Raw genomic sequence first — 72,089 nt, forward strand, 5'->3', positions numbered from 1 at the left:
AAAATAATAAATAAAAGTGAATCGTGGGAGTACTAGTCAAAGGTCATTTAAAGCATGATAATGATATGTGGAAAGCTAAGTTGGTGTAGGTTTCGCGGAAGAGGGGAAAAATTAAGCAGGAGAGACTTCCAATTCCAAAAGTGGGGAGACAACCAACTTAATTGAAGTCCTGTTCAGTAGATACCTACCTACCATCCACTCCTTCCAAATAAATCATGAGGATTATAAATTTTAACTTCCTTTTTACTCATCTTAATGTTTAAGCACTCGTTTGATCCTGTGATATGAAATTATGATATGCAATTAATGTCATAGTGATTAGTGTAGTCCAATCAATATAATGATGATATTTATTATTATTATTATTATTATTATTGTTATAAAACATTGATTTGAATGAAGTAGTAGTAAATTTGATAAAAAATAATAATGAATTTGATAAATATAAATGGAAATTAAGAAATGATTTGAAGTAAAAATAATTTTATATTGGAGAAAAATAATCATTATATGAGATATAATTGTTTAAAAAGTAATTATATGAATTATAAATTTTATTTACATGTGAAACAAATGGCTAGTAGATATATATAAATTAAATGTGGTTATTTTTGCAAAATATAAACTTGTGGGTCAATTTTTGTATTTGAAAAATTCTATATCATGATTTGAAATTTTCAAATCATGATTTTAGATTTTGGGATTTCATCTCATGATATGAAATCATGAGATTAAATCAGCGTGAAATCGAATGTCTAAACGTTAATTTCATCTCATGATTTCATATCATGAGATGAAATCACATGGCCAAATGTGTACTTAGAAAAATCTCATATCATGATTTGAAATTCTCAAATCATGATTTTTGGAAAATTTAGAATTTCATCTCATGATATGAAATCGTGAGATGAAATCTGCATAAAATCACATATCCAAAATGTTCATTTCATCTCATGATTTCATATCATGATATAAAATCTCATGACCAAACACCTGCTAGTCACTCAAAAATCACAATGATAAATTTCTTATTATTAGAAATGTTAGTAAATTAAAAATAAAATTGTCATATTACGTAGATGAAAGATATAAATATCTTAACATTATTTATATAAAGTAAATGATTTAAAATGGTCGGCTTCGCGCAAATAGATCTTTGTCGGGGAGATTGGTGCCCCTTGAGGTATGCCCTTCCGGTGGATTGTTCTTGGCGTAAGAATTAGGATATCATTAGCCATTAGATAACATTTATTCTCATTAAGATTAAGATATATGAATTGAACATAAATCTGAATGATTAAGATATTGTCTCTAGATTAAAAAATTGAATTATTAAGATGGTTTTATTTTTCAAATAGTGAATGTGCATAATTTACTTAGTTGTAAACATAAAAAGTATACAATTCAAATAAAAAATAACTACATATTAATTTTAAAAAATATAAATATTTACTAAAATAAAATTATTATTTGATATAAAAATAGGACATTTATATACGCAAAATGGAGTAACTGATGAGATGATAATGAAGTTGGTTAATGCTTGTAGTTGACGGTTTTGAAGGTATAGTAGCTGAAGAATTAATATGTGGTATTTGCTGATGTGTTGGTGGTAATCTGTGTTGGTGCTAGTGGTGGAGGTGGAGGCAGTGGCGGATCCAGGATTTAGAGTTCGTGGGTGTCAAATAGACTTATTGATTAAATTAATTTTATATTTGATTAAATTATTCGTCTTTTCGATATATATCATAAATCAATCAATAAAATATAAATAATAAGATATTACACTTTTATTGAGTAAATAAAAGAAAAGTCAAAAGAGTAATAATGTAATTAATTTAATTTAAGTCAATAACAATTATAAAAAAAGAAAAAGAAAAATGTGCCAGCTGTTTGCAGCAAATTTCTCAAAAAAATAGGTACAAATGGGATTCGAACCCGCAACATCAGTCTTCTAAAGTTGCCCTCATACTGTGGTACCACAAGCCAGTTTTATTCTCTGGGTGGTACGCTTTATATTTATATAAATATTATATATATATACCTATGTATATATAGAGTTTCCGTTGAAGTTCGGGGGTGGCGTGACACCCCCACACCCCTTCATAGATCCACCCCTGGGTGGAGGTGGAGGGTAATAGGGATTGATAGCGGTGGTGAAGGTGTTAACGATAATAAATTATAATAATGAAGATGATAGGTGTAATAGCGACCGACAATAACTGAACTGTGATGGTTGTGATGGAAAGGTACCCTTGTTTCTTGGAACTTGCCTCAACTCTTTTTTATTTAATTTGATTTTCTAGATGCATCACTTTGAATGACTATAGCATCTAGAAGATTGCACTCCCAGCAACTGCAGCCACTCATAAAACCTAATCTTTTTTTTTTTTTTTTTTTTTTTTCTCCGTGGTTTCCGGGCGTCGCTTTGCGAACCCGACTAGCTGTACCCACCGGGTCCCGCTGTTTCAAGGCGGGTCCACCACGGTTAGTTCCACGGGGCCCTGGAGACGCGGCCGGTTTGTAATGCCTCCAGTGGCCCTGCTGGGGCTCGAACCGACGACCTGAAGGACTTTGTCCCAGGCCTTTACCAGCTGAGCTACCCCTCAGGGTTCATAAAACCTAATCCGTATTGAATTATATTGAATTTTTGTGATCCTCCAAATTATCTTCTATCTTTTTCTCTTATTAACAATAATAATTACTATACAGTATCCATTTGAGTTTACTTTTATATTTGTTGAAAAATTATTATTCTTTCGATAAAAAAATATTTTAATTAAAATGAAAGGAAATATTACTTTTTGAATGTCATTGTTCTAGACTTAATGGAGTTTTCCTTTTCAAAATGTTATTATCTTGGTCCGTTGTGACTAGACATGAATTCCTAATGAATAATTTAATTAGCTTTCAAAAATAATTTTGACTTTTACCGCTTAAATTAATTTCTTGTTGATTGAACCACTAATTTCAATACCTCAACTCAAGCCAAAACTATATTTCCAACCAAATCTAAACAAAGGTCTCTGTCCAATAATACATGTCCACTATTAATTTTATACACTTAACAATAAGTAGAAGAGTAATTTTATTTTATCATTCTTTGAATATAATAAATACAATGTATTGAAAAATGTAATAGGGAAATAACTATAATTAATAATAAAGGTAAATTAGGAACTAAATATAAAATCATCCATTAATTTCATAAAGTAGACACGTATTGCTGGATATCCTAAAATAGTATAGTGGACTTCTATTTTTGGGCGGAGGGAGTAATTAATAACTAAATAACATGATCTTTCATTGATCTTTAATTTGTCAAATTTGACGAGAGGGAGTTGCTCGGATGATAAACACCCCTCACTTCCAATCCGAAGGTTGCAAGTTCGAGTCACCAAAGGAGCAAAAGGGGTGGGAGCTCCTAGGGAGGGAAAAGAAAAAACTAAAAAAAAAAATTTGTCAAATTTTGATTTGATGAAACTATTAAAAAAATAATGATTGATATAATGAGTTTACCATTTTACCCTATTAATTAATAGAGTCTTAAACATATTACTCACTACATTTTTCAAAGACATTAACGCAATGTTAATAAATTAAAGATATAGTAGAAGAAATAAATTGTTCATTCTTGATTTGTTAGAAATGACAAGTAAAAAGGAAAATTAAATTAAAAATTATTTGACAAGTAAATTGAAACGGAAAGATTTTAAAGAACGTGTTACAAAGTTTAACATTAAATTAATAGAAAAATATTATTATTTGTTAAATAAATTTGTTTTTTTTCGTTGAATTGTCAATGTATATCTAGTTCACATGATGAGAAAATTAAAAAGCATAAAGAGGATTATTCAACAAACATATAACATATTTTCTCTTCCAGCAGACCCACGTGATACTCACGTGTCAATAAGGACCCCGGCTAAGGGGGCGGCAGTTGGGTCATGATCGGTAGCAAGAGGAGCCAAAATTTCAATTTTATAATTTTTCAAATTTTTAAATGAACATTTCAAATCTTACTTCCTTTGTCAGGGATCCGGCTCTCCTTCATTACTTTTTTTTTCTATTTCGTCAAGTACACGTCTAGATTAGAAACATGTGTCATATTTAAAGTTTAAATGTTAAGATTATATCATATGAATAAATATCATAACCATAGTTAAGTCAATAAATTTTAGAAAACTATTCTCCAAATTTGGTAAGAATTACAATATATTCCATACAAAATTTGATATTTATTTATATCTTTAATTTCATATTATATTTTTAATTTACAATTTAATATTTAAATACAAAAATATAATATGAAATTAATGATTATAACTTAGAAGTCACTCAACTATTGATATTTCACTTAAGAAGTCACCCAATCAATTTAAATGTTTTTTTTTTGTTGAAATCTAATTTTATTTTAAACTATTTTTATTATAAGAAATAAGAAGGTATCTATTTTATTCATCTTACTAATCCACTCCAATTATTTAATTATATATATTTTTTAAAACGTACTGTAGCAATAGACAAAAAAAATCATTTTCCGTTCTAGCAATTGTTTAGTAGAATTAAATAAGCTGAAAAATGATCCCAAAAAAAGGGAGAACGTTGGAATTGATCAGAAGTAATTAAGAAGTAATCAAAAGAATGCACAAGAGCAATCTTTTATCATTTAAAAATAATTGGCTTAAAACTAAAAATTTACAATTTAATATTTAAATACAAAAATATAATATGAAATTAATGATATTAATAAATATCAAATTTTGTATAGAATATATTGTAATCCTTACCAAATTTGGAAAGTAGTTTTCTAAAATTAATTGACTTAACTATGGTTATGATATTTGTTAATATATATAATCTTGACCTTTAAACTTTAAATATGACATATGTCTCTAATCTAGATGTGCACTTGACGAAATGGAGGGAAGGGGTAATGGAGGGGAGCCGGATCCAAAGGGTGACTTATTTTTGTTTTTTAGTCTGTTTTCGAAAAGAATGATTTTCTTTATAATACTTTAATTTCAATTTTTCACACGACATATTTATGACGATAAGATTATAGGGCATTTCAATATATTAATTATAACTTTAATTTATTATCACAAGATTGAAAAATCATTTTTATTTTCTTAAATTTTGTATCAAATCAAACTAGATAATTCTTTTTTAAACGAAGCGAGTAATAGCCAAGTTTTAAATTGAATATAATTTTTAACACAAATATATTATTAGAATACAAGTTAGTGAGATCAATTGAACATATATCCAAACTTCTAGCTCCGCCTTTGATCATGATGATACTACCACTAACTACTATAGTTATTTTTATGTATATGTATTAGTCATGTACTTTGACCAACCAAAACTATGTACCTACTATTATAAATTCAAAGGATCATCCTATGTTTGTATTTCTTCTTCTTTACACAAGGTTTTCAAAAAACAAAAAAGCTCTCATTTCTTTTCTACTTTTTTATTATTTTTATAGGCATGAGTGAAACCATGCCAAATAACCCCACAAATTGGATGCAATTCTATCAACCTCAAAGATCTCCACAAACCACTATGTTCTCCGATGCCACAATTGTCACCACCACGGCCTCTTCTGTAGTCAGTGCTCCAGATCACCACCAACACCAACACCAACACCAACACGGCACCGGGCCATCTGACGGGCGTGTTTCCAAGCCCATCAGACGGCGATCAAGGGCTTCTAGGCGAACACCAACCACCGTGTTGAACACGGATACTACAAATTTCCGTGCCATGGTGCAACAGTTCACTGGTGGATCTGTTGCACCATCGCAGGGGGCCTACTTGGGTTTTGGGCCTAATAATCAGCAAATTATGAACCCCAATACTTATAATATCCAATTTCAAGCGCAGCCAGTGCCGCAAAACCAATTGCCTTACATGTTCAGTACATTGGGCAGTTCAACTACTCGACCATCTCCTGCTGCTCAAGGTCGTGCTGGTAATTTTCTCCATACTTCTTCTCCTTCTAATGAGAACAAGTCGGAAAATAACTTCACGTTCTGATTACTTAAAAAAAGAGAAATTGACATAAATAGTCGTTCAATTTTACCCATTCCGTCGTTTTCACTACATTAATATCGGTGCTCAGTACCTGTACATAGCCCCTCAACAATATCCTTCCTCGTTGGTTCATTTTATATTTTATATTAGTCTAGTTTAAATTTAAATTTTGTCGTATTAATCATATGTAATTTTCTTGATATCTTTATTTCTTTCCTTTTAACAAAATACTGTTATTTGGAGTAATAGAGGTATTTTTTTTTTATATATTAGATAATTCAAAGGGATTTTTTTCTTTTTTTCCTGTGCGTATGTATTATTAAATTCAGCAAGCTATTATATCTGCCCAATTATAATCAATTAAGCCTACTGAGACGTCACTTTATTTCAATTTTTGTGATAATCTGAAATAGCACATTTTAAAATTTAAAATAATTAGCATTATATTTTTTATTTTATTCTTACTGAAAAACTTAATCACCACACAAATATTATGTCATATTTAATATCACAAATTTCAAAATATTTTCAGAATCACACAAAATAATATGGCATATTTTAGATTTATTTTGATTCAAACTATGTCACGGATATTAAAATAAATGATATATATATAATATTTGTTCGTCTTTCTCTATTCTTCTGAAAATGTAAAAGAATTGAGAAAAGACGAACAAATATCAAGTATACATAGATAGAGACCACCCTAGGATGCATCGTCATTCCTAGCAATCGGTTCATTTTCAATTCAAAATATCCTATAAAAGCACTTACGTACTGTACAAAATAAAGTACCTAAGTTAGATGGAAAGGACGAAGTTAAATCAAATTTCTTTGAATCCCTACACGCTTTAATATTTTGTTTTTATTTTTAAAGAAACCCAACAAAGAGAAATGTTTTTTGCATGACAGATAAATTAAGGTAAGCATGACAAATAAATTAAGGTAAGGAATACACTTATACACACACACAAAGAAGAAATTAAAAAAGGGCATGAATGTCGACACTCATGATATAAATTTTCCCCCCTTTTCCTTGTTCTAAAATAAAAAAATAAGAAAGAGAGAATAAAGAAACGTTCATCCACTAAAGGATGTGTTGGAGTGTACATGAGAATGTTCCTTTCTTAATCATGGATCTCGAATTTGAGACATGAAGATGAAAGATTATTATCAGGGGGAGCGCTATTCTTTGAATAAGTCCTATCTCATGCAAATTCAAATTAGTCAAATTTTAATACGAATATCAATTACCAAACGACAAAATCAATAAAAGAAAAGAAAAGGAATGTTCAATAAAGTGAAGCGCACACTTTGTCTAATTTGTCAAATATTCAACTTAGAAAAGGATTGACATGCGTGGGAAAGAGGCTAGAGGGGTTGTATGGGAGCTTAGTAGGTCCCCACTCAACGTGTAAAGTAGAAAAAATGAGATACAACTATTTTGACAAAGTCAATCTTCCACACTCACTAATTATCTTTGTTTTATTCATGTAATAATCCCACTAATTGACATTGCTCCTATTTATTTACTACGGCTAATCTATTTCATTAGATTCCTTTTGACACCAACAAGAGTCCACGAGGATTTTTACTTGGTCTTTGGTAAAATTGGTTACATATAAGGCCGGGTGTGTTTGTTACGAAGGAAAATGTTTTTCGTGGAAAATGATTTCTTGAAAAACAAGTGCATTTGTAACTTATTTTCTCATGTTTGGTTGGTGAGTATTTTTTTTTTTTTTAATGTTTGGTTGGTGAATGAAAATATTTTTCCTGAAAATATCTTTTATTTTTGGATAACAAGAAAGTACTCTTTAGGAAAACAATTTCTGATCTGAAAATCAACCCTGATATTTGATCTAGGACCCAACCCTGTCACCTGAACTAGGAAAAAAAAACGATGGCCGTTCCAAAATTCGACCCTAAAATCTGATCTAGGACTTGACCCAGAACTTGACCCAAAAACTATTCTTCAAAACAAATATTTTTTTAATTTTTTTTTGATGGGTGGCGGGGGGGGGGGGTGGTGGTGGATGGGGGCATAAAAATGAAAACTTTTTAAATTTGAAATATTTCTCAAAAACGATGGGGGTGGGGTATTTTCCAAAAGAGTTTTTAATTTTTTTTATGGGGGTGGCATAAAAATGATTTTGTTTAAAAAAATTTGAAATATTTTTCACAATTTTTTTATGGGGTGGCTTGGGTTGGGTGTGGGGGGAGGGCGTAAAAAGCGAAAAAAAAAGTCTAATTTGAAATATTTTTTTAAAAATTGACCGGGGGGAGTGAGGGGGGGGGGGGTGTCAAGGTATTGGGTGGAGTAAAAAATGAAATTTTTAAAAAATGAAATGTTTTTCCAAAACAATATATTTTGTGTGTGGGGGGGGGGGTAGGGGTTGGGTGAGGTAAGACAAATTTTAAAATTTGATATATTTAAAAAAACATATTTTAAATTTTTTACTTTTTTTGTTGGGGGTGGTGTATGGGGTAGGAGTAAAAATATATTTTAAATTTAAAAAATAAGAAAATTAAAAAAAATTAATTTTTTTTGGATGGGTAGGGTCGGGTTCGAGGTACGTGGTAAAGTTTTGAAAAATGTTTTTCTTAATTTTTTATCAAGGGAAGTCATTTTCATTAAATTTGAGGAAAATGAGTTGATGTAGAAACCATTTTCCAAAACATTTAAGCCAACCAAACATGGGATAATTGGAAAATATTTTCCAAAAATAATTTTCTTCACACCAAACACATCCGTAGTTGTTGGGAAAATATCACACAATGAAAGTGAAATTCTTTGTGAATTTTATTGCTTATATGAATCATAGATAATAAGAGTTGATATCTCTACTCAATATTATGAATTTATCTAGCTAAATTACTGATTTTGTTTTTTTGAATAATCAATAAAATCATTCAACTAAAATTTATCATAAAAAAAAATCTAACATGGAAAAATAATTTAGTTTATATTAATAAAATCATTTAAATAATATATCGTGCAATAGAACTGTGTCATAAGGAACTTATTCAAACTCGTGTTTCTTAAATCCATTCGACTACTCCTCATACTCAAGGTGCTTGAAATAGCAAAGCCCAGATCCTTATGAGTTACTTTAGGATAAAGTCTTCAGAAAGTCAAGAGACTACAGAGAAGCTTGTGAGAAGCCCGTTAGTGTGCTTAAGTATATTGATTTGAAAGAATGCATCCTTATTCATATGAATCGTGTGTTTGAGCCAAGGCGAGATGTACTCTCAACTCTCTTCTCGAAAGCTTGTTTCAGGTGATACCTTTTAAGAGGGAAGTGTGTTTAGAATGCTTGGACATGTATCTTCACCTGACAGATAGTGTGAGTTGTGATATTATGAGCTAGTAATAGTAGAAGTGCCTAGAGTTAGAAGTATGCATTTAGAAGTGTAGGAACCTAAGAATGATGTTAGTTATTGAGTAAAGTATGTAGTTATAGTCATGTACCTAGTAAATAATTAATGAGGAGTATTCCCCTTATTTGTAGGCTAAAGAGTGATAATTTTGTGTGAATTTAATGATAGAATGTAGATGAATAGTTATTAATTATGTTGAGTTAGAGTGTACTTTAATCAGAAATAAGTTTATGTCGATGTGTCATTGTGTTAATGAAGATCAAGTATAGGTGTTGAATATACGAGCAGAGTATTCATGAGGTGATAGATCTAATTTGAGATTATGATTTTAGAAGGGAAAGTCTCATGGTATTCAGAGGGTCATAGAGCTAATTCCGGCAATAAAGTGTAGTGAATTGATAAATAATACTTGGGTTGTGAAAGGAAATGTGACGGTAATTTGTAAATAGGCAGACTGACGATAAATATTGACTACTTGGCATGTGGTCTTAGTGGGGGTGAGTGTTTCTTAATTTTATCTAGTAGTCGTAAGCTAGTAGAGTATGTGATTATATTGATATTTTTGTTTAGTACTAGACACTAAGCTTGAAGTTGAGATGAGTGTCGTGATAAAAAGGATGACAAAATGAAGGTGATGATGTTAGTTTTGAGATCTAATCTAGTAGGTTTGACATAAATTAGGTGAGGAATTAAGGTGCTACTTTTCGATAAATGTGAGTGATACAAGTGTGGTATTATGACTCTTAGATGAGGGCAATGAAGTGTGGCTAAGTCATTAGATTAGCAAGAGCATTAAGAGGTGTACCCGAGATTGTATGTAGTCAAACGAGGTTCTAATTAAGTTTATGATCTTTCATATGTGCCTAGATAGCATATTTGAGCTGTCAAAGTGGAATATATAGGTTGTTGTAAGCATTATTTATTACTCTTAAGAGTGTGGTCGAAGAGATTATAAATATATATATATATATATAAACCTATAAAGCCGCTTAATCTACTCTTAATAGCTTGACTCTCCTTCTTAGCTCACTAATACTGTCCTTCTAAGTTCATGTCTACCTAACTGGATGAAACTTGAATTATATTTGAAAGGTTCATCATTGGATAAATTTACTACAAGAAGAACACACTTGAACATTTTTTATTGATGGAAACCTAACACAATACGTGAAAATTGCAAGTTTAAAAACAAGTATCAAGTACAAACAACAAAAACAGAAATCAAGGAGGAGTAACTTTTTAAAATGGGATAATACATAAGTATTCCCTAGACTATGATCGAAATTTCAGAGACACACATAAACTTAACTAGAGTCCTATTACCCCCCGTAAACTAATTTAAAATGGAATAAATACACCGCAAACGCTGACATGGCATAGAGAGTGTGCACACTCTCTTGAAGGCAAGTGATGAGTGCACAAATCCGACACATGTCATTTTTTGATTGGTAACTTTATAATTAGTTAGTACACATATTTATTGACAATAAAATTTATATATATTTAATTATTTTTATTTATTCTTTGTAAAATATTTATTTTAATTTCTTTTCACTTTAAACTTTTTTTCTAATTAATTTGTTATCTTTTTACTTTTAATTATTTTAAAAAATATGTGTATTTTTTTTTTTTAAAAAAAAAACTTAAAAGTTTCCTTTAATTTTAACGTTTTAATTTTTTTTATGTTTTATTTGATCTTCTTCACTTATTTTGATATCTGTTCAAAATTAACTTATTTTAAATATAAGACATTTGAAATCAAATCAAAACGAAAGACAAATAAAATAAAATTAATAGAAAAATAAAAGAGAAAAAACAATGAATGTAGGTAAAAAACAAAGTTTCGATACAAGGTAAAAAAAATGTATTAATTAATTTAAATACAAGATTCAAAAAATAAGATTATTTTTTTTAAAAAAAATGATTTTTTTTTTTTTTTAAATATTATTTTTTTTAACACGTGGCGGGCGAGCGTGTATAAACACAACCAACTTGAGTGGTTGAAGGTGCCACATCAGCACAAAAGGTGCACAAAATACGAAAAAATGAGTTCAGGGGGGCAACGGGATCTTGGTTAAGTTTGTTGGGTATGTAGCAAGAGTTAATGGGAAATTGAGGGAAGATGAAAGAGGAACTTGGAAAAAGTTGGGAACTTGAAAAAGTTGAGAACTTGAAAAGTCCTCTTATGCTTTATTGAAAAGACATTGAAAAGACATTTGTCCCTCATCGGTGGTGGAAAGAAAAATAGGAGAGTTTAAATATAGAAACACTCCTATTAATTGTTAAAAGGGTTGGAAAGAGGGACCCCCCTCGCGCCGTCGTCGTCGTCGCTCGGCTCGGCTTTGGCTTTGGCTTTGGATTTGGATTTGGAAAAATGATCGAGAGATTATTTTTTGGACAAAGTTTGTTTTAATTATTTTAGTTAATTAATTATTTAATTAATTAAATTAAATTAAATGGCCAACGTTTTAATTAGTTAGTTAACCGATTCAATTAATTAGTTAATTGACCCGACCCGACTCGGATCCATGCGCGACCCGTTTAATTTAATTCTTTCCCGTTTTATTTAAATTTCCCGCAGTGACTGTTCTGAAAGGTTGCAACTTTCAGAAACAGCCATGACTGTTTGAAAGGTTGCAACTTTCATGAATGGTCGTGTGGATTCTGAAAGGATTGCAACCTTTCGGAACCAGTTCCTCTTGCCTATAAATACATTGATTCTTCAGATTTATTCCTTACGAATTTTTCTGATTTCTTCTTCTTCTTCTGCACAAAATTTCTTCTTGTACTTTACTGCTGTTGAGTGGTTCGCTGACACCAGCGTTTTGGGTATCAATACACTGGTGATTGAGATCATTCTATCCTGGGAGGACATATTCCAAATCAAACCTCGGATACTAGAGGGGAATAATTTCCTTAAGGGGACACTGTGCATTCAGTGGGCTTGATCTTTTTCTGATTCTGTTTTTTCCAGATTGTGGTACGTTTATTACAGATTTTAGTTTTGTCAATTAATTTCTGTTCATCTATTCTTACTGGTTTATTAAACTTTGGTTACTTCGTGTTTCTGCAAAGTTTATTGAAATCAGTAATTCTGATTTTTTATATACACAGATTGATAACAAAGTTTAGGTGTGTCTCTGGGATTTCGGTCATAGTCTAAGGGGTACTTATGCATTATCCCTTTTAAAATTGCAATATCTAAAACAAAGGAGAAGTGTTGAGTTTGCTTTTAGTTACTTCAATAAACTTTTAGCAAAATAAGTTACCTAGATTTAGAATGAATTTGAACTTTAAATATTTATTAAGTTGTTTTAATTATTGAGCTTATTTAGCCTTTGTGAATTTTTGTTATGCATATTTTCTGTAAATTATGTTATCAAGATGGCTATTTAAATCCATATTATGCTTAATAAAAATATTGAGAGATATTTCAATTAATTCTTTTTGCTATCCCATTTTTTAAAACACCAACATAAATTAATTCATAGTGATTTCATAACTTTATAGGGTGTTAGATTATGTTTCACATATTTTTTCGTATGTCATGATTGGTTTGAGTGTTGAGGGTTCTCCTATTTAGGTATTAGAGTAGGTTTTGCACGGCTTGATGGATTGGACCATGACACAAAGAAACATCGGTACAACTATAAAGTTCTTCTAAGTAGTGCTCAATGAAATCCTTTTCAGAGATCAGCCCGATACAATGAAGTGTTGTCCGATGTTTTCGGAGATCAAATACATCTCAAGGAGATGTGAGTCATCATACATTTGAAAAACACGCTATTGATTATCCTTCAATTACGAAGAAATATTATAAGAAAAAGAACTAAAAGAACAATAAAATTATACCCACAAGATTTATCAATAAAAATATTCTTTTATTTATTTTGATTGCAGTTAATTTTCCGTATTCAAAATTTGTTGTCAACAATAACCCATATAAATAGGGCAACATTTACATAACTCTTGTAGGATCAATTTATACTATTCTTGACAAATTCGAACTCTAATTTTACACTCGTAAAATTCCACCTTCCTTGCTAATTACCTATTCTAATATTTGATTCTGTTCTTCAAAACATTGCCCAACTTGGACCTGACTTTGAAATTTAACTACTATTAGCCAAACTATCTTTGAGTTGCTTCCAAGTGTAGAAATCTAAACTCAAAATTGCATTTCTAGCAATAATAATATATAGTAGCAACATCCCCCTCTTTGATAGATGGATTCAAGAAAACTTCACGTTATGTTTCTCATGAAAGAATATTAGCAAGGAACTAAATAATGTGGTTCACATTAAATTAACCTTCCGAGCTTTCTGGTAATTTATAACAACTAATTGCTTTTTAATTTATTATAGTTGTGTTTCAAGAGATTAGTATATTTAAGTGGACATTATAATGTCATTTGAATATAAATAATTATCAGCAATAGAAGAACACTAATTGCCATCACCACAAATTTTTATACTATGCTTTATAAAATAATTTTTTTTTACAATATCATGTAAAATTAAGATGTTTTGTAATATTTTGACAATTTAATTTAGTTTTTTTTTTTTTTTACAATATCAACCTCAAACTTCAATTTATATAAGTATGAACTAAAAAGATAATTTGCCCGTCTAAAGTAACCTGAAGTATTTTCTTTTTGTCTTCTTCTTCAAATCTGTCTGCTCCTACAAACTAATGCGGAGAATATTGACTAAATTAACCTTAATTAAATTTGTATTATCAAAGTTGACAAGTATAAAGAGAATGTGCATATGTAGCGTGAAAATAATATAGCATGGTATTATATGTGTGTATCAAACGTCTTTGAAGAAATAGTAAAAATATATATGTATTTGTTCATAGAAAATTATACTAATTGACTTCGAAATATATAAATACGGGTAAATTTGAAAAATAAAATTAATACTATTTTGATTAATTAGGTAAAATACCACTTATTTTAATCAAGTCAGAGACATAAAATCCATCATTCATTTGATGTGTTGGTAGGTATTGCGTATAGTATTGTCCCAAAAAAGGAAAGGGTAATTTGCAAGACATGCCAACCATTCTTATACTTCATTCAATTAAAGTACTACTCTTACTTCTTTATTTTCTTTTTTTATCATAAGGTTTTCTTAAAGGTATAATAATACACGAACTCAATTTTTAAATGTCACCCTTCTCTATATATTTTTTTATATATATAAGTATTATTGTCACCTTCTTTATTTATCGTTCCATAAAAAAAATGAATCCTAAGGCCATATATTTCCCAATTTTCATAGCAATCTTTGCTGTTTTAGCATCAACTCAACCGCCCCGAACGTACTTCAACTGCTTTCTTGATCGATGCTCTACAGCTTTATCGTTATGTATTGTTAATCGCCATCACCATCACCATCATCATCGTCATGACACTGACGATGATAAGGCAAGACAATCTCCCTGTGACAAATTTACTCCAAATTTTCCAACTATAGACCCTAGTAACACGTCAATTATCTGCGTTGATCGAAATGGATGTTGCAATTTCACCACAGTGCAAGCTGCAGTTGATTCTGTTGGGAATTTTAGTGTCAAAAGAAGCTTAATATGGATAAGCAATGGCATTTATTTGTAAGTAGGAGTAGTTATTACTCACTCTCTCTGTTTCAATTTATGTGACATAATTTGATTTTTGACAGTCAAATTTCTGAATATTTGACCGTCAATTAGGACATGAAATCTTTCAATTTTTTAAAATAAAATTTACGTATTTAAAAATTACATACGTAACGTATTTTTGTTTTGTTTGATTGAAAATGCAGTGAAAAGGTAATTATTCCAAAAACAAAACCTAACATAACATTTCAAGGGCAAGGGTATACGACAACAGCTATCGTATGGAATGACACAGCCAATTCTGCAAATGGAACATTTTACAGTGGCTCTGTCCAAGTTTTCTCTACCAATTTCATTGCCAAGAATATGAGTTTCATGGTATATAAATATAATATAATATAATATAATATCATCACCTACCCTTCTTTTTTTTTTTGGTAGGGGTTCATTCGGTACCCGCATTAACGCTCAATTAAATTTCGATTATATTTGCGTCAGAAAGTACCACACTAGGACTAAAGTGCTCCTAACAAAGGCGATTTAGTACCTTCTCTTTCTCTTTCATTTCACGCAGGAAAGTACAACTATTACTCCCTTCGTCTGTTTAATATATTAAAAATAGGTATTCACTTTTATTTGTCCAGTTTGAAAAAACAAGAGATAGTTTATTATAATTATTGAAAAAACAAACTGAATTCTAAATAACACACCAATCTTGTGAACTAAATTTGTTTTTGAACAACCTTTGTCACTCACTAGAAACTTCCCTTATGTCTCAATAATTTATATGTACACGAAATTCAACTGTTTGTTTCCACATTATAAATTTTAAACGAACGGTATTCAATTGAACACTGTCACATTAATATATAGTTGCACCCATACATACTTTAAGTTTACAATAAATACAGAATGTAGCTCCAATGCCGGTACCCGGGGCGGTAGGAGCACAAGCAGTGGCGATCAGGATAGCCGGAGATGAAGCTGCCTTTTGGGGTTGTGGATTTTTCGGAGCTCAGGATACCCTTCATGACGATCGTGGTCGTCATTACTTTAAGGATTGTTATATTCAAGGTTCCATCGACTTCATTTTTGGCAATGGCAAATCAATCTACGAGGTACACAAATTACATTCTTTAATTAATTTCACCTATACGTACATGCATGTTATGTTTTTATTCCAATAGTTTCAACTGCGCGAATGTAGAACTGTCAATTAATATCAATAGCAAGCCCAGTAGCCCCAGGAGTGAAGTCGATAAACGGGGCAGTAACAGCACACGGCAGAGCTACCAAAGACGAAAATAGTGGTTTCGCTTTTGTGAATTGCACTTTAGGAGGCACTGGTAGAATTTGGTTGGGGCGTGCGTGGAGGCCTTACTCCACAGTCATCTTTGCTAACACTTACATGACGGATATCGTGGCTCCTGAGGGTTGGAACGACTTGAATGACCCAATGAGAGACCAGTTAAGTAACTGTATAATCATTTCATCTAAAAAATAATAATATAAATTTCATTCTTTAATTAATTTTTAACTTAATTATTATAGGACAATTTTTTATGGGGAGTATAATTGCTCCGGAGCAGGATCCAATATGGCACTGAGGGCGCCATTTGTTCAAAAACTTAACGATACACAAGCTCTTCCATTCCTCAACTCATCTTTTATTGATGCTGATTTGTGGCTTCAATCTTTCTCCTCTTAGCAACTTCTCCTTCTTTATATTTTCTCTCTCTAATTATAAATTTATGTGTGATGAACTCGATTGCATAATATTCCAAAATTGAACGACATTGTTGTAATATTATTTCGGATTTGTCTTGTATATATATATGAAAATACACATTGACACTATTATAGATGAACTTTTACTTAGTAATTAGTGTATTTTAGTCTGTTGAGAAAAAATATTTGTCTTATTTTTCAAATTATGGTTAAAGAGAGTTGCTTGGATGGTAAACACCCATAACTTTCAACCTTAAGATTGTGAACTCGAGTCTCTAACAATATGAAAAGGTGGTTCTGTGGGAGAGGTAATAAATAAATAAATTATTAATTCTATTAATTAAAGATAGATATCTTTAATTACCTTTAAAGTGTATACTATCAAATGTGAAAGAAGTTAATTATTAAACACAATATGATAGAAGAAAAAGCTCAAAATAGTCCCTTTTTATCTTTGGGCTAAAACTTATAATTATTCTTGTTTCTTTTTCTCCACATAGAACACTTATAATCCCTTGTGTTTGTAATTTTAGTGCATTTTTGGTTCTCCCTCAATTTTTACATTAATTTTGTCTACAATTTAGTATATGGATTGTTCAGTCGTCTTCCTCTATATTTAATAGAAACAATAATTTTATGAGAGAGAAAAGTGAGAAGAAGAATGCTCTTCCAAAAAATCATTACAACTAAACCAAATATATATATTTATTTTTCGAACTATATCAATTTGTTGTAGATAAATAACATTGCAAGAAAAGAAAAGTTTATATTAATACATGTGAAATATGATGCGGTGAACCTCAATCTCAAGAAAATATATTTGATGGAGGACTAAAATTGTATCAATACTATAAATATGAAAGACTATTATTACTCTATATGACAGAACAAAGATGACCATGAATCTAAATCCAAAGCCAAAGATATGGATTATTTTAAGCTTTTCTCCAATATTATACATTACCAAAGAACATTTCTTCTTAAGACACATGAAGATAAATTGACGACGAAATTTATTCTATTATTTTATTATATTCCTGGATTAGAAAAAGATATAAATTCTCTTCTTCATTTATACCTATAGGCTATATTCTTTCGTAGCTTAGTTATCTTCTTTTTAAGTGTTAAAAGGAGAATTTTTAAAGATAACTAAAACGACCGTACTATATAAAAAGGAAAATGGTATGGAAAATACTCTAACTTTGGCCGAAATTGTTATAACGATACCAAACTTTATGATAACTTCAGACCATTTTCCCTATATAAAAATCAAAAAGTGTAAGAGATAGATCAATTGTGATCACAAATAAGCAACATCCTTTTCTTTTTATATAACACACATCTTATTGTTTATCAATTACAATTTTGTGCAATATATATATATATATATATACACACATTAATAGTACATATACAATATGCTTACACCTAGGAGAATTGTGTCTATAATTTAGGGATACATCATACATATATCAGTGTATATATGTTATAAAATATGAAAGAAGAACTTTTGCAAATAGCCACTATAATAAACTTAATTATGTTTCATAGCTATAGTTTGCATATTTAAGGGCTATAGTTACAATTTAAGTTGTCTCGTTTGTATAATTCGCGGATTTGTATAATTCGCAGGTTTGTATAATTTGCGGGTACATTTGTATAATTTCATTATTTTTGTATAAACTCGAAATAACGAATTTATACAGTTACAAACATCAGAAGTGTAAACAGTTATACAAATTATATTATACAAAAGTTATACAAATTAGACTATACAAATTATGAATCATACAAACGTGCGAATTATACAAAACTAAAAAACTGAGCCGCGTAATTATAGCTAAAAGTAGGTCGCGAATTATAATTAAGACAAACTATTGCTATGTTAAGTAGTTAACTAGTATATAATTGCTTATACACGTAATTTTGTAATTACATAAAAATATCGCTATACAATAAGACCTGGGCTTTCCTTGAAAGTTCTTGGATAATCTCATTTAGCCATGTCTTATCAATGAGGCAAACCAAAAAATGATATTTGTAATATTAGCTGATCAAAAAGTGAAATTACCCCATATATAGATTAGATCATTTATTTTTCTAAAATTATATCGGGTGTTTTATTTTGGTTGCCCTATTTAACTAGTATTTATTTTGCTAAAAATATATTAGGTAAGTTTCAGGCAAAAGTGCAGGACTTCGTTTTCTCTTCTTCATCTTCTATATTATGCGCCTGAAATTTCACGTAAATTTAACGCGTGTTTCAATCATGTATAATTGAGCACAGACATACATAGAAAAGTTTAAAGGGTACTAAATGGATTTGTTAAATTTATTGTTATTTTGACTAATTGATTGATTGAATTTTTTTTACGATACATGAAACATATGTTTCAAAATTGAGATTACTCGGAGTATATTTGAGTTTTGAAATTTGAAGAAGAAAAACGGTATTTTTGGGGGCAAAAAATCTACACATGACTGATATTTTAGCCCATTTTAATATGAGTTTCAATCATAAATGATTGAGCACAAACATATATGAAAAAACTAAAAGGGTGTTAACTGAATTTGTTAGATTTATTGTTGTTTTAACAAATCAATGATTGACATTTGTTCATAATGATTCATGAAATTTATGTTTAAAATTTGAGCTTATTTGAGCGTATAATTGTTGATTGTTGATATTTGAAAAATAATCACAACCACAACAATAACAACAACAAAAATTGACAAAACAAATTCAGATACAGATGATTTAGATTTAAGCAAATTTTACATGCAAATCAAACGTAAATTTTCAAATTCAATCATATACGTCTGAATTGTTTTCAAAATGGATAAGCTCATGATTTTTTTTACAAAAGCTGTATAAGTTAAATGGCCACTCTAAATTAGGCTACTAAATTCAAACTAAAGCTTATAAACTTCGAACATTTTATCATCATATGTTCTTTGGCAGTTTACTAAAGCTTCTGCATAGTTATATTAGTGACACTATAACCAAAAGAAGTTACACCTGAGGCCCAATAGTGATATGTAGGGGTGTACAAAATCAAACCAAAAACCGAATCAAATCATAAATCGAGAAAAAAAACTAGACTAGTGGTTGGTTTGACTTGGTTTGGTATTGAAAAAAAAAACCCGACTATATTTGGGTTGGTTTGGTTTTAACTAAAAAAAACCAACCCAAGACCAAACCAACCCGACATTATATATATAATTTTAAAATTTTATTTTATACATAAAAATATATACTTTAATATAATTTTTAAATATTTCTTATACTTTTTCATAGTTTTTATCTTTTAATATATTATTTCAAATTTGAAACTTAGAATTCTAAATGGTTCAATAAAGATATAGTCCACAGATGTTGGTCATTATAATAAAGCTTAAATCAAAATCAAATTAATACTAATGCAAAATGAAAATCAATTCAATAGTAAGAATGACAATAATATTGAATATTTGTTCTTTGGTTTTACATTGGTTTTGACAATTCAAATACATAATCTAATTTAATTTCCTTTAATATTTAGTCATGTAACTAATACTTATTAAACTTATTTTAGAATGATTTAGTACTTTAAAATTATGATCATTTTCATTATGACTTGTTAATTTGCAATATTTGTTTTACGTGATTTCATTATTATTTTTTTGTTGGATATTTTAGTGTCATTACTCATATCATATTTTGTGTTATTTTCTTAAGAAACACCTTAGATAGTTGTATTTTGGTAGAACTAAAGAAATATTTGAAGTATAAGTAAATTATATGTTTGTATGAATACTTTACCAGAAAAACCCGAAAAAACCCGAGATTGAAAAATTCGACACAAATAGTTTGATTTGATATTTGAAAAACTCGAACCAACCCGGTCATGTACGTACACCCCTACTGATATGATAGATTTAGATATATATTTTGTAATTGTTTCCATCTCAATTGTATTGAATATAAATATAAATATATTTATTTGGTACAACTTAATATTTTTCGACATTTTTCATAAAATACAAAATTATATTCTAATTTTTTATATGACTATAATTAGATTCGATTAAATTCAATTTATTAGTTAATTCGATTAATTTTGAGAATTATTTTCACACCCTTAATTTTTGTCATCCATCATTCATTCCATCATCATTATAATTGGAAAGACTTTAGAATATGGTCCAAGTTAGACAAGTGGTTGTAGTTAATATTCCATTTCTATATCACAAGGACTTTATGACAAAGTTTCTACTACGTAACTTGGAAGTGTTAATAGTGGACGATGTCAACATGACTAGAATCTCACTAGAGTGGGACAATCAGGGTGTTGAATGGACGGATCGATGAATTTAAATTTGGAATATGTTAAAAAAATTTGGAATATGTTAAAATACGCTAAGTTAATAAATAAGTTATTGATGGTTTAAAAGTTATTGGGTTGAATAAATAGAATTGAAATGAGCGAAAAAAATCGAGATATAACTCAATCCATCTAATTATTACTAAAATTTAAATTCTTTGTTGTTTCCTTATAATTTGGTACATAGCATAATTTTTTCGTTATAGTATGACTATATACAACATACCAAATAAAAAATAGTTTTACAAAATATTTAGACAGAGTTTCTCGGGTGTCAATCTAAATTGTACATCAACCAGTTTTAAATTGACTGAATTAAACAAGGCAAAATTGATTTTTAAAAGTTAAATGCCTATTCAAATATAATATTAATTTCCAATTTTTTAAAACTTAATTTAAAATACTATGTTTCTTCAAATATCATTGTTGACATCCAATTTTGACCCTCCCCGATACAATTAATTTTCGAGCTTCTTAGATTTCAAATGATTTAAAATAATTAGTTTTATAAATTTCAAAAAAAAAAAATAGTTTGCAAGTTATTTTAAATAAAGTTATGTCACTTATTGTAATTTTTAGACAATACTTATATTTTACATATTTTTATATATAATTAATACACTTTATAAATATTCAAAATTCACATCGAAAAGGATTTTATTCCGCTTAGATATTTTACTAATTAGTTTAGTTATATAATAGTTTGCACTTTTGAATTAATTAGTTTATAATTAAATCAATTATTTTATTTCGTTAAAATTAAGAAACTCGTTAATTAATTTATATTAATTCATCTTATTTAATCACTAGCCAAGTTTTACTAAATGAATTCAATTTGGCTACATTCCTAATTCGTCGGCTAAATTCGTAATGCAATTGACCGCTCAATTCGGTTAAGATTGTAACTTACTAACCATTACTTTTACCTCACTAATAGGACCAATTTTTGGGCTTTTATTTTACAAATTTCAGCTGCACAACTCTTCCAAACCAGCCCAAATCAGTAAGGCCCATCAACAATGCATTTTCCAGCAACACCATACATACAGCAGCCCACAAAACAGAGAAAAAACCATTTCAAAATAACCCACCAGCTGTACATCAACAAGACATACACCAGCCCACCCCTATACGTGTTCTTTTCTTCTCCAACGGGAGATGCAAGTCCAGCAAATTCGAAACCCATCCCCAGTCCACAAAGAGACCCGCAAAACCCAGCAACAGACGCGTGAATAACGGCTCCAACGACGTCGATTTTTCCCATCAAAATACACGGAGCAACGAGGAGCAGAGACGGTACACTGCAATTTTTGTCTCCTTCCTCCCATTCCTTTCGTCTATTAATATCGTACAGTAGCAGAAGCATGCGTCTGCCCCATTTCCTCTTCCGGAATGGGGCGAAACCTCAAGGAAAAAGGTGTTTAACCGAAATGGTGAAAGAATTTTGAATTTGAATTTTTGAAATGGGCTTCTGAATCCGATTTTTTCACCCGAAATCCCCCCAAAATCTGCCCTAATTTCCCTTCTACATAAACACTTTTTATTCACTATTGAAGAGGGGGAGAACGTTAGACACAGGGGTTAGATTTTTGGGAGGAAAAATTTAATTTAGAAGAGATATAGGTTGGCCAGAATTTACCCACGAAATATAGCTTACAAAGGTTTGAAATAGTCGAATTTATATTTTGAAAAATTATTGGAAGACTCTTGTTCAAGAGTTTCGGAAAGTTTATTATTCGGGTTTCATTTGGATTCTCTTGGTGCGTTGTTCGAGCTTTGAATTCGTGTGGCAGAGAAGTCGAAATCAAGCTCGTATCTGTCCCGGAACGCTGCTCCGAAGAAGGTAATTCCGCCTCTCCTTACATTTTATTTCGGTATAATGTGTTGTATGTCCGAGCTTTACTAACAGGTCCTACTATTGATGGCGTTTGGTAATCTCCTTCCCGAATCTTTACTTGAGTGTTATTGCATATGTATTATTCATTTATATTGTGTTTAAGCTTCAAGTGTGTCTTTATTCTCTAATTTTCAAAGTTACAGCAAAAAAAAAAAAAAAAACCTTTTTTTATGCTCCATGTCTTTTGAAATTTGTTCAGACTAGTACATGTTGTAATATGAACAGCTGAAAGTATTTGTTTGAAGGAACACTTTTGCTAGAATAATGTGGTGTGATGCTTGTCCTTCTTTGAATCATTGTAGTCATGGCTTAAGCATTTTTTCAAAGTGATCTTATCTTTGATGATCTCGTTGTTTGTAGTTAGAATTTGGGTGATAATTTAGCACTTTATTTAGTTTCTATACAAATCTATTCTATGCCCTCTTGAGGACAAAGCTAGGGCGAGCATTAGAGTTTTCTTCTGTTAAGTTTTGAAGTTGGATTGTTATTCGACTTCTGCAAAAGGCATAGTGGCATGCCCTCCCTTCCTCCCAGCATGTCCTAGAGATGACATTAGGAGTAGCATGTGATTATCATTTTTCTTTACTTAATTTTATTTTTATTTATTTAATTTTGGCTGTCCATGATCTCTTATTATTCTAACCCTTAAGCTCATCCTATGATTTGATTATTGTTGCCTACTATGTGCATTTAAGTAGTTGATTAGTTTTGGTTAGTTTGAGCATATTTTAGATTGCAGGCATAAATGGGTTATCTAATATGCTTTCCAATAGGGTCCCTTGACATTTTGTAAATTCTTGATTGCAAATTTTTCCTTATTGGTGGTAACAAATTTGTTTGTTAATGAACCTTGAATGCTACTTACTTCCTATTCGTATTAATTTCAATTTTTTTTCTTTTCTTTCGTTACTTCTTTTACATATGACACCAATCCGAGTGCTTTTGGACTCCCCTCTTTGCATATCTTTGAGTTCGATTGCTTCGAGTCAAGCCTTGACTATCGTTGGAAAGTGCGCAAGCTGAAATGCATGTTAAAGGAAGCTTGGACAGGTTTCTGAAGCTGAAAACAGGCTTGTATACGCTGGTATACAGCAGTATACGTGATATACAGGTCAAAGAGCTGCTTACACATGGCTAAAAACAAGATTACAGGTGTTCGGAAGATGGAATAGACTGTATACATTTAGTGTATGGGCTGATATACAGAAAACAGGCCACCAAACAGCCTATATACATGAGTATACACTCAATATATACACAGATTTTTTCAAAGGAAATAGGCCCAAAAGCCTTGGACAAATTTCAGCAGGCCCAAGTGGTGAAAATGGGCAAAAAGCCCAAATTCAAATCTTCCCTCCTTTTTCTCCTTTATTTATATTGTATTATTTGACTGACCTCGATTATCTTATGATTTAATTTAATCAAATTCTCAAAGGTTGCTATCTCATGTTATTTTCCAAATTAAAGTATATACATATATTTTATTACTTAGATCTTATTTTAACATTAGTCTTGCCAACACTCAAGTCTATTCCCCTTTAGTTCATTTCCCCCTAAGATAAATAAAATGATAAAAATCGTAATAGTAATAAGTAAATAAAGAATAATAAATAAATAAATAAATGAGTCCTTTTATTTATTTATTTTTCAAAAATTAGTTAAGATAAATGAGTTCTCCCACTTAGTTAAAATTTCAAAATTAGTTCTTTTACTTAGTTAAATTTTAAAATGGGTCAAAAAAATTTCTTTAGTCGAATTGCCGGTCAACCGCGAGTTAGCGGGCATTCTGAGTGCCTAACACCTTCTCGGAATGTACATTGAACTTCGAATCCTTTTATTTTCAATTGATTTTATCTGTTTAAATCTTTTGAAACCCTTAGGGTTTTTCTTGATTTTTACTAAAAAATTAAGTGGCGATTCTGTTCTTTTGAAAATTCGATTTCTCTTAAACTATAAGTTTAATCGATTTTTTTTCAAAACTCAGTCATTTTCCTTTATTTATCTTTTTAAATAAAACAGAAATGGCGACTTCCGCTGGGGATTTAATTAAGTTCTAACCATAAGATTTGACTTGTTTGACTAATTGTATTAATTGCTAAATTGTTTATCTGCTCTCAACGTGTTTAAATTGATATAACTGTCATTGCATTTCATGACATATTCTCTTGTATGTATAGTATATTAAAGGACGGTTTTGCGGAACCGCAACCGGACTTTTTTATACTCAACCTTTTTTCGGAATGATCGGCAATTTATTGGTTCGTCATGCGTCCAATGGTTGTCGTGAATTCCAGCCTAAGTTGTCCACTTGGGTTCCCGATCTCTCAAAAGCCACTCTTAGTCAACTAGCGTAGAGTGAAACCAAATCTCGACTTTTAGCGCATTTTGAACTAAGTTGACCCAACACCCAAGGTATGTCTATTTGGCCCATCTTGCCAATAAAGAGACAATCATCTTTATGTGTTAATTGAAGGATGCATATGTATTTTTAAAACAAATCAATTATCTAATGGAGGTGGGGAAACTTACCTTTGTCTGTTTTTTTTTTTGTAGAATGAATCCAGTACATGAGCCTCTGAGAACCTGAATGGTGACCATACCTGACCCTTATCTCCATGTTTGGTGGAAGTTCATGAACAACGGGGACAAGAGAAAAGTTCAAAGACACATAGGCAATCTCCCGTCATTGATGGAAATGGTGGCTTGGCCCGGTTTAATTGGAACAATGCTAAAGTTTTGGGACAGCGACAATATGGTATTTCGGTTCAGGGAAGTGGAAATGATGCCGACTATTGAAGAAGTCCTGGCAAGTTACGAAAGTATTGGCATGTGCAACAAAAGGAGGTTCCAACCCGATACAAATCTCCTTTTCCCAAAAACATGGGATTTTGCTGAAATTAAAGAAAAATTATCACTCGTCAAAGCTGATTGGATGGACAAGCTTCCCGGGCCAAACATTCCGCTTCGTAAGCTTTATTACTGATTCGGACGTGCAAGAGCCTATGAAAAGTTCAAAGAAGAGTTTGTCTCATAAGAGAAATGGAATGAGACACGTCCTCTTGCCTTTGCGATATGCCTACTTGGGACGATGATATTTCCCTAGGGACCAAACTATATTATCCATCCGAGTGTAGTAATGGTCACTCATGCTATCTTTTATGGGGTGGGCTACGGGTTAGCAACTAAGTACTACACTTTGGCACCCATGATTTTGGCCGACGTTTATAGGGCTTTGGACAAGTGTCAAAGCGGAGAGCGTTTCTTTCAGGGATGCAACCTGATACTTCAGTGGTGGATTATGAGGCACTTGATCAAAACACATAATCCAGAAGAACCAGATCCGTTGAGACGATCAGACCAGTTTGCACATCATGATTGGTGGATGTACCATAATCATTGTAACAAAACTGGAGGTTTAAAATTCTGGTATCCAAGACTTCAAGGGCTAAAAGAGGAAAATGTGCAGTGGTCGATAGAAAGTCTGGTGGTGACAAAGCAAATGGTGATTCGAGCGAAAAAGACCCTTTACTTGATATTTGCTGGGTTAAGAGGGACTAGACCATATGCTCCCGGTCGAGTCCTTAGACAGCTGGGAGGAAAACAGGAGATTCCCCAAATTGCGGACATGAAGAAATTTGCAACCGATCATGATAAACTAGGTCTTCTGAGGACACTGAATAAGTTTTTGTGACGAAGAGCTACCCTTTGAAGGGATGATGCACAACAAAGCTCTGCACGTCACCTGTATGTGTCGAGACAAGATAATTAATCGCGTCTTGGTCGATGACGGATCCGGTCTCATTATTTGCCCACTTTTGACTCTGAGGCACCTGAAATTCGACTTGGGAAAGCTTCACCAGAACCAAGTCAATGTGAGGGCCTTTGATGGAGTGCAAAGAGACACATTGGGTGCAGTAAACTTGGATATTCAGGTGGGTCCTGCAGATTTTAATGTGGAGTTCCAGGTGTTGGATATCAACACTAGTTACAATTTGCTTTTGGGAAGACCGTTTATTCACATGGTTGGGGCTGTGTCTTCCACCATTCACCAACTAATGAAGTTTGTTTGGAAGGACAAAGAATTAGTCATTTATGGTGAAGGGAGTCATTCCAATGGGTAGCACCGATCGCTGATGATGTCTCTCGAGATTGCGATTTCTACACGGTGGAGCTGGTAAATGCCACCGGTGATGACTTGGCTCCACAGCCTCCTATACCTGCCGTGTACAAGATGATTGCTACTGTCATGCTCCACAATGATTTCGAACCAGGTTTCGGATTGGGGAAGCACTTTCGAGGAATCATCGAGCCTATCCAAATTCCCGCCAAAGGAGAAAAGTTTGGTTTGGGATATGTCCCAACAGACGACGAAGCAGAGTTGAAGAACAAGAGTGTTGATCAAGCATTGGCCAGGCCAATTCCGCATCTGTACCAGTCATTTCCGGTACGAGAAAATGTCAACGATATTGGTCTCGGGGAAGGAATCTGGGGCCTTTTTGAGGAGATTGATGCGGTCGTCGAGGAAGAGGCTGGGACATCAGGCATCCGTAATGCAAAGCCTAAGGAGCGATTGCAAAACTGGACCTCCACACCACTCCTGATTTACCGCTCATCTGGGTAGAAAAGACATGTGTCTTTGTTTGTTTTAAAATTGGTGGTAGTCCGGAAGAGGCCCGAGACCCACCCCTTATGCAGTTCTATTAGTTTGAAGTTTTTAAATTCCCTTGTGATGTTTAAAAAGGCAAAATGACCCTCGGCCATTGATTTTATCTGTTTAAATCTTTTGAAACCCTTACGTTTTTTCATGATTTTTACTAAAAAATTAAGTGGCGACTCTGTTCTTTTGGAAATTCGATTTCTCTTAAACTATAAGTTTAATCGACTTTTTTTCAAAACTCAGTCATTTTCCTTTATTTATCTTTTTAAATAAAACAATCATATCCAAATGCCTACCTAAATTGTGAGATGTTTTTGCCATTTTTTAAGATCTCTAATGTATGGCGCAGCCTGGGGCTAATACAACTTATGTAAAGAGAAATATTAATATCCTCCATTTGCATTTTCTATTTCACCTCAATGTACCATTTGATTTATCACAATTCACAAGTGTCTTATGATTTGATCATCATGTATTGTAGTGTCAATGAGATACCTTCACATTTAATCGAGAAACATTTTTTCCTTATGAATTTTGTGCATACAAATCTAAATTAATTAGTTGGATCAGTAAATTTTAAATATATATAATTATATCAAAAAAAAAATTACCATATACCACACTAGTTCAATTTTGTCAACTTACGAAACTACGATTGAACAACTCCAGAATCTACGTGTTATACACATATTTATAGTAATAGTACACTCGACGAAGACCATAGGTCTTAAGGACTGGCAAATCAAAAGGAGGAATAAGTATTATATAAATTTTTTTTATTAGAAATATAACTAATAGTAAAGTAACTAGTAGAAGTCAATGTTATGAAAGATGATATTAGTCTTCTATCAATTTTTTTGAAAAATACTAATCAGGATTGATAAAAAAAATTACAGATTAAGGCTTACCCTTACTCTAGCGGAGACTAGCTTCAATAGGCCTTGGAGGTATATATTCTTCTTCTTCTTCTTGGATTGAGATGGATATTCAAATGGTTGGTCTTTTCATTGAAATTTGTTGTTCAAAATTATCATGTTACAATATATGATTGAGAATAAATATTTATTTTTCCTTGTGAATAGTGAAAGTGAAATATGGGAGCCACTTTAATCTTTTTATCATTAAAGATAGCTTTATTAATTATTTGGTGGATGAAAACACCACTAAAATAAAATCTTAGAAACAGTACAAATTCTATTTTACTACTTACTTTTCTAACTTGTCTACTTCCCTCATTCTTGGAACACGTTCCCAATTTAAGTTGTACGGCTAACTATTTTCTCTTTTCAACACTTGATACCTTTTACAACCAAATCTGCTCTAAATAATATGTCATATATAAGTTAGTATATACTATTATAAATATTTATTTTTTTAATTTAAATTTCTTAAGTAGATCTCACAATGCGTTTGTCCATAGATTTTGAAAGAAATATTTGACTCTTAAAAAAAATGAAAAAGGATAAAAAATACCCTCGAACTATGCAAAAAAGTTTAAATATACCCTACATCCATCTATTGGGCTAAAAATACCCCTCAATTCACCTTTTTGACCTATTTTTACCCTTAGAACTTAATAGATTTTTTAAAGTTATTATTATTAGTATTACTTATTATGTGGTCTTCCTATTGGATAAAATAAAATTCCCAATTCACCAATTCTTTCCAACCCGCCCCGATCCATATCCACGACTCCATGACCCAAATTCCATTAAACACAATTACACAAGTAATCCCAAATTTAATATGCTCACCCTCTTCGTCTTCTTCTTGGAGCAGCATCTTTCACCCTCTTTGTCTTCCTCTTGGAGCAACAATTTTTCAAACCATCCATGAAGTAGAGGCCAGAGGCTACCTCATCATTCATCATCATTCCCATAACGAATTCATTAAAGAATTTTGAAAAATTATTTCTCCCTTGTTTTTTTTTCATCTTGTTGAACTTTATATGCATAATTATCATCCCTCTAAATAATATATTACTCCCAATACAGTCTCATTCATAGTTGGTTTGTCGTATTTGATCTGATCTAGTTGAATACTTCAATTAATTCATAATCTATTTAAACTTTTAATTCTCTGGTTTCATTATGATCACATTAAAATTCAATTGTTCTTCGAAAAATACCTGCTTTATTTAAAAAAATAAAAATTAATGGCGACGGCTACGAGGAAAGTTGGGGTTATGTGTTTACCTCTACTTCATGGATTCCTTTAAAGAATTTCTCCAAAAAGAAAGACGAATAGGGTGGGTATTAAATTTGGGTAATTTGTGTTTAGTTGGATTTGGGTCATGGGAATGTAGTATGGGTCGGACCGGTTGGAAAAAAATGGTGAGTTGGGATTTTATTTTATCCAATAGGAACACGCCACGTAATAAACAATACTAATAATAATAATTTTAAAAAAATTGTTAAGTTTTAAGGGTAAAAATAGGTCAAAAAGGTGGATTGAGGGGTATTTTTAGCCCTATAGATGAATGGAGGGTATATTTAAACCTTTTCGAATAGTTGGAGGGTATTTTTGACCCTTTTCTGAAAAAATATGTTTTATACCCACTAGTTCTAAAAATTATTAAGAATATCCATAAGTTTGTATTATCATTTTGATAAAATTAGATTAGTAGCTTAGTTAGTTTAAGTGTACATTGTTCATTCGCAAAATTAGTTAGTTACTGTTCATTCACAGAGTTAGTTAGTTAGTTAGGAATCACAAGTTTACCATTTTCAGCATAGTTAGGCGGTTGAGTTTGGTAGAAGTGTTAGACTCCATTAGTGTGTATATATACACATACATTGTATTGATTACAATTAGTTTTTCATTCTCAATAATATCTTTTATTTTCTCTTTGATTGTTGGTGAAAGCTTAACCTCCATTAATGGAGGAAACTTATCGTTTCTCAGCTTATGGTGCTGGTTTCATCATGGTATTAGAGCAAGGAGATTCCTGCTCGTCTCTCTCGTCGTGAGTATTGTATTGAGTTTGATTTGCCCTCATTTCTGTTATCAATTTTCTTCTCCTTGTTTTTTTCCCGGACGATCTCACTATCGTTCCTTCTGTATTGATTCAAGTTTACTCATTGTGAGTTCATCTTCTCAATTCGTCTATAACTGCATTCTTCTTCACAATCATCTTCATATTCTTCTATGGATGAAGTTCCAGCTGACGCGGCTGCTATCAACATTTCAACTCGATTAGATTTCAATAGTCCCTTCTATCTGCATCCCTCAGAAAATGCAGGTTCTACTTACTTTCTGCTGTCTTTGACGGAACTAGCTACAGTTCATAGAGACGAGCAGTTCTTAGGGCTTTATCTGTTAAGAGTAAAACTGGATTCATCAATGGAAAAATTGTGATACCAAGTCCTACAGATCCAACCTTCATGCAGTGGGAAAGGTGTGACGACATGGTGACCTCCTGGATCTTAAATATTCTCTCACCGGATCTGCAAGATAGCTTGCAATACGTTAACAATGCCAAGGAACTTTGGGAGGAATTGGAGGATAAATATGACCAGACTAATGGTTGCAAACTCTATCAACCGTAGAAGGAGATAAATGATCTTGTGCAAGGCTCTTTGGTTGTCACTGGTTATTACACTAAGGTGAAGAAATTGTGGGAGGAAATGAACACTCTTGATATTAATTCTCAATGCACTTGTGTGTGTATTTGTGGTGGCAAAATCAAGATGCATAAGGCTGAGCAAGATAGAAGACTTATACATTTTTTGATGGGCCTAAATGAGGTGTATACTGTTGTACGTGGAATATCCTCATGATGTTTAGTCAGCCAACTATGGCACAATCATTTGCCATTTTGTCACAAGAGGAAAGACAGAGGGAAATGAAGCCCCTCAGTCACATGGCTTTGGAATCCACCTTACTAAATGCCTCTGTATCACCACAACACAATGCATGATCCAAAGGTTTCAATACAAACTACAGTTCTTATAGATGAGGTACATGAAGAGGTGCATGCAATTCCAACACCAATATTTTTAAGGGATATTCCAGCACTGGCAACAGGTCAAACTTGTTTTGTGAATACTGCAAACGAACTGGGCGTACCAAATACAGGTGCTACAAGCTCCATGGTTATCCAACCAACACAAGAACCCCAAGAGGAAGAGGTTCAGGAACTGCAACAAATGTGCATACTTCTGAGGATGATAGAAGTCAGTATGAAGAAACTCCTGAGCATCTGTCCAAAAGCCAGTATGAACAACTACTCAATCTACTTGGGACTCTGCAGGTTGGAAATGGAACTGATTGCTCAGGAAATATGTCAAGTGGAGCTGCAAACCTAGCAGGTATACTTGCTTGCTATTCTTCTATTACTGAGATAGGTGATTTGTCATGTAAATGTGATAGATTAATTGCTGGTTCTTAGATCATAGATTCAGGAGCATCCCACCACATGACCTACATAAAAAACACTCTCACAAACCTTATAACACTGCCTTATCCTTTCTTAATCACCTTACTAAATAAATACAAAGTTAAAGTGACTGAAATTGGTGATGTTTGCTTGAATTCAACACTGACTCTGTACAAAGTATTGCTTATACCTAGCTTCAAGTTCAATTTAATATCAGTTCATTACTTAGATGTTCAACTCAAAGGAATAGTTAGCTTTAACAGTTTTTCTTACTTACTGCAGGGCCCTTCTCTGAAGAGCCCTCTGGCACTTGGTAAGGCAAGGAATGGTCTGTATTTTTTTTGTCCAAAGTGTCACAATTGTCCACTTACAAATGGTAATGTTGTTTCTCATAACAGATGTAAACATGTTTCTCTTTTAAACTACTGCAAGAAAGTTTTAGTTGGAAGTGAATGCCAAGCTTCACCACCAAATGTAAGATACTCTCATGAAATCAATAAAGAAGCTTGTTCTATTGATCTTATTTCATGTTCTGTTGTTGATTCTTTCCCTGATGTTAATACTACTCATAGTCATGACACTGAATTCTTATGGCATGCTAGATTACGACATATGCCTTTCGTAAAAATGATGAGTATATCTACCATTCCCCTAAAATTTTCCAACAAACAACCCTTTATTTGTACAATATGTCATGGCTAGATAAACCAGAATGCCATTCCCAGAGAGTACAACTACAACCAGCTCAATGTTTGAGTTGTTTCACATTGACTTATGGAGACCATACCATGTACTTACACATGATGGATATCACTACTTTTTAACCATGGTGGATGGTTATAGTAGATCAACCTGGACACAACTGCTTAGATGCAAAAGCAATGCACTTCAAACTATAAAAGCCTTCATATCCCTCATAGAAAATCAGTTTTATACCAAATTGAAAACCATCAAATCTGATAATGGTCTGGAATTCACAAGCATTGAGGCAACCTCTTTCTTTTAAGAAAAGGGCATAATACACCAAAAATCATGTCCTTACACACCACAACAAAATGGTGTGGTGGAAAAGAAGCATAAGTACCTTCTTGAGACAGCAAGGGCACTTCTGTTTCAGTCAAAACTACCTATGAAATATTGGGAGGAATGTGTCTTAACTACCACCTATTTGATCAATAGACTACCTACAAAACTCCTACAAAACAAATCCCCATATGAACTGTTATATCAAAAGAAACTAACCTGCTCCCACCTTATAAGTTTTGGATGCCTTTGCTTTCCAACTACCTTGAAAACCCTTAAGGACAAATTTGAGCCAAGAACAACACCCCACATTTTCATTGGATACCCTTTTAATACAAAAGACTACAAGGTCTTTGATCTGGGTACCAAGAGAATTCATATGTCCAGAGATGTCCTTTTTCATAAAACTATTTTTCCTTTTGTCATTGCTCCTGTTGGTTCTAGTTTTAATTTTGTCTTGCAGTTCCTTGTACATCATTTTGATATGTCTGATATGTTACCTTGCATGTCTAGTAAAACAAATAACTTTGTTGATGTTGAAATGTTGAATTCTAACACATTGGTTGAAGTCACTTGTGATCATGTTCCCATAATTGACATTATACCTCATGTTGGACCCACTGTTTCTGCCATTGGTGATGCTCTTTTTGTACCTAGAAGAACAACTAGGTCCCTTCACCCCTCAAACTAATTGAAAGATTACACCTACTCATTACCAAACCTACATCGTTCTCCACCCATTCCTAATGTTTTAGATCCACAACACTCACTCACATCATTCATATCTCACATTGATCATGTATGTTTCACTACACTGTGTCCTGATAGCCAGCAGTTAATCAATAATGTTTCACATGATATTGAACCTTCCTTTTATGAAGAGGCAATCTTAAATACTGCTTAGCAAGTGGAAATGACACAAGAATTTGATGCCTTGTATGCAAATGATACTTGGGAACTAGTTAACTTGCCTAAAGGAAAGAATGTTATAAGGTGTAAATGGGTGTACAAGATTAAAACAAGGCAAACGGCAGTATAGAAAGGTTCAAGGCTAGACTAGTGGTAAAGGGGTACACTCAACAAGCTGGAATAGATTACAATGAAACATTCTCACTTGTGGTAAAGATAACCACAGTCAGGACTCTGATCTCTTTAGCAGTCAAGAAAGGTTGGAACATGTACCAGTTGGATGTCAATAATGTGTTCCTTCATGGTGATTTAAATGAAGAAGTGTACATGGCATTACCACCAGGCAGTGGAGAGTAGTGACATAATTTGCAGATTTAAGAAGTCATTGTATGGTTTAAAGCAAGCCAGCAGACAATGGTATGACAAACTGGCTAACAGTCTTTGTTCAAAAGGATACACTCATTCAGATAATGATTATTCACTGTTTTATAAGAAGAATGAAAGCTCTCTAATATTTGTGGTTATATATGTTGATGATATTATCTTAACTGGTACTGACATGAAGGAGATTGGTTCCTTAAAAGCTTTCCTCCATGAGAAATTCAGGATAAAAGACTTATGAAGGCTGTATTACTTCCTTGGTTTGGAAATACTGTACAGACAGGATGGTGTTCTCATCTCACAGAGAAAATTTACTCTTGATCTCTTGAAGGAATTTGACTCTATGCATTATAAATCCACTACTTCACCATTAGACTCCACTGAGAAACTGAAGCTCACAGAAGGCACACTATTGTCAGATCCTACTCACTACAGAAAACAGGTAGACAAGCTTAATTTTCTCACTAACACAAGGATGGACATAGCATATAGTATCCAGCACCTTAGTCAGTTTATGCAACCCCCTAGAGAACCTCATTTGAAGGCAGCCTAACATGTGCTCAGATATCTACAACAGGACCCTACATTAAGAGTTTTTATCTCCAACAAATTTGACATCACCATTAATGCTTATTGTAACTCAGATTGGGCCTCTTGTCCTGATTCAAGGAAGTCTGTGAGTGGTTTTTTGGTACTCATGAGTAATAGCCCCATTAGTTGGAAATCTGAGAAACAAGCCACAGGGTCACTATCCTCAACAGAAGCAGAGTACAAGGTTGTGAGACAAGTAGTGGGTGAATTAGTATGGCTGGAAAGATTACTTGATGAGCTCTCAGTGAAGTGTTCCTTACCCATACATGTCTTTTTTGATAGTCAAGCTACAATGCACATTGCTAAGAATCCAGTTTTTCATGAGAGAACTAAACATATATAAGTGGATAGCCAATTTGTCAGAACCAAGCTACATCAAGGATTGATCACACTTTAATACATCCCCACAGATTCACAATTGGCTGATGTCTTTACTAAGGCCTTAACTGGAGTCAAGCATACTAATTTATTAAGCATGTTGTTTGTAAGTAACTCACCTCCAACTTGAGGGGGTGATAAAATTAGATTAGTAGCTTAGTTAGTTTAAGCTTACACTGTTCATTAACAAAATTAGTTAGTTACTGTTCATTCACATAATTAGTTAGTTAGTTAGGAATCACAACTTTACCATTTTCAGCATAGTTAGTCGGCTGAGTTTGTTAGAAGTGTTAGACTCTATCAGTGTGTATATATACACATACATTGTATTGATTACAGTTAGTTTTTCATTCTCAATAATATATTTTCTTTTCTCTCTGATTGTTGGTGAAAGCTCAACCTCCATTAATGAAGGAAACTTATCGTTTCTCAGCTTATGGTGCTGGTTTCATCACATTTCATGATAAAAATGTTCGTGTAAACTCATTCACAACGAACATAATTAATATAAATTTGAAAAAAAGAAGAAGAGAAATGCCATTGATTTTTTCAAATATATTAGCTTGTTGCAAACTTATCAATCAAAAGGTATTCGAGCTACCTTTAAAACTTGATAGATTAATTTTGCCAATAATTTCCTCCTTATCTTCAAAACAAACGAAGGAAGACTTATGTACTAATTATACATGATTAGTAACTTAAGTGTGTTATACTCCTTACTATATCTTGACGCTAAATCATAAAATTGAACAAATAAACGGGGAAGTAACAGCACACGGCAGAGCAACCAAAGACGAAAATAGTGGCTTCACTTTCGTGAATTGCACTTTAGGAGGCACTAGTAGAATTTGGTTGGGGCGTGCATGGAGGCCTTACTCCACGGTCGTCTTTGCTAACACTTTCATGACGGATATTGTGGCTCATAAGGGTTGGAACGACTTGAATGACCCTATGAGAGACCAATTAAGTAACAGTATAATCATTTCACCTAAAAATTTAAATTATATATCGCAATAAAAATTACATTCTTTAATTAATTTTTAACTTAATTATTATAGGACAATTTTTTATGGGGAGTACAATTGCTCTGGAGCAGGATCGAATATGGTGCTTAGGGCGCCATATGTTCAAAGACTTAACGATACACAAGATCTTCCATTCCTTAACTCATCTTTTATTGATGCTGATTTGTGGCTTCAATCTTTCTCCTCTTAGCAACTTCTCCTTCTTTGTATTTTCTCTCTCTAATTATAAATTTACGTGTGATGAACTCGATTGCATAATATTCCAAAATTGAACGACATTGCTGTAATATTATTCCGTATTTGACTTGTATATATATGCATATACTTTGACACTAGTACAGATGAACGTTTACTTAATTCTTAGTGTAATTTAATCTGATGTAAAAGATCATTTGTGTTATTTTTCAAATTGTTAATTCTACTAAATTTTGAGTGTTATCTTTAATTACCTTTAAAGTGTATTGTATCAAATGTGAAGAAGTTAAACACACTATTATAGAGAAAGAGCCTCAAAATAGTCCTTTTTATCTTTTGAGTTAAAAAGACTCAAAATTTTAACTCAAAATCATTTTTATTTTTTTCACATAAAACCCCTTGTAGTCCCTCATGTTTGCTAAATTAGTACATTTTTGGTCCTCTCCCAAACTTTTGTCTATTTATCAACATTGGATTTGATCACAATTTTGTGTATAAATTGTTCAGTCGTCAACCTCTTCATTTAATCGTCATCTTCTTTGTTTAATAGAAACATAATTCCATGAGAGAGAGTAAGAAGATGAGTGCTTTTTATTTTGTACAATCCAAAAATCATTATAGCTAAACCAAAAATCTATATTCGTTATTTGAGCTATATCAATTTATATATATATATAAGTATTGCCCATGCTATGCACGAGCCCAACAACGTGAATTTTGATGTCATTTATTTGTGTCTAATCTTGCGTTCACATGTGTAGACTCTAAACAACCATAAAATTTTAAGAATAATCATAAGCTCATAAGCACGGCTACAATTTTATTCACGTAGAAGAGGACAAACATAAAATAATATTATATCACAATTATCTATCACTGAAATAGTTACTTTTTTAATACTTTCTTTAATATACTTGCAAAATCAAACCCCAAGCGTATGTCTAATTGGCTCATTAGTTCCTATCCACCATCCTATGATACAAGATCAACAAGATGTATTTCTACCACTGTTCGTACTTTGCACCATGGACACATAAATCACATAGTGGTATTGCAAATATTGTCCATTGCCAAAAATATTTCTTCAAATAGTTGTTTGCCTTATTCCAAAAAGAGAATAAGAGATTAAACATTTTGAAATAGAAAGCATTAAACAGATAAAAATTCAAAGGGACATTTTAAAAATACTATGGTAGAAAGAGAAAATTTGTATGTGTGTGTGTGAGAGAGAGAGACAGAAAGCAAGACAACTATTAACTCAAATCAAGGAGCAGTGAAAAAAAATATGCTTATGAGTACTATGCCCAATAGTCAAGTTATATGCCTTTAGAAGGGACTCGAGGAGGGCACAAAGTCTATAAAGACCAAAAATCATCACTACAGTCTAAGGATACATCAAAAATTTGCTTCTTTCTCAAACCAATATAGGATCCTTTCATCATTTAAGAATAAACCAATTACCAATTCTTTGTGTTTTTTTTCTTTGATAAGCCAATGCTAACAAGCAACAACTATACGGAGATGCCGGAAATTAATGCAAACAATGTCCAAAAATAATTGATCACACATTGAGTTCCTTTTAGTATCACATGTTGCAACCAAATTGGCACAAAACAGTTGATGAAAACAAGCATGTGCAGGAATCAATTAAAGAAGAGACCATCACTACCATTCCTTCAGTGGCTAAAGTGGCAATTTGATAATGGTCAGTCTAAGATGTCTGAAATAAATAAAAACAAGTTATGTAAGCAAACCATACAGTATTGAATTGTTTGGTGTTAAAGAATGATGCAGATAATTAGAATAAACCATGATTTTCTGGAGTAGCAGATGAGTATGATGTCGATTCCTCACTCGTGCTTTTATCAACATTAAAAATCATACCAAGTGATTCATCCTGCACATATTCCACTATTGAAATGACAGTTTTAAGAAAGTCTATCATAATCATAATGGTACCGACAAAATCATGAATTGTCATTATACATTGGAAAAAGATCCAGATATAATTTCTTGAAAAGTTATTCCACAATATGAACTACCTTCCAAGAAACATACACATATGCGATTGTTAGGCTGTTTATCAAGATATCGCCTTTTGTTTGTTGAAGTAATTTTGACAAGCTACCTAGCCTAAGCGATCTTCCTTCACTGCAACCTCTGCATCCAGACTTGAGAGAGCACGGTTATCATTGAAATCACTAGCAACTGCTTCAATGCCTACATGGTTCATTAGCGGTCTCCTTCGAGTTTATATCGGTTCTAAGCACACCTTAAATGAATATTGACAAATAAAAATGTGAAATCGAAATTAATTCACAAATACAAAGGAGTGATCTTCCACTTTCTTTTTTCTTTTTAGGCAGAACCAACCAGTAAGATATCACTTATTTAATACACCAAGGAACCTGCTTAATTAGACACAAATTAGGTATGTAGACCAACAAAACCTCAAGTTTTCCATTATGGGGTGTGCTATTTAGGCTACAGACAATCATGATTTACGAATTAATATAACTACTAATCAATTGCCTAATGACCGATAACCCATAAACAAATAGAGGCGGCACTAATGAATAAATGGATAACAACCACAACGAATATGCTAGAAAAACTACCAAATACGCCCATCAATTCATTTGACCATGAGTAACAAAATTCTGGAACAACAACTACATAAAACTTAATTTTTTTTCTTTAAAGTAAAGTACATAAAATTCAATTTTTATCCTAACATACTTTGTAATCCACTTCTCACAAAGAGGAAAATCTATATTTTCCACTTCTTTGTTTGCTTAGGAATAAGAAACACACCAGTCAGTCTTTAAACAACTGACTTCAGTCATCAATCTCATTTTCCCAAGTTTGAGAAAATTTCATGTAGTTAATACTTATTAGACTTGCATCTAACCTTTCTTGTAAATTAGAAGTGTGCAATAACACTAAAAGCATAAACAAGCTCAACTTAGAACAAAAGTTGTGTCTACTTTTGTTTTTTGTTTTTCTGAAAAAAAGTAATAAATCCAACAGTAAAAGAAGCAAAATAACACACCCATATATAAGAAGTATATTAAATGTAGACAACCTTACAAATGATATATTTTTTATGAATAAATCCAATCTTCTATACATATATAAGAACCTAGTGAGTGCACAAAAAATAAATAAGGGATGAGGAACTATTCTTCAAGTGTGCAAAATTCTTCTCTACTTCATCAAAAACTTTGTCAGCAACAATCTTATGTTTTGCATTGTTTCCCCGTCTTCTAAAAATCAAGCTAAATATTGTTTCTTTCACACTACTTGACATCACCAACCCTTCACCATAGATTCCAATATTTCCCTTTCTAAAACCAAATTAAGTATAAAGATGTAAAGTATAGAGATGGTACGTACTGGAATAATTGCATATGCTATCCAGAGTCTGTAATGTTCTTGAGCTGTGATCTTGAGTTGTGATCCTCAATTTCTCAACTGCCTATTCAATTTAAATTTTCGTATGATAAACCATTTTTTTCACAAACTTGAGCAACTATTTCTCATATACCTTTGGAGTTGCTTGTGAAGACTTTCATAATATTGCAGCACAAGCTTCAGGGCTGGTCAAAGAAGCATAGACGTTGTTGATATATAGAAAAGATCAAGATATTCAAGGAAACAATGCAAGAAGTGTTAAAACAACAACTACAAAATCCATGCCCCAACATATATACAATGTGCCCCAACATATCAAGATATTTAAGCTAACACAACATGTTTTGGGTTTATGTAGTAAGTTGAGAGTTCATATATTACTTATATCTCCACATGCACAAAAATTCTATTTGAACCTGAACTTCTTATTCTTCAGACTGTCACATGCCTGATAAGTATCAAATAAATTTATGGAAGAAGTACAAATGACCCAGACTTACCTAGCAACATAAAATGTTGAGTTTCCAACATTAACCACTTGTTTGCACATCCAATGGCAAGTGTTTTTCCTGAACCACCTTCATTAGTTACAATTGTTATGATTGGAACTCTCAGCTCAAACATTGCCCTTAAATTGGGGGCTATTGGCTCACCCTACATGAAAATATTGGAGGTGATTATAGATTCTACATGACCAAATGTAATCTAATAACACAATATTTGAAAGTCAAGGTAAAGACTCACACCTGACCTATCTCTTCAGATCTTAAATCAGCAAAAATCACTGGAGTGGTCAGCAAATGTAACAATAGGAAAGACACGATGATCAACATATCTCATCATTCTCAAAGCCTTTCTTTAGCTGCAAGGCTAAGATTTAGTAGTTATCAATTCATCTTTTTACAAAACTAACCTTGAGGTATCAAATTAAACAATATTCTTTTCAAACAACTGAACGCTACATAGACTCTCCAAAAATCTGATAACCTGTAACACCCCGACTTTTCAAAACGTCTAAATTAACTCGTACCTTCGTGGAAAGACAAGGAGGGTGAGTAATAAATTAAGAATCATGTGGTATGTCCTACTTTTAAGTGTTCAAGTGTTGCATCTCAAGTTTTGAAGTTAGGTAAGTGGCAAAATAAAAGTTGGCAGAAGTTATCGTAAGTTCCTTCTTAAAGATTTCTCTGAAATTTGGGTCAAATTTCTTGGAGGTTTTCTCCCAATCTATAAAGATTTATGGTGCCCACAAACTATTGAATCGAAGGTCTACGAGTCTAGTTTCCAACGCATCAAACCGTTCATTCATACGACTTCAGAATAGAGAGATATTCGCATTTTCGTGGGACTGCGCAAGCAGGCACGTGAGGTGGGGCCCTAGGTCGGTGGAAAGTTGTATATATCTTCTTCTTCGAGTTTTTTCTTTATTTTAAGCTAAATATACAGAGAAAACATAGAAACCCATTTTTAGGATCAAGTGAAATATAGATTTTCTCGACGTAAGTCCTTGACGAAAGTTGTTCTACGCGTTGGGCTCAACATCGTGGTATAATTTGTTTTATCGATTGCGTAGCATATCACATTTTAGTGTTGGGACAGCAGGGGTTTGAGTATATTTGAAGGTTTTGAGGTGAATTACGAACCTAAGATCGAGGTAAGACCCTTCTTTCATCGACTCTAGCTTTTATAAGCAGCAAATAACAATTTGCGACGGAAATACATATCTTTTATTGTATTGTCATGGTCTCTTTTATTTTGTGTGTTGATTATGGTCCTACCTTGTTGTAGTATCGAGGGAGTTATGAGTTAAAGTCTTTAGGCCGCGTGAATTTAGCGAAAAAAGTATGTTAAGGCTATTTTCTTCCTATGGCATGTTTCCTTAAAGCTTAGGAGCAATGTAATTGAGTTGTTATCGTTGTTATACTTATAGCTATTATTGTTGATTGTTGGCTGCTCGAGTGCGTATAATCCTCTCTTATCGAGATTCTTATTCAGTAGTAACATTCGTATGTTGGACACAACTTAGAGGCTATTTGTATAGGTTGCCTATAACTAAATTGCTCACTTTTAGCTGTTGGATTGTTATTGTTGCCTTTGGGCTATTGTTGTTAGCTACAGGAATATGATCTATGCCTAGCAGGGTTATGTTCTGCCTACAGGGCTATATGGATGCCTAAAAGGGCTATGAGTTGCCTACGGGGCTATATTAATGCCTAGAAGGGCTATGAGTTGCCTATGGGGCTATATTGATGCCTAGAAGGGCTATTAGTTGCCTACAGGGATATATATTGACGCCTAAGAAGGTTATGTGCTTCCTACAGGGCCATGTTGTTGCCTAAGAGGGCTATGAGTTGTCTATAAGATATGTTGATGCCTAAGAGGGCTATGTGACTGCCTGCGGGGCTAGGGGACTACCGATAGGGGTATACAGGCTGATTGGCACCTTCCGGGCTTATGGGGGCCTAAGTAGGTGGTCTTGTGTGCTGTTTGTACCTACCGAGCTTATGGGGGCTTGGTTAGGTTGTTGTTTTATTATTTTTGATAAATTTAGATTTAGAAGCAGGTCAGTACAATTATCTTATCCTTAAATTATTTATCAGATTATTCCGGTATATCAGGATACCTCATCATAGTTTATTGCCTTTCATACTCTGTACATTATTTTGTACTGACGCCCCATTGCCTTGGGGGCGCTGCATTCATGCATGCAGGTCCTGACAGATGACCGAGTAGACCTCCATATCAGTAGGATTGACTTTTATCCGATTGGTCAGCCCCTTTCCTCTGGAGCTGCCAGAGTTGGGATGTTTGTTACCTTTTGTTGTATATATTCTCATGGGTAGGCTGGGGCCCTGTCCCACCAATCTTTACTACTCTTAGGGGCTTGCAGACTAGTGTGTGGGGTTTATAGCTACGTTATGGCCATGCTGGCCTATGTTGTTGGTTTGCTGAAGCTTGTGAGCTGTTTGATGTATTGTACTGATATTTACCTGTTTTTAGTTTTGGTATAGATATCATGGTGGCCTCGACGGCCCAATCAGGACTTCTGTGCTGGTTGGATATTTCTTTATATGAACTCTTGGTAGTAGCTGGTTCTTTTGTAGATCTGTTGACAGGGGCCTTGCCGGCCGAGGGCTTAGTTTTAAGCCGAGATATACTTGTTTGTTTTCTTAATTGCATATGACTACCATGCGCTAGTAGCAAATGGTTCAGCAGGGTCGGCTCAGGCCTGAGTTTTGTCTTTAGGAGTCAGTTGCGCCCCTTGAGTTTGGGGCGTGACATAACCTGAGCAAAAATCAAATTGGAAACATGTTGAGAGGTTATGAGCAACAACTTCAGCCTAACTTGTTGCTAAATTAATGAAAAAATCAGTTCAATTTAACATGTTATTAACCATAAAACAGATTACTTGAAATGCTTAATGATAGGAATTCGTAAAATAATTATATGAATGATAATTTGCGAAGCATACCTATAAGGGCTTGTCATTGCAAAGTTGATTACCAATTAAGAGATAACTTCTACCTTCAATGCTCTCAATATCACTCACTATGGCTGCATCATCATAGCCAGCATGATCTCCATGGAGCTCTACCCACTTCATGCATAACATAGGATTAAGATTCCTCGAGTTGCATTGTCAAAAAAACTACTGATAACTCTAATGAACAGAAAAAAAATCAACAGGCATATTTAGTATATGATCTTGAACAATTGGTCACAATATGCCATATGTATCAAATGGAACAGAGAAGTGTTGGTCAAATAATCATATTTGCATATGTATCACCATAATAAGCTAATTTCCTTTACATAATGAACAATACTATAAGTAAGCAGACAGATTATCATAAGTTGGTAATACACAAGGAAAACAAACTTTAAATTTACCTCTTTAGAACCAGAGTAGTTCAAAACTAACATAAAGTATGATAAACATACATACATATACAACCAACTACTTATTGTAAGAGTCAGGTGAATTTTTATATTCAAAATATGAATTTGTACTTAAATATTAGTTACTTCAATATTTTTCATCTCAAACAAAATGTGAAAAAATTGAATCATTAAAATAAGAAATGAAATTAAGAGCATGAGCAGATGAAATAAAATAACAGAGGATTAGCAAAGAGATCAACGCATGCAATGCTAACATGAGAGGTGGTACCATTCACTAATGAGGGTATGAGATAATACCAAGTTATGGTACAATTCAAAATATTCAAGGGATTTAAAAGGAGTGCACGAAATCCAAATTTTATTTAAAATTGTAAGTGAAGTATGATTTTTTCTAGCTTAGACATTTTTTCAAACACCTGATGTACGTCATAAATCTTTCAACATAAAAACTACATATGCATACTCCATTAAATCTTGCTACAACTGAAAAATATATAAAATTAGAAGAATGATCATACCAATTAAGTGTCTAGCAATTTACATGTTGGAACAAGTGGTTGTGCCCTTAGACCTTAGTCTCTTGGTGTGGACTCATACGTCAATGAAGCAATTGACTGCTAACTTGGATAAATTGTGATGTTGTGCTCGTCTTAGTGAGGAACATACACATAGAGCAGGTTCAATTTCAGTATATTGCTGGTTGAGCATAAAAATAAAGAATTGGCAAAAAATAAAAATTGAACAGACCTAACGTGTAACCCGCTGTGAAGATGAAGAGAATCAAATAGTCCTTCAGTGTGAAGAGCAAGAGACCATTTTTGAAAGTGCTGAGTTAGGTTGAAAGAAAAATAGAGATAAATAGTTATGGATGTTTCTGGACATATCTCGTTGTCTAGGTTGCGGAAGAGATTTTTTTCTAGCTTGGTAATTGGAATATCATCAAGTGAAATGAAATTAATATAAGTTCTTGATCGTTCTTGGCTTCTTGTTGATGTTTGAATCCATGATTGGAGTTGGGGTTTGGAGAGATTGGTGAGGAAGAAGAGAAAAAGTGAGACGAATGGGAAAGAAACAAGAGTTCGCCGTTTGCTCTAATTCATTTGACCATTGAATAATGGGTATATTTACAGATTTGCCCTGGGTCGTCCTAGGCTTCATATTTCTATATAATAGATAGAAATATATATATATATATATATATATATGAAAAAATCTCATGCATTATAAATTTGAAAAAAAATATTTATGTAAATATTATGGAAAAATTACCCAAATACACATCTTATTTTACCATATCTCTTAAATTCTCTACCATTTAAAAAAATTCAAAAATCCCCTCGGGATACATCACTTCCCTCTCGTTGGTACATCTCTATCCCACTGGGATACATCCCTCCCCTCTCGGATACATCCATCCCCTCTCAAATGTAGTCCCATATGTATCCGAATCATATCCCCTTTCTAATGCATTCCTCCCCTCTCGGTTAAATCTCTCCCATATGTATCTGGAAGTCCTATTCCCTCTCTGATACATCCCTCTCATCTCAGATACATCCCTCGCCTATGTATCCGGATGTCTACTGATGTATTCGGAAGTTTAGTGATGTATCCGAAATTCATAAATTTTAAGAGACTTTTGTAATTTGAAAAAGAGTAGGGAAATAGTGTAATTAGCTTGTAACACTATATATGAGATACATGTAAATTATACAAAAAATATAGTATAGTTTTTTAACTTATATAATGTCGGGATCGATGTAATAATTAAGAAATGGAATAGTTTTTGGATAACTGTAGCATCATTTCTTATTTTATTTTAGTATTCCTTACTCTCTCTTTTTTTGTAATATAGTATTCCTTAGTAAAAGAAAGGAGTGATCTCTTCTTCATGTATATCTTAGTCTTTCGTAGCGTTGCTTCTATTTTTTTTTTTTGGAAAAATTAGGTGGTTAAGCAAATTTATACTATTTAATTACTCATCATAGCTATAGTTTGTTATAATTACTATTCGCGACTAACATTAACCATTAATTACGTGGACTGACTTTAAGTTTGTATAAGTAGCACGTTTGTATATGTGTAATTCGCCACATTTGTATAAACAATTCTTTGTTTGATCTGTATTTATATACGATGGTTTGTATTTGTATATGATGATGATTTCCTTTGGATTTTCAGTTTTGTCATCATATATATTCAATTTTTTAGTGTATAACTTTTTAAAGTTTGTATAAGCGTGTAGTTTTTGGATTTTGTACAATATAATTTATATAATATATTTTGTATAATTTTTTCATATGTTTATGTTTGTATCAACTCGTTATTTCGAGTTTTATTATATTTGTATAATTCTAGACTTTATATTACTCAATTATATAAAAACATGCTGCGAATTATACAAACGAGATGCGAATTATACAAATTATTGTCCTCTCTCGCTTGCCTCTCTTCTCCCTCTCCCAATCTCGCTCACCTCTCTACTCAGTCTCTCAATCCGCTGGCCTCTCTCCTCCCTCTCCAATCTCTCTCCATAATATACAAATACATATGTATAATATACAATTATCTAACTGATATACATATACAGTTCACCTCTCTCCCACTCTCTGCCCTCTCTCGCTCGCCTCTATCCTCCCTCTCCCAATCTCGCTCACCACTCTCCTCCTATAACATGTAGCTATGAATTGTAATTTGCAAAGTATAGCTATGGAGCGTAAATAGACTATTTTTGAGTAGCTATATGCGAAAGTTCCTCTTCTTTTCAAGTGTGGTAGTCAAATCCTTATGGATTACCTAAATGTTGACCCCAGGCCCAATTGTGATGATGGATATTTTGCAACTGTTTTCATCACAAATTGTATCGAATATAAATTTATTTGGTACAATTTGATACTTTAAAAAAAATAAAAAAATTTCATAAAATATAAAAATCTAATCTAATTCTCGGTATTATCATAAAAATATGTTGTCAAACCTATAATTTTTTATTTAAGAAATCTAATAATCAATTCGATTAAATTTGCTTCAGTCAATTCGATTGCTTTTGAGAATTATTTTCACACCCCTAATTTTTGTCATCATTCATTCCCTTATTAAAGTTGAAAAGACTTGAGAAATGGTCCAAGTTAGACAAGTGGTTGTAGTTAATATTCCATATTATCTATATCACAAGGACTTTATAACGAAGTTTTTACTACGTAACTTGGAAGTGTCACTATTGAGCGATGCTAACAGGAATATCAAATAGAGGGGATGATTTCAATTTGAGATATGTTAAAATAGACAAATTAATAAACAAGTTGGTTAGTGATTCGCCCAAAAGCTATTTGGTTATTCACAACCAATTTCTTTTTTTATAATTCTAAGTTAAATACATATTCAAATATAATTTTGATTTCTAATTTTTCTAAACTTAATTTCAAATACTATTTTTCTTTCGATATCATGTCCAAATCACTAACTAAATTATGAGATGTTCCACCATTTTTGGATCTCTAATGAATAGTGTGTCCTAGGGATAATACAACTTATATGTAAAGAGAGAGATTACTATCCTCCATTTGCATTTTCAATTTCATAGTTTTTGGCCAAAAACATCTCTCAACTATACTCTATGTTTAAACTACATCCTTGCACTATCACCATGAACAAAAAACATCCCTCAATTATCTTAAAATGGCAAGATTCATCCTTTAATTAGTTTTTGTCAAAAAAAACTAACGATTGATCAACCTACAAATCCCCTATTTTGTTTGCTCCCATTCTTCTCGTAGCTTATAGTAGTAATAGACAATCCTAACTAAATTGAATGGGCTAGGAAGAGATGTTTGCATCCTCAACTTCACAGTAGCAGCCAGTTCAATTTTGTCAACTTACTAAACTATGATTGAACAACTACAATCTACGTGCTATACACATTTATTATAGCTGGTATAGACAACGAATGTTCATGTGATTCATCATCAAGTATCATTTTAAAAATATTTGAGTAATTTTCACAGGGACTAGAAATAACAATTGAGATAGGGTAGGATAGGATAAAACCTTAATAAGAGGGTGTTGTCTCCTGTATTCAGGTTAGAAAAAAAATAGATTGAACAACTGTAGTCTAGAATCTATGTGTTATACACATTTATTATAGTGTGTATAGATAACGAATGGCTCATGTGATTCATCATCACGTATCATTTTGAAAATGTTTTGAGTAATTTTCACTGCAGAGACTAGAAATAACAATTGAGATAGGGTATGATAGGATAAAACCTTAATAAGAGGGTGTTGTCTCCTGTATTCAGGTTAGAAAAAAAACAGATTGAACAATTGTAGTCTAGAATCTATGTGATATACACATTTATTATAGCTTGTATAGACAACGAATGTCTTATGTGATTCATCATCACGTATCATTTCGAAAATGTTTTGAATAATTTTCACTGCAGAGACTAAAAATAACAATTGAGATAGGATAGGATAGGATAAAACCTTAATAAAAGGGTGTTGTCTTCTGTATTCAGGTTAAGAAAAAAAACAGGTTAAGAAATTTATTTGGTACGATTTGTATAGTAAAATATGGGAGCCACTTTAATCTCCTTATCATTAAAAATGTCGTTGTTATTGGCTGGATGAGTACACCACTAAAATAAAATCTTGAAAAGAATACAAATTCTATTTTACTTTTCTAACTTGTCTACTTCCCTCATTCTTGGGACACATGTTCCCAACTTAAGTTGTAAGGCTAACTATTTTCTCTTTCAACACTTTGATACCTTTTACTCCCTTACCCAAATTGATAAATATATAATTAAATCCACTAAAAGAAATAGAGTAATATTTTAAAACAAATACTAGTTATTTACTAGTAATATATTTTTAAATTGATTTCATATGATTTAGTATATATTATTATAAATATTGTTTTTCTTGACTAAACATTGATTTTCAATTTTTTTTTTTAAAAAAATCATGATCAAACTGCTATATTAATATTCGTACGAGGTGGTCCTACTATATTGGAAAAATTCAGCTCAATTTTTATGCTCATCCTCACCTCAATCAACATTAATTGTCAATTTAAGAAGCATTCACTTTACACTTGTATCATTTTTATTTTATTACATTTTTGTGGATATTATATTCCATGAAAAGTAGAACAAATTATTAAATGCAAAATATCTACCCGAACGTCAAATACTTCAAGTCCTAGGATAGGCTAGACGCATTTCTGAGAAATTGCCTCCAAGTACCCTAGTTTACGATTTTCGGTCGAATCAGAATTTTCATTAACCTCATGAATTCGATCTCATATGTTTTTAGTATTGAATTTATTATTTTTTAACTCATGAATTAATATTTATTACTTTATTATAATTTTTATAATAATATATTTATAAAATTATACTTACATCAAAAATATTAAGTTCAGATAAACATATTATCTTTTTTTTCTTTAGATTGTTTATTTTTGTGATCAAGTCAAAATTTAATGTTTCATTATTAATAGCCGAACTATTGGGTGGGTTACAAGACAACAATGGAAAATGTGAGTAAAATCTTCCAAATAATGAGAAAATAATATCTAAGTCACATCATTTATAGTTTGTCTTCATGGGGAGAGTGAATAGGAATTTAAATATTCTTCATTAAATAAATTCGTTATTTTGTTTCTCCTCAATGTACGTACCATTTTTTTTTATTTATTTGAAGTATCTTATGTGGTTATTATGCACCACACAAGTTAAATATTGTCAACTAACTAAATATGATTATAACTCAAGAATCCATAGGAGAGCATAGCTAGGAGGCCGGTTTGTTTCATAAATAAGGTGATTTTATTTTCTTTTTGGTTAAATAAGGTTTTGAAATTGTGTTTGTTGATAGTTTTTGCCAAGAAAGTTTACTTTAAAACTCAAGCATAGTATGATGAAATTTAAATATTGCTACAAATGAACCTCCAACATAATGTGTTGAAAGTGAAACTTTACCAATATACTAAGGAGCTCGTGTCGTTTTCCCTATGGTTCATGAAGTATCAAACGCAAAGGTTTAAAAGTTTGTTGAAGTCGCTAAATCTATTATCGAAATTCCTCAAAATTGACATTGTTGCTAAAAACTGTTTATGAAAAAAATACTTTTAAAATAGCTTTTTAGAAAAATGCTTTTAAAAAAAAAGCAATTTATTTTTGGCTAATTCATTTGAAAAGTGTTTTTTATAAGCAAATTGTGTTTGACTAACTTTAAAAAAAAAACTGTTTTTGAGTGTCAAATTACGATAAAGGGTGAGTATAATGTACTTCTAATTATAGAGAGAAACTAGTTTAAACATCTATTATAAAAAAATAAATTAAATTCATATACAAATTTTCAATCAATATTATATATTTTTTAAAGGGTTGTAATCTTTAATTGTTATTTTTTTCTTTTTTCTAATCTTGCAAAAATATTGTTGTTACTTTTTTTTTCTCATTCTGCAAAAAAATAAATAAAATAATAATACATAAACGCAAATAAAATATAAAATTTATTATATAAAAATAAAAAATAAAATTATTAAATGAAACTTACCCAAATATATGAGATATGTTAATTAATTAATAACTTATATATATATATATATATAAAAATAATTTTCTGCTTCTGCTTTTTTAAGAAGCAGAAATTTTTAGTTTTTCTGCAACAACATAAAAACTGCTTCTGCTTCCATTAAAAGATAGTTTTACAGGTTCGTCAAACACCTAATTTTTCAAAAAAATGTATTTTTCTCAAAATAAGTGTTTCTGGACTCAACATCAATGTCAAACAGACTCTAAAGACTTATAGAATATGCTTTAGTACTCCTTTTTTTCACACATATATATAATTTGTGATTAAGCACTTTATATTTAATAGCTTGATTTATTTCAAAAAGATTTTAAAATACATTAATAAATGCACGTTTAAAAAAAATGAGTAATTTGAATCTCGTATTCTATATCAAAATATTGCGCGGGATAATCGAACAAACATAATACTCCTATTACATATTAAAAAATAAAGAGCAAAAAATAGAAAGAAAAAAAAAAGGGGGACAAAACAGAGTGGGGTAGGACAATTTTTTATATTAAAAAAATAGTACTAAACAGGATAGAGTAATAATACATATCAAAATTTTTACCCTTTCCCGTTCCACCAATTGCCATCCCTAGCAAAGACTAGCGTCAATAGGTTTAGGAGGTATATATTCTTCTTCTTCATGGATTGAGATGGATAAACAAATTAAATGTTTTTTTTATAGAAATTTGTTGCGGGTGTAGTTCTAATCGCAACCTATTTAACAATAGTAAAGATTTTTGTTGGAGAAATTTTTTTAGAGAGATTTTTTGTGTCGAGACATAGATTTTGCAGAAAAGATTATAGACAGAAGATGCAAGCTATTGAAGATTATGTGAAAAGGGTTGAGCAAATTTGTTTTGTCAGAATTTCAAGCCAAGGAGGAGATTTGTTGGGTGTTTGTCCTGAGTTTAATTCTCTCAATATTTTGTACTCTCATATTTATATAGTGAATTGTTCATCTCTTTTTGTGTACGTAGGTCAATTGATCGAACTACGTTAAATCTTTATGTACTATGGTATATTTCTCATTTGACTTTTTTTCCATGGTCTTTCAGAGTTTGTTTTGCTACCTTCCGCATGACACTTAATTATTTCGACCCTAACTATTCGTGTTATATAATACAAATATAGTTTATAGACAGTAAATATCTTATATGATTGACCAACTGTCATATTATTTTTGAAAAATTATCATCAAATATTATTTTTTAAAATGTTTGAGTAATTTTCACACTAAAGACTAAAGGCCCGTTTGGCCATGCGATATGGTATCATGATATGGAATCATGAGATGAAATTGAAGTTTTGTTTGGACATGCAATATGAAATTTTTGTGTTGTATATTTTCTCATAAACATAAAAATTCCATAAGTTGTAAAACTATTAAAATAGCCCATTCAATCTTATCAAATAAACAAAATTTATAAAATCGCATAATAAATTATTACAAAGTTATTTGTTCTCCACTTAAGTAATTGTTTCATCTAACCTTAATTTAATAAAAAAAATTGAACATAAATTGTAGTATACTAGTCTTTAATATAATCCTCCCACATAATATGAACAATTTCCTTACGTTGAACTTGCATTTCTCGATCATGTGACCGAGAAGACGAACCAACATTGTTACTTTGAGCCATTTGTTGGTCAATATCATCCGCAACTATATTTTCATGCTCATAGACCATAAATATTTCATCACTTTAATAATCGGTTGGTGTGAGTTAAAATGACTATATGTTGGTGAGAATAATAAATTTTATGTCGGTGAGAATAATAAATTTTAAAAAGTAATGATGTGATTATAAATTTTATTTACATATGAAATAAATGGTAAATTAGTAGATATAAATGTGAGGTTGTTTTAACAAAATATAAATTTGTGGATCAATTTTTGTATTAAAATATCTCAAATCATGATATGGAATTGTAATTCCATATCATAGTTTTTAGAGAATATGGAATCACATCTCATGATAAGGAATCATGAGATGGAATCAGCGTAAAATCACATGTCTAAACGCTGATTCCATCTCACAATACCATAATGTGATATGGTATCGCATGGCCAAACGCCTACTAACTATCAATAGGCGTTGGGGGTATATATTCTTCTTCTTCTTCTGTTAAAGATAGCTTTATTATTGGCTGGATCAGAACGCCACTATAATCTTTGAAAGAGCATAAATTCTATTTTACTACTCTCCGTTCTTAATTACTTGTTCACTTTTGAATAGACACACCTATTAAGAAAATAATTATTGACATAGTGAGTTTAGAACTTATCATTTTACCCCAATTAATTATGAAGTAGATGAATTAAAAACTTAATATTTTCAAAAAATCTACTTTTTTCAAAGTAATTAATTGAGGATATAATAGATAAAAAATTTTTTTTTTGCTTAATTTGTTAAAATGAACAAATAATTAAAAACAACTAAAAAATTTAAAAATAAATAAATAATTAGGGACAAAGAGAGTACTTTTCCAACATGTCTACTTCCATCATTCTTGGGCCACATGTTCCCTAGTTAACTTGTCTACTTTCAATTAAGGTTATCTTTTACTCCCTCAATCAACTTGACCATATTCAAAACAATAATACTGTATTTTAAAAAGAAAAGTCATTTGTTATCCTAGAGTAGATTTTATAGAGCACTCCCTTTGTTTCAATTTATATAATTCAGTTTTATTTTTAGTTAGTCCAAAAAAGAAGATATATTTTAAAATATTTATTTTATTTTTAATAAAATGATTTATAGCTATACAAATATCAATCACTTATTTTAGATTACAAATTTTAAAAGTCATTCTTTCTTAAACTCCATATCAAATTCAACTAACTCAAATAAAATGAAACAGAGGGAGTATTACATATTATTATAAATATTGTTTTTTACTTTTATTGAAATTTTTTGAGTTGGAGTTGTAGATAAAATAATATTTGATTATAATTTTTACAAATAATATTATTTGTTTGAATGTACTTTTCTATTAAAAAAAACATGAAATATGACTAAATATGGTTGTTTTCATAAAATAAAAAATTAGGGTAGCATTTGGAAAAAGGGATATAGCAAAAGTAAAAATAAGATTTTGAGTGTTTTTCAAATTCCAAAATATATTTAAAATTTTCATGACTTAACACTAATTTTCATTTAAAAAAAACGGAAGAAAATAAAAAAATTCATGATCAAACAGGTCCCAATACTAATTTGGCGAGACGTCTTACGAGGTGATCTTGCTACGTTGGAGAAATAATTCAGTTCAATTTTCACATCAATTGTCAATTTAAGAAGCATTCACTTTACACTTGTATTATTTTTATTTGATTACATTCTTGTGGATACAATCTATGGCGGTGCAAAATATCGACCCTAGTTGAACGTCAAACAGTTCTGGTCCTAGTGTCCTAAGATAGAATAGACATGTTCTCTGTTTATTTTTTTGGTTTTCCACCCAGTGTTCAGAGTCTATATTAGAGCTCCAATTAAATTTGGATTACGCATTGCAGGGCCCGTTCGGAGGTGGCGCTTCCAACATGATTTTCTCTATACCCATGGCTCAAACTAAGACCTCTGATTAAAGATGAAACACTCCCTCTAGTGCACCACAACTCATATTGGTGACATGTTCTCTGTTATTGCCTCCTAGTGGCCACGTAAACAATTTACAATTCAAGACGAAATTAGAATTATTGTTTATTTTATAGATTCAATCGTACAAACTTTTAACTAATTTTAGTATTGAATCCATTATAATTTTTAAGTTATGAGTTTATATTCATTATTTGTTGCAATTTTCTTATCAATATATCATCATACTTATATTAGTGATGAAGTCATAAATTTCGTTAAGAATATTCAAAATTTAATATATGTGTATGAAAAATAATTTTTGACCTATATATTTTATACAATTTTCTATATACATATTATAATTTTTCAATAAAAAGTGTCCGATTAACCACCCCAAACTATATATAGTTATGACACTGATTTACAATACGTATATTATTAATCACTAGATCACATCATAGTTTGTCTTCATGGGAGAATGAATAGGAATTTAAATATTCTCTATTAAAATACATTGCAATTTTCCCCTCAATGTACCACTTTTTGATTTATTTGAAGTATCCTAGTTGGTTATTATGCACGACACAAGCTAAATACTGTGAACCAGCTAAACTATGATTTAATAACTCATGCTAGAATAGCAGGCCGGTTTGTTTCATCAATAAGGTGATTGTATTTATTTATTTTTTGAAAAAATTTACATAAACATACAATTTAATTTACCATATTTTCTAAAAAAAAATTACCATCTTAAAATAGAGGGGATGTTTTGCACAAATTGTCCTTATTTTGGGGTGGTCTTTGATATTTGCCCCTCAAATAGGTGGCTTTTAATTTTTTCCCCTACTTCTCTTTTAACGAAAATTTGTTGTCCAAAATATTTGTAATTATGACCTCCTTACGTTAAACAAATCTTTTTAAAAAATGTTTGCCCCGGGGTTTAAGATCAGTGCTATCTAATTTGCAAAGCTAATATTTACCTCGTAATATTTTAAAAAATCGCTAAGCACAAATTATTCCCTATAAGGAATAAGTACATACTTCTAAACTTATGTTCCGAAGCACAGGTTCATACTACTGAAATTATGTGCCAAGACACAAACTCATACTATTGAAGTCATGGCCTAAGCTACTACAAGTATATACTACTAAACTTATGCCCTTAAACACAAGTTAGTTAGGCATAAGTTTAGTTTTAAAGCTTTATACGTTAAAATGTTCATACTACTGTACTTAGTCCTCAAAACACATGTCACGCCTAAGGCAAAAAAGAAAAGAGTAAGGCTTAATTATGCAACTTGTGCCTAACAAAGTTGTGACCTTGTCCGTCGATTATTGTAATTCAATATAACTATTAATATAAAAATAATTTAATAAATCAAATATTAATAAACCAACGTACAAGGTCGGTTTATTTGAAACTACATATTTTTAACTAAAACCAACTTGGGCCATTGAATTTAGAATACACTCAAAACTCCATATTTTTACTTTTTTCACTTTCAAATGAAATAATCAAATATTATTTGTACAAATTATAATCAACAATTCCAACTTCAAAATTTCTAAAAGAGAGTGAAAAGATATTTGATTTCTATATATCGAAGCACCTAGATAATTAAATTGAAATAATAGCAATACTTTATTATTTTCAAAATATGATTCTGTGTGTTGTATATAAATTGGCAAAGGTGTGCAATGCTTACTTGGTTTTGTCCCCTTTTTCACACTTGGTACGGGAAGAGTAGACGAAAAAAAAGAAGAGCTAATTAAACTATACTAATGGGAAAATTTGAAAAGATGATATTTTGGTACATTCTATTACTTTTTCCCTCCATAGTATTAGGCAAGTGTACTTGTGATCCGGATAACGATGATGAAGAAAAAAGTAAAACCAAGACAGTACTTTACTATAAAGTGGGAGCCATCGCTTCCATTTTGGTAGCAAGTGCAATTGGGGTGTGTATTCCTGTATTTGGAAAAGCAATACCGGCCTTAAGCCCAGAGAGGAATTTCTTCTTTATAATCAAAGCTTTTGCGGCTGGTGTGATCCTATCAACGGGGTTTATACACGTACTCCCTGATGCATTTGATAAATTAGCATCACCATATTTGAAAGTGCGGCCGTGGAAAGATTTTCCTTTCAGTGGATTTATTGCAATGGTTTCAGCAATAGCGACTCTGATGGTGGATACTTATGCAACTTCGTATTACAATAAGAAAAAATTGAAAAATGGAGTGGTGGTTCAGTCCGGAGATGAAGAAGCAGTTACTCATACTCAATCGCATGTCCATGCACATAGTTCAGTACCGATGATGATGGGTGATTCTATCTCCGAGCTCCTTCGTTATCGTGTTATTTCTCAAGTAAGCCAATTTTTATGTTATTACTATGACTTGATGATATGTTCAAGACCACAAAATTAAATATCTTATGGTATGGTATAATATGTGTGGTGTGGAGTGCAGGTTTTGGAAGTGGGAATAATAGTACACTCTGTCATAATTGGAATAGCTTTGGGTGCTTCTGGAAATCTCAAAACTATAAGGACTCTTTTTGTTGCTTTGACTTTTCATCAATTTTTCGAAGGCATGGGACTTGGTGGATCCATTGCTCAGGTAATTAATTTTCTCTATTTTTTTTTTTACATTAAAGGTGGGCAAGCCCTTTTTATTGAATGGACTATATCACATGAATTGAGTGGATGAAGCATCACCATATCGCCTGTTTTTAATACAAAACTAGCCCCTTAAGTTTATCAAGATATTTCATTTAGATAATTATACCAAACCTGTTTCAATTTAATATCTCAACTCCTAATAAAATGTTTCAGTTAGATATTTTTTGTTCAAAATTTATTCACATGTGTTCTCATATGTTTACTAGGTAGTTAAGTTATAAATAGATAATTTCCTTTAATTATATACATTCATCTCAATAAGACATAAAATATTTCAGATATTTTTCACTTGGGTTGGATGCGTCCAGTGAAATGATATGACATATATATTTACATACTTAACTTATTATCTAATAGACGAATATATATATGTAAAATAAAAATATCTAATTAATACACCTTATTGAGTTAAGATATTCCATTGAAACATAACTTTGTTAGTTACATGTGTACAAATAGAATTTGGGATTGAGTCGATTGACTATGAAGCATTTTCTTTTTGTTTCTTTTCTAATTGTTATTTATTGGAATAGTGACCTGTATAACCTTACGTTATACTCTTGTCACATTTTACTTTTTTACGTTCTTTTAAAAATCACAAATAAAAAATAATAATTTATTATTGTCTCCTTTATCCTTGATTTCTTTAATAAATTGCATTTTATTCGAGAACAAGATCAAACTAATTAATAATTTTATTTTAAGAAAGTTTGGTTATTGTCGATTTATTTATTGTTGGTTTGATTTGGTTTTTCTGATTTTTTTTCGGTTGAAAGTAATAAATACATATCAATAGACACAAATATCTAGTACATGAACAATTCACATAAAAGCTACTGTGGGTTCAATTAAACAATACTAGGGTTATTATTACACAAACAAATTGATTCAATTAAGAGAAAGTATGATTATCTTAAGTGAGGTAGGATAGATAAAGACTTTGTAATGAATTTTGATGGGCTTGGACTTAGGGTTGTAATAGTTGGGCCAACATTAAGTGTTATGCTTGAGAAAATGATAAACTTAAAGACTTAAGTTAATTAAAAGGGAAATTTAACAAAATATTTTTATTTTATTTATGAATAATATATAAATAATTATAAAATTTATATATCTAATTTCTCGGTTCGATTCGGTTATTTTTGCCATTTGATTTTAGTAAAATCAAAATCAAACTAGATAATATCGGATTTCAAAATTTAAAACCAAACATAACCAAACCAAGCCAAATAAAATATCAGTTTCTTTAATCGACTAGATTCAGATTGTGAATCAATTTGATTTTTTAACCATAATCATAATCAGATTGGATGTGTTATATATATGCCCTACGCTATTTGGCAAATAATTGTGAAACTGTTGGTATTTTATTATTGATTGGTAATAATAATTAATTAATGTATTAATGTGCCAACTGATAAAGTTGTTATATATTCCAAATGTAGGAAGATTTTATAAATTTATGTCATACATTTATTTGGCACTTTAATTTGCAGGCAAAATTCAAATCCCGTGCTGTGACTATAATGGCTTTATTTTTTTCGCTCACAACTCCAATCGGAATTGCAATAGGACTAGCAATAACAAAAGGATACAATGAAAACGATCGAAAAGCTCTCATTATGGAAGGAATATTTAATTCGGCTTCAGCTGGCATCCTAATTTATATGTCACTCGTTGATTTATTAGCTGCCGATTTTATGCATCCAAGAATGCAAGGCAATGGAGAACTTCAATTAGGGGCTAATATTTCACTTCTTCTTGGTGCTGGCCTCATGTCAGTCATAGCCTTATGGGCTTAATTCATCTAACACAAATTATTATTATCAATTTCACATTTATTTTTGTCTTTTACTTTTAATGTATTTCTTTTGGTAGTTAACTTAGAGATATACAAATATGACTATAAATCTTTTTATATAGAAAAAATAATGACGTCAAAGCTTGCATGATTATAGAACCTTATTACCAGACATATTTTGGGTGTTTAGGAGTTATTTTACAAAAAATAGATGATTTTCTTTATTTTTTATGTGTGTTAATCCATGAACATTTTGTTGATATGATTTTGCAACATCTTTATGGAAAACTCTGTAGGGAGTTGAAGGAGCAGTATGTGAAGACTCACCATATTTATGGTATTTTTGGGCATTTAAGAGCCATTTTATAAGAATTCGGTGATTTTCTCAGTTTTTTTGTGAGTATTAGCCCATAAATATTTTGTTGATATGGCTTTCAGTCGAGTTTTTTGCAGAACCTTTACGGAACACTCTATAGGGAGTTGGGGGAGAAGTACGTGAAGCCTCACAATTTTTATGGCATTTTTGGGCACTTAGGAGTCATTTTTATAAGAATTAGGTGATTTTCTCAATTTTCCCTGTATGTTAGCCCAAAAATATATTCGTGATATGGCTTCCATATAATTTTTTTATAAAACGTTTGCAGAACCCTCCATAGAGAGTTGAGCAAGCAATACGTGAAGCCTCGTCATTTTTACGATATTTTTGGGCATTTAGGATCCATTTTACAAGAATTGAGCGATTTTTTCTGTTTTCATGCACATGAATATTTTGGTGATATGGCTTTTAGATGATTTTTTTGCAAACCTTTATGAAACCCTCCGTAGGGAGTAGTACGTGAAGTCTCACCATTTTACGACAATTTTGGGCTTATAGGAACTAGACTTTTTCTAATTTTTTTGTGTGTGTTAGATCATGAATATTTTTGTGATATGACTTTTGGTTGATTGTTTGCAAAACTTTTATGGATCACTCTGCGGGAAGTTGATGGAGCAGTACGTGAAGCCTCACCATTTTTACAGTATTTTTGGCATTTAAGAGTCCTTTTTTACATGAACTAGGCGATTTTCTCAGTTTTTCATGTGTGTTAGCCCATGAATATTTTGATGACATCGCTTGCGGTCGATTTTTTTGCAAAACCTTTACAAAACCTTGAATAAGGGGTTGGGGGAGCAATATGTGAAGTCTCATTAATTTTTACGACATTTTTTGACATTTAAGAGCCATTTTATTAGGTGAATCCCTACTTATAAAGATTTCTTCCCAATCCAAAAAAGAGAAGAAAAATACACGGTTGTTTTCTTGAACCAAAACTCACGTTAGTTTCTCCTCTTTTTTCTATCTAGAAAATAGAATTCTGACTTCTAGTGAATATGGGCACTATATGGACTACTGAATTAATTACTGAGCCTTTCTATTATGAAAATAATTTCAAATAATTAAGTTGAGTTATTCTTACCATAATAAATTACAAATTAATCACTAGAAATTTGTAATTGCACTCCTCTATTTAAATTTCAAAATTCCCGATTAAACCCTTATGTAATTCCCCATGTTAAGATTACAAAAACTAATTAATAAATTAAATTACTGACGAATTTAATTCAATGGTTAATTCATTAGAGCATTGCTTAACATATTTCATGTGTCGGATTCATAAATCCACTTTCAAGGTTTGACACGATGAAACCTTATAAGTTTCTCAAAAAAGGCATATCATCAATCTCTATATCGAGACATGGATTTCATCAACTAACTTATTATTTCACCAATACATATTATTATCATCCAATCTAACAGGCATATTGACTAATCTCAGAATCTCACCTTTTAATAAATCATAATGATAATTAATATAAACATATCATAATAGTTATACAGGATTAATAATATAAGTACATTTAACAGTTTAAATAATATGCTTTTGTCGGTCTAAAAACAATTATATCTACTCGGCCCCGTTCAATACCATACAAAATGTACTAGCACAAGAAGTTGGAACTATACCCATAATCATGATAAATTATATATAATCTTGTGCTACAATCCTACCGATGGCATGTCCAACTTCCATCTTAGATTGTGAACAATTTTTTTTTATATTTATAAGAACCAATGATTAATCATCTGTGTATAAGCTAAAACTCTATACACTAAATCATCTACTATATAAATAAATAAACACCTTAAACTAATATATGATCTATTAAACTTTTTATTATAACTGAAATTTATTAATTATTCTATAATAAATATTATATCTAAAACATATGGTTAATCGTATATATCACAACATTAATACACTCTATCAAACGACAACCTTATTATAATTTGTTGAGATACATATATTTTTTGTTGGGTTTTAGCAAGGTGTGAATGGGACATAAGAAGAGAAAATGGAAATGTGGGGGAACCAATTTTGGAGGGAAAATGAAAAGTCATTGTCATTGCAAATTGCAAATGAAAAGTCATTTCTCCCATATTGGTAGAAGAAAGGAAAATTGTTGTTCTTATATTAGGAAACATTTTCTTTAGTTCTTAAAGGGTTAAGAAGAAGGTGCCCCCTCGCACCAACTTCGGCTTCGGCTTTGGATTTGGATTTGACAAATGATTGATTGATAATATTTTTGGACAAAATTTATTTAATCAATCTCATTAATTGATTTCCTTTCTCTCATAAATTAATTTAGAATGTTAGTTAATTAACATAATTAATTTTGCGTAACGGAATTTATTTGAAATTCGTGTATAACGGTAAAAACGTTCTGAAGGGACCTGTTCCTTCCGAAAAGGCGTTATTTTTCCCAAAGAGACAACGTTCTGAAAAGACACCATTGTTCGAACAGACGCGTTCCTTGCTTCAAATGACTATAAATAAGAGGTCTTTTTCGTTTTTCACTCACTAAAATTTTTTCCTCTCTGCATATATTTTCTTACATAAACAAATTGTCGATCGACTGAGTCTGTGTGTGCTCTCGTTACTGTTCTTGCGTTCGCTGAAATTATTGAAATTTGAGGTACCGCTACTTCTCTAATAGGTTAATCCAATTTATCTTGGGAAAAATTAATCTGCAACCTTGGGTATTTGAGGGGATTGAATTTCTTAAGGAAACACAATGGGTTCTGTGGACTCGGATTATTATTTCTGTCTGTTTCATCTATTTTTCTGTTTCTGTTTTGCTAACCTTAATACAGGAGATAACAAGCTTAAGAAATTTAAAAGTTTCTGTATTTGAGGTTTCTGGAGATTAAAACCTTTATGGTTTTCTACTCTGTTTGAATTTTTAAAATTCATTTGATTCACGATTAAAAGAACATAAAAACTTTATCATTAAATCAGAAACAGACTGTGCAAGGATTTATTCTTTACTGTTAGTATTTTACATACTAAAATTGTCTGCCATTTGTGATAGAAAAATGACAAATTCAAGTCAAGTAAATATTGGAACAGTGAGTGCTGCAACAACATCGGTTGCACACAATCGTTCAACTGCTGCCCTTGCATCAGCTGAGAAACCTGCAAAGTTTTCTGGAGTCGACTTCAAGAGATGACATCAGAAGATGTTCTTCTATCTGACTACGTTGAGTCTGCGGAGGTTCATTAATGAGAATGTTCTTGTTATGTCGGATGAAACTCCGGCCGAAGAACGATTCTTGGTAACAGAAGCATGGATACATTCATATTTTTTGTGTAAAAATTATATTTTGAGTAGCCTGCAAGATGATCTGTACAATGTGTACAATAGTGGTAAGACCTCAAAAGAAATCTGGGATACTTTAGAAAATAAGTACAAAACAGAGGATGCCGAAATGAAAAAGTTCATTATGGCAAAGTTTTTGGACTATAAGATGATAGACAGTAAGACCGTTGTCACCCAAGTTCAAGAACTGCAGGTCATAGTTCATGATCTCCTTGCTGAAGGTATAAATTTATTTAGTGCCTATGTTGAATATATTAAGTCTAGTTTTAATACTCACATAATCTTTAATGTAGGATTGATTGTGAATGATGCTTTTCAAGTGGCGGCCATTATTGAGAAGTTACCACCGTTATGGAAGGACTTCAAAAACTACTTGAAACATAAACGTAAGGAGATGACTGTTGAAGATCTCATGGTAAGGCTGAGAATCGAAGAGGATAACAAGACGGAAAAAAAGAGGTCACGTGGTAATTAAACAATATCTGGAGTAAATATTGTTGAAGAAGATCCCACAAAATCAAAGAAAAGAAAGAAAACATCTAGTCCAAAAGGCAATCTTCCTAAGAAGAAATTCAATGAAAACTGCTTCAATTGTGGCAAATATGGTCATAGGGCTACTGAATGTCGGGGTCCCAAGAAGGACAAAAAGAAGGATCAAGCAAATTCGGCTGAATCCAAAAAAGAGGTGGACGATCTCTGTGCAATGCTTTCAGAATGCAACTTGGTTGGAAATCCAAGAGAATGGCTGATAGATTCTGGTGCCTCATGCCATGTTTGTGCCAACAAAGAATTATTTGCATCATATACTCCAGCACCAACAGACGAGAAGTTGTTTATGGCAAACTCCGTTGTTGCAAAGGTGGAAGGAACAAGTAAGGTCCTCTTAAAGATGAAATCGGGCAAGGTAGTGACTTTGAACAGGGTCTCGTATGTTCCGGAATTGCGAAAGAATTTAGTTTCTATACCAATTCTGACTAAGAACGAATTCAAATGTGTATTTGTTTCTGATAAAGCTGTAGTAAGTAAGAATGAGATGTATGTAGGAAAATGTTACCTCACTGAGGGCCTCTTCAAACTCAATGTAATTGCAGTTGATATGAATAAAAATGTTGCTTCTTCTTACTTGCTTGAGTCTAAATATTTATGGCATGAACGTTTGGGACACGTTAATAACAAAACCTTGTGAAAAATGATTAACTTAAATGTTTTGCCTAAATTTGAGTGCAATAAATCAAAATGTCGAGTTTGCATTGAATCTAAGTATGTTAAGCATCCTTATAAATCTGTTGAAAGGAATTTATATCCCTTAGAACTGATTCACATTGACATTTGTGACATGAAGTCAATACCATCACGTGGGAAAAAAAGTATTTCATAACTTTTATTGACGATTGCACTAGATACTGTTATGTATATTTGCTAAATAGTAAGGATGAAACAATAGATGCATTTAGGCAATATAAAACTGAAGTTGAAAATCAGTTAGATAAAAGGATCAAAATGATTAGAACTGATAGAGGTGGAGAATATGAATCTCCATTTGTAGAAATATGTTTGGCAAATGGAACCATCCATCAAACTACTTCACCTTACTCTCCTCAATCTAATGAAATTGCGGAAAAGAAAAACCAAACTTTAAAGGAAATGATGAATGCCTTACTTATCAGTTCAGGTTTACCACAAAACTTGTGGGGGAAGCTATCCTTATAGCAAATCGAATACTCAATAGGGTGCCTCACACCAAGACACATGTTATTCCATATGAGAAATGGAAACGTAGAACACCTAACTTGAAAAATTTCAAAGTGTGGGGTGTCTAGCCAAAGTCCAGGTTCCTATACCTAAGAGGGTGAAAATTGGACCTAAGATTGTGGATTGTGTATTCATTGGATATGCCAAAAATAGTAAGGCATGTCGATTTTTGGTTCATAAGTCCGAACATCCAGATATTCATGACAATACGGTAATGGAATCAGATAATGCTGAATTTTTTAAACATATCTATCCGTATAAAACTAGACTTGAGTCATCTAGTGGGGGGTCTAAACGACTTTGAGAAGAACCAAATGAAAATGAACCTAGTGAAAAGAGTCTAAGGCACAGTAAATGTCAAAGGACAGCTATTTCATTTGGATCTGATTTTGTAACATTCCTTCTTGAAAGTGAGCCTCAAACATTCAAGGAAGTTATGTTGTCTAGCAACTCAACCTCTTGGAAGGAGGCTGTCAATAGTCAGATTGAATCAATCTTAAACAATCATACTTAGGAGTTGGTTGATCTTTCTCCAAGGAACAAACCATTGGGTTCGAAATGGATCTTCAAAAGAAAAAAAAAATGATGGAACTATTAACAAATATAAAGTAAGACTCGTTGTCAAAGGCTTTGGATAGAAAGAAAGTCTTGATTATTTTGACACATACTCGCCAGTGACTAGGACTACATCAATTTGGATGTTAATTGCCCTAGCTGCAGTATACGGTCTTGAAATCCATCAAACGGATGTGAAAATTTCCTTCTTAAATGGAGAGCTAGAGGAAGAGATTTACATGGAACAACCTGAGGGTTTCGTAGTTCCAGGTAAAGAAAAGAAAATATGCAAACTTGTTAAGTCATTTTATGGACTAAAACAAACACCGAAACAATGACACGCAAAATTTGATCAAACCATGTTGTCAAATGGATTTAAGATCAATGAATGTGATAAATGTGTCTACATTAAAGATACTCCGAATCAGAAGATCATTGTATGTCTATATGTGGATGACATGCTGATAATGAACAAGGATATTGCTAATGTAAAAGCTACTAAGTGTATGCTCGCTAGTAAGTTTGATATGAAAGATCTAGGAGTTATCGATTTGATATTGGGAATTAAGATTCATAAAACTCCTAATGGTCTAGCATTGTCTCAATCTCATTATATTCAAAAGGTACTTGAAAAGTTCAAGTATTTGAATTTCAAAAGGGCAAAGACCCCAATTGATGTGAACCTTAATCTTGCTAAGAATAAATGTGAAAGTCAGTCTTAATTGGATTATGCTAGAGTATTGGGAAGTTTGATGTATGTCATGAATTGTACACGACCAGACATAGCCTGCGCTATAAGTAAACTGAGTCGATACACAAGTAATCCCAATCAAAATCATTGGATGGCAATGAAGAGAGTTTTGGGGTACTTAGATGACACTCAAAACTATGTTTTGCATTACAACAAATATTCAGCAGTTCTTGAAGGATATAGTGATGCGAATTGGATTCCTGGGTCAACTGAAACGAAATCCATGAGTGGATATGTTTTCACTATTGGTGGAGGAGCAATATCTTGGAAGTCATCCAAACAAACATGTATAGCTCGCTCTACAATGGAATTTGAATTCATCGCCTTAGACAAGGCAGGTGAAGAAGCTGAATGGCTCTGGAATTTCTTAGAAGATATTCTGTTTTAGCCCAAACCAATGGCCCCTATATGCATACACTGTGATAGTCAAACTGCAATAGGAAGGGCTAGAAGTGTTATGTATAACGGGAAGTCTCGTCACATACGACGAAGACATAACTCTGTTAGACAACTACTCTCTAGTGGAATTATCACAATTGACTATGTAATGTCAAAGGATAATGTGTCGGATCCACTTACAAAAGGCCTAAACTAGAGAGGGAGTTGAGAGATCATCGACGGGAATGTGACTATGGCCGAGAACAAGTCATCGTAGCGGCAACTCTACCTAGAAGACTGGAGATCCCAAGATCTAGGTTCAAGGAGATCAAACAAAGTCATAGGTGACGGTTCAACATTGTCAAAAATTATTTTATGGTCCATTTTCATGATGAGACAATGTTCAGTAACCAGGATAAAGGCATAAGGACTTTTTAATGGTTTCTAAGTTTGTTACAGGTTATATCAAATAATGTATCTACGGGATAACACAGTTAGAAACCACCTATGTAAGTGTGAAGTGTAAGCCGCTTCAAGGAGAATCCGGTAAGGCCAATTCTCTAAGAACTTATTAACCGAGATGTGTTCATGGTTGAAACGAACAAAACAATGAGAACCAAAAACAGTTCAAGGGTTTAAATTTTGAGTTTTGAATTTAGAGTGGTTAATTAATTTTAAAAATATAAGTTTAAAATTAGAAACAAAATATGTAGTTTTAAAATTAATCATAGCCGTTTAAGGATAATATTTATTATAATCTTAAATTTTAACATTTCTATTTAGCCTAATTAATTAGTTTGCCTATTTAGTTTTAAAGATCACGCATTATCCAGTCTTTTAAGCCTTCTGTTTATTTAGTTTAATTTTTATTTCATGGTCTTTAAGTATTATTGTTGTGAAGAGTATGATGTTTAAACATATGTTATTTACATTTTCCTATAAAGTTCGATAAAACTATTATTTGTCTTATAGATGGGATAACTTTGATAATTCTATTTTTTTTTATTAGAGCATGTTTGGATAGATTTATAACTTATGGTTTATAAGACAAAAGTCACAAAATAGAATTCCTAAAATCTTATTGCATCATAGAAAAATAATTTCCTTATTAAAATTAAGTATTTGTAATTTGTAATCATATTAAATTCTAAACTAAAATTTTAAAAATTAAGTTTTATTAAAGAATTACTTAAATTTATCATGATATAACCATTTTAAAAAGTATATAAAATTTATATTTATATAAACATAACGGTTAAAAAATTTAAAATTTAAATTATCCGCTTTAAAATTTTAAAAAATATTTAAATAAAATGTGAATATAAAACTGAGTTACTAACTAAATATTATCATGTTTTTCTTCTAATATTAAACTTTTATTTACAATTAGAATTTAAATAGCCGGTTTTACAACTTTCCATTACATTTCCAGCTATACACGAACTCTTAAAACTGATTAACAAAAAAATAATAAAATAAAAAATTAGATTTTGGTAAGAATAAAAATAAATTTATTTATTTGCAAATTCACTAAATATGGTTACTAGAAAAGTGTAAATCATGATTTCTCTCCCCCCCTCCCCCTTCTTTTGAATAGCAACTACAGGGCAAGTTTTTGTCTCCTGTGATGATTAAAATAATTAATTTATCTACAATTATTATTGCAGTTATTTTTTTAATTATTAACCACAATTTTAAATTTGTGTATGGTAGTTTTATGATGGAATCCTAAAATTAAGGTAACTGATTAAAAATTTCTTCGCCTAATGTATTTTGGATCATACCTTTATCATGAAAAAAAATTTCAAAGTATATTTTGAAAGTATTTATTAGGAAAAAGGGTCTGAAAAATATCTCAATTTTGGCCGAATTTACTGTTACGATACCAAACTTTCATGAGGACCTATTACTCCCCTAGACTATTTAATACCGTATTTTTTACCCCTGAACTATTTAATAGTGTATTTTAAAGTTATATATGTGCCCACGTGGACACATTACTATTTATAATTATGCAGTATTTTTTATATTCACGTGGGCACATATATATGTTTAAAATACGGTATTAAATAGTCTAGGGGGTAATATGTCGTCATAAAAGTTTGGTATCGTAATAGCAAATTCGGCAAAAGTTGAAATATTTTTCAGACCCTTATGCCTATTTATTATTAACAATAGATAATAAAAAAAATTCACATGCTTAACATATCCATATTAAAAATTACACTTCTTTTTTAAATAACTTATCCAGAAAAACATGCTCATAAATCATAGGTGCACAATAAACCATGTATCTCCAACCCAAAATAACATACATGCAATAGAAAAAATAAATAACAAACACGAAAAATTAAATCTCTTTTTTTCAAACTTAAATAATTATAAAAATAAATATGGATAGTTTTTTTTTAAAAATAATTATAAAAATAAAGATAAATATGTTTTTCTTCAAAAAGTAAAGGTTAAGAAAATAAGACATGCAACATATATGTTGGGTTATTCAATTATGAATATGAATAGTACGTATTAGTTAAATATATTAATTTTTAAAAGAATCAATTTAAAAATCAAATTTATTTATTTTTAAAAAATGGATAACTACAGTTATATAAACTGCATACAAATAATTAAATAACCTCATTAATTTTTAGTATAATAAAGCACTACAAAAAATATTATGTTTATGGCCTAAATTTTGTGTTGATAAAAATAATAACCATATCTTTTTTTATAAATAACAAAAATATTAATGGGAAGAAAATAATAAGCTATAGTTAAATATTTTCTTTTTTTTAAAAAAAAATTATCGTACGAATGAAATCATATTATATGTTATTTATTTGAAAAGTACATTTTTTAAACTATTAGTATACTTAAGATAAATGAATTGTCTTTAACTTTTAGAATATAGAAACCTATAAAATGTCCATAGATTCTTAAAAGAAAATGGTACAAAAAAGACCTATTATTTTTCAATTCTAATCTTATACTAATTTAAGGATGTAAAAAATATTTTGAACCTTTTTTATTCAAAGAAAAGCATATGCAAAATAAACCAACAAGTCATTTAATAACATTTCATGTGAAAAGTTTGAACTAATAAATTGTTAATATGAAAAATAATACTTTATTAATACATCATAAAAATAATACATGACAAACGTGTAAAAATATTTGAACTATTTTATATTTTCTGAAATTAAAATAATCAAAAAATTAATATATCCGCGCAATGCGCGAATACTTATACTAGTACGATATTGAAAAGCAATTTTTTTATACGATATTAAAAATAAAATAGACTTTTTTTTGTGATGACATTTGTCAGCATTTTTTATATAAAAATAGATGACATTTTGTCCGTGTTTATATAAATGTATTTTTTTTTTTAAAAAGGTATAAATTAGTTTTTTTTAAATATTAAATCTGTCCTAGATATAATTTTTTTAAAATTGAATTTTGAATTTTTTTAACTGATTTGAAGTGGAGTTTTATAACCAATTGATCTTTATTTGACATATGTGTTTTATTTCAAATTTTGAATTTTGAATTATTTATAATTTAAAATTCTGAATTTTGTGGTGCTGACATATGTCCTTTTTTCTTCTTCTATTATATATAGATAGATTTGTATTTTCAAAGTTGACAAGTATAAAGAGTATGTGCACATGTAGCGTGAAAATAATATTGCATGGTATTATATATGTGTAGCAAACGTCTTTGAAGAAATAGTAAAAATATCTATGTATTTATTCATAGAAATTTATACTAATTGATTTCGAAAAATATAAATACAGGTAAATTTGAAAAATAAAATTAATACTATTTTTGATTAGGTAAAATACCACTTATTTTAAATCAGGCCAAGGCATAAAATCCATCATTCATTATATGTGTTGGTAGGTATTGCGTATAGTATTGTACCAAAAAAGGAAAGGGTAATTTGCAAGACATGCCAACCATTCTTATACTTCATTCAATTAAAGTACTACTCTTACTTCTTTATTTTCTTTTTTTATCATAAGGTTTTCTTAAAGGTATAATAATAGATGACTCCAATTTTTAAATGTCACCCTTCTCTCTATATTTATTTTTTATATATATAAGTATTATTGTCACCTTCTTTATTTATCGTTCCATAAAAAAAATAAAATCCTAAGGCCATATATTTCCCAATTTTCATAGCAATCTTTGCTGTTTTAGCATCAACTCAACCGTCCCGAACGTACTTCAACTGATTTCTTGATCGATGCTCTACAGCTTTATCGTTATGTATTGTTAATTGCCATCACCATCACCATCACCATCATGATCATCATCGTCATGACACTGACACTGACGATGATAAGGCAAGACAATCCCCCTGTGACAAATTTACTCCAAATTTTCCAATTATAGACCCTAGTAACACGTCAATTATCTGCGTTGATCGTAATGGATGTTGCAATTTCACCACAGTGCAAGCTGCAGTTGATTCTGTTGGGAATTTTAGTTCCAAAAGAAGTTTAATATGGATAAACAATGGCATTTATTTGTAAGTTGGAGTAGTTATTACTCACTCTCTTTGTTTCAATTTACGTGGCATAATTTGATTTTCGATAGTCAAGACTTTTGGATTTTTGATCATCAATTAGGACATGGAAGCTTTCAATTTTTTGAAATAAAATTTACGTATTTAAAAACTAGATACGTAACGTATTTTTGATTTGTTTGATTGAAAATGCAGTGAAAAGGTGATTATTCCAAAAACAAAAACATTTCAAGGGCAAGGGTATACGACAACAGCTATTGTGTCATTGTGTGGAATGACACAGCCAATTCTGCAAATGGAACATTTTACAGTGGCTCTGTCCAAGTTTTCTCTACCAACTTCATTGCCAAGAATATTAGTTTCATGATATATAAATATAATATCATCATCGAACTTTTGTTTTTTTGGTTTCTCCTTCGGTACCCGCATTAACGCTCGATTAAATTTAGATTATATTCACGTCAGAAAGTACCACATTGGGGTAAAACGCTCACTAATAAAGGCGATTTTGTACCTTCTCTTTCTCTTTCATTTTCATGCAGAAAAAAGTATAACTATTACTCCCTCAGTCCAGTCGGTTCAACATACTGAAAATAGATATTCACTTTTACTTGTCCAGTTTGAAAATCCAAGTATTTTATGCATAATTTAACCTTACTATTAGGGATGATATAGTAAATACTAGTAGTATTTTTTTAATTGATTGTTTGAGTGTTTCAAATCAAATACAGACAAATAAATATAAATAGAGGGAATGTTTTGCTAATTGTAATTCCATTATCTACAATATTCGCATTCAGCGACCAGTCATAAATTATAATTAAGGAGACTCAAAAAATTTGAATTCTAAATAACACAACGATCTTGTGAACTAAATTTGTTTTTGAACAACCTTTGTCACTACACTAGAAACTTCCCTTGTGTCTCAATAATTTATATGTACACGAAATTCAACTATTTTTTTCCACATTATAAATTTTAAACGAACGGTATTCAATTGAACGAAATCACATTAATACATAGTTGCACCCGTACATACTTTAAGTTTACAATAAATACAGAATGTAGCTCCAATGCCGGTACCCGGGGCAGTAGGAGCACAAGCAGTGGCAATTAGGATAGCCAGAGATGAAGCTGCCTTTTGGGGTTGTGGATTTTTCGGAGCTCAGGATACCCTTCATGACGATCGTGGTCGTCATTACTTTAAGGATTGTTATATTCAAGGTTCCATCGACTTCATTTTTGGCAATGGCAAATCAATCTACGAGGTACACAAATTATAGTATTAATTAATATTTCACTTAATATAAAAAAAATAAAATTATATATACAGACGTACGTGTTATTTTTTTAAAATTCTAATAGTTTCAAGTGTGCGAATGTAGAACTGTCAATTAATATCAATAGCAAGCCCAGTAGCCCCAGGAGTGAAGTCGATAAATGGGGCAGTAGCAGCACACGGCAGAGCTACCAAAGACAAAAATAGTGGTTTCGCTTTCGTGAATTGCACTTTAGGAGGCAATGGTAAAATTTGGTTGGGGCGTGCATGGAGGCCTTACTCCACAGTCGTCTTTGCTAACATTTTTATGACGGATATCGTGAATCCTTAGGGTTGGAACGACTTGAATGACCCTATGAGAGACCAGTTGAGTAACATTATTATCATTTCATCTAAGAATATAAATTATATATCGCAATACAAATTACATTCTTTGATTAATTTTTAACTTAATTATTATAGGACAATTTTTTATGGGAAGTATAATTGCTCCGGAGCAGGATCCAATATGGCGCTGAGGGTGCCATATGTTCAAAAACTTAACGATACACAAGCTCTTCCATTCCTCAACTCATCTTTTATTGATGCTGATTTGTGGCTTCAATCTTTCTCCTCTTAGCAACTTCTCCTTCTTT

At 31.5% G+C, this 72,089-nt stretch overlaps 4 protein-coding genes and 2 pseudogenes across 4 annotated transcripts; 5 read left to right on the forward strand and 1 right to left on the reverse strand.

Moving 5' to 3' along the window:
* The first annotated feature begins 5,441 nt into the window (after window positions 1–5,441).
* Window positions 5,442–6,337, forward strand: LOC125835512 (VQ motif-containing protein 22-like). Its single transcript, XM_049514645.1, has one exon. It carries the CDS (start codon window positions 5,494–5,496, stop codon window positions 6,040–6,042), a length of 549 nt encoding a protein of 182 aa, XP_049370602.1. The 5' UTR covers window positions 5,442–5,493; the 3' UTR covers window positions 6,043–6,337.
* Window positions 6,338–14,619: 8,282 nt separating this feature from the next.
* Window positions 14,620–16,878, forward strand: LOC125835473 (probable pectinesterase 8). The gene is made up of 5 exons (XM_049514607.1): window positions 14,620–15,033; window positions 15,225–15,396; window positions 15,930–16,136; window positions 16,226–16,485; window positions 16,570–16,878. Exons 1-5 carry the CDS (start codon window positions 14,666–14,668, stop codon window positions 16,724–16,726), a joined length of 1,164 nt encoding a protein of 387 aa, XP_049370564.1. The 5' UTR covers window positions 14,620–14,665; the 3' UTR covers window positions 16,727–16,878.
* Window positions 16,879–31,460: 14,582 nt separating this feature from the next.
* Window positions 31,461–32,359, forward strand: LOC125835533 (uncharacterized). The gene is made up of 3 exons (XM_049514661.1): window positions 31,461–31,559; window positions 31,668–31,974; window positions 32,325–32,359. The coding sequence occupies exons 1-3, from the start codon at window positions 31,461–31,463 to the stop codon at window positions 32,357–32,359; spliced, it is 441 nt and encodes a 146-aa protein (XP_049370618.1).
* Window positions 32,360–40,115: 7,756 nt separating this feature from the next.
* LOC125835534 (acetyl-coenzyme A carboxylase carboxyl transferase subunit alpha, chloroplastic-like) lies at window positions 40,116–45,404 on the reverse strand (annotated as a pseudogene).
* A 10,405-nt stretch (window positions 45,405–55,809) lies between these two features.
* Window positions 55,810–58,545, forward strand: LOC125835488 (zinc transporter 5-like). Its single transcript, XM_049514621.1, has 3 exons — window positions 55,810–56,394; window positions 56,497–56,646; window positions 58,205–58,545. Exons 1-3 carry the CDS (start codon window positions 55,810–55,812, stop codon window positions 58,508–58,510), a joined length of 1,041 nt encoding a protein of 346 aa, XP_049370578.1. The 3' UTR covers window positions 58,511–58,545.
* Window positions 58,546–69,795: 11,250 nt separating this feature from the next.
* Window positions 69,796–72,073, forward strand: LOC125835535 (probable pectinesterase 8; annotated as a pseudogene).
* The last annotated feature ends 16 nt before the right edge of the window (window positions 72,074–72,089 follow it).

Source organism: Solanum verrucosum, unplaced genomic scaffold (genome assembly GCF_900185275.1).
Source record: "Solanum verrucosum unplaced genomic scaffold, falcon-dt-bn FXZP01000040.1, whole genome shotgun sequence".
Classification (NCBI taxonomy): Eukaryota; Viridiplantae; Streptophyta; class Magnoliopsida; order Solanales; family Solanaceae; genus Solanum; species Solanum verrucosum.

What these genes read in the sequence shown, in the direction of transcription:
- LOC125835512 (XM_049514645.1), top strand. Translation starts at nt 5,494, where the DNA reads ATGAGTGAAACCATGCCAAATAACCCCACAAATTGGATGCAATTCTAT.
- LOC125835473 (XM_049514607.1), top strand. Translation starts at nt 14,666, where the DNA reads ATGAATCCTAAGGCCATATATTTCCCAATTTTCATAGCAATCTTTGCT. An exon ending in ATAAGCAATGGCATTTATTT is followed by an intron (nt 15,034 to 15,224) that starts GTAAGTAGGAGT and finishes TTGAAAATGCAG; the next exon opens with TGAAAAGGTAATTATTCCAA. An exon ending in AATGACCCAATGAGAGACCA is followed by an intron (nt 16,486 to 16,569) that starts GTTAAGTAACTG and finishes TAATTATTATAG; the next exon opens with GACAATTTTTTATGGGGAGT.
- LOC125835533 (XM_049514661.1), top strand. Translation starts at nt 31,461, where the DNA reads ATGGCACAATCATTTGCCATTTTGTCACAAGAGGAAAGACAGAGGGAA. An exon ending in CCACCTTACTAAATGCCTCT is followed by an intron (nt 31,560 to 31,667) that starts GTATCACCACAA and finishes AATATTTTTAAG; the next exon opens with GGATATTCCAGCACTGGCAA. An exon ending in TGGAGCTGCAAACCTAGCAG is followed by an intron (nt 31,975 to 32,324) that starts GTATACTTGCTT and finishes TACTTACTGCAG; the next exon opens with GGCCCTTCTCTGAAGAGCCC.
- LOC125835488 (XM_049514621.1), top strand. Translation starts at nt 55,810, where the DNA reads ATGGGAAAATTTGAAAAGATGATATTTTGGTACATTCTATTACTTTTT. An exon ending in GTTATCGTGTTATTTCTCAA is followed by an intron (nt 56,395 to 56,496) that starts GTAAGCCAATTT and finishes TGTGGAGTGCAG; the next exon opens with GTTTTGGAAGTGGGAATAAT. An exon ending in TTGGTGGATCCATTGCTCAG is followed by an intron (nt 56,647 to 58,204) that starts GTAATTAATTTT and finishes TTTAATTTGCAG; the next exon opens with GCAAAATTCAAATCCCGTGC.